Source organism: Cynocephalus volans, chromosome 11, assembly GCF_027409185.1.
Source record: "Cynocephalus volans isolate mCynVol1 chromosome 11, mCynVol1.pri, whole genome shotgun sequence".
Classification (NCBI taxonomy): Eukaryota; Metazoa; Chordata; class Mammalia; order Dermoptera; family Cynocephalidae; genus Cynocephalus; species Cynocephalus volans.
Window position 1 is genome coordinate 29,306,278 of NC_084470.1, and position 71,819 is coordinate 29,378,096.

Consider the following 71,819-nt stretch of genomic DNA (forward strand, 5'->3'; position numbering starts at 1 on the left):
CTCTCCCTCATGCCCTCGGGTCTCACGGCTCCAAACACCTATGTTCTCCTGGCGTCCAATCTTTTATCTGCAGGCCACACCTCTCCCCTGACCTCCAGCTATCACATGTCCCCCTGCTATGTTACATCTCCTCTGGTGGTCTGAAAGACATCTCAAATGTCACATGTCCCAAACTGAGCCACTGATATTCGCCTCCTCTCACCTGCTCCTTGCCTTCCCCCACCTCCATTGATGGCAAGTCTGTCCTTCCAACTGTTCAGTGTGGATTAAAATGATCGGAGATGTGAAGAAAGACACAGCAGATGAGATGCAGGTGAAGAGCGGGGGGCCACTGCTCTCTCAGGCGAGTAGCCCCGATCCAACCGCTGTTACAGCTTTTATTACATTTAACAAACTTGTGCATGCGAGAGAAGCACTAATGCATAAATTGTGTTATATTTTTCTCAAGAGCAGAAGGCCGTTACCTCCCTTCTCAAGCACTTGGTTATGTATAATGCGCCTCCTGGGAACATCCCAAGAAAGTGTTCTCACAACTTCAAACGTTCTCAAGGATTGTTTGCAATCCTTGACATTTCTTGGTTGTTTACTCGTATGCGAGTTCACCAAGTGAACACGTCCTTGGGTGCTGACCACAGATGTCCATTAGCCATTTCCTTCAGTTCAGTCCAAAGACTTGAACTCATCCTTGACTCTTCGCTGTCTCTCATGCCAGATGTCAAAATCATCAGCCTGTGACATAGGTTCTTCTTTAAAACACATCAGAAGCTGCCCACTTCTCACTGCCTCCTCTGATGCCACTTTGGTCCAAGCCAAGAACCTCATAGTTGGTCTCACAGTTCCTGCCCTTCGCTCCCTCACTGGCTAACCTCATCCCAGTAGTGGAGTGACCCAGTTAAAACCCACGTCAGATTGTGTCTCTTCTCTGCTCATGACCCTCCATGGGCTCCTGTCGCACTCAGAGGAAAAGCCAAAGTCCCTTCAGTGCCCTCAAGGGCTGTCCTCCATGGCCCACCCCCCTCATCTCTTTCATCCCATTTCCATCTCGCTCCACCCTGCCTGCTCTGTTCCAGCCACGCTGGCCCTTTGCTGCTCCTCAGACATGCCAGGCACACGCTCGCCTCAGAACCTCATCTGCTATCCTCTCTGCCCCAAATGTTCATCCCCATAACTGTGTAGCCCACTCCCTTATGCAAATGCCACCTCTTCCGGGAAGGCTTCCCTTCTCACTCAATGTCAATTTCAACCCCCAGCCTCCTTCCCTGCTTTATTTTTTCTCCTAAGCCCTTATCACCATCTGATCCACTGTACATTGTAGTTAATGACCTGTCTGTCTCCCCCACTGGAATGTAAGCTCCATGAGGCACACGTTTTTGTCTGTTTTATTCACTGCTGTGCTTCCAGTCCCCAGAACAGTTTTGGCACACAGTAAGTGCTCATTAAATATGCGTTGGTTGAAGGAAGAAAGTTTTATGACTGAAGGAGCATGCCACACCTCTTCCAGTGTCCTCCCTTGGTGGCCAGCACATAGTAGGCATTCAGTTGCTCTTGTGGGAGCAGGAGGGGCTTACAAGAGAATCTCCCCCAACCCCCTCATTTTCAGAAGGACAGGGACAGTGGTCCCCAGGAGGGGAAGGAGAGTCCAATCTAGCTTGGCAGATCACCTGTGGGAGACTGAAGGTGCAAAGGGACAACTAGCTCCTTGAATCTACATCACACTTCCAGCCTTTCTGACTCAGAAGGGAATACTCTTTTTCTGCCTCTTTGGGTGGGGAGAGAATTCTTCCCATAAATGAGATTCAAATATGTACTCCTGGGATGTTTCTGTTTTGATTTGGTCCTGACAGTGACGCCACTGGGTTGTACAAAGCCTGGGAACAGTGAGGGCATTAGGACCAGGAGTGAGTTGCACGCTTGGCTCCGGTTATGTCTGGCAGAGGGCTCTAGGCTGAGCGGAGCTATGTGTGAAAGGAAATCAGGCACTGCCTGCCGGCTTTACATCTGTTGATCTGACCTGACGTGAAGTGTCCAAAGAAGGACGGCTGGCAGCTCTGCTTGACTGAGAACCCACCAGCTCACCCCCGACATCTCGTAGCAACTTGACCTTTCATGCGAAGGGGGAAAGAAACACATGGGACCAAACACCTGAGCAGAATGGAATCATTATTTTTTCCCAAGGAGAAAATCAGGGTAAAAGGGGGGGGGGGGGCAAGCAATTTAATTTGAAGTCCCTGTGAATGGGCTTTCAGAAGGCAATTAAAGAAACCCACCCAGACAGGACCTGGGGTGGAACTTGGGTCCTGTGTCTTTCTGATTGTAAGAGAAAGCAGGTCTTACACACGCTGTTGGCAAATGTCAGACGGAAAACAAGGAGCAGGTTAAGTGACTGGCAAGAAACTTCCAGGTGGAACGAGCAACCCAGGTTCTGCTACAAGCTTGCAGGAACCTGGAGAGGGAGAGCGAACTTGAACATGACCTGTTGCATTGAGCGAGTTCCAGCAACATGCTCCTAAGGAAGCGATACAGGCATGGACCATGCAGACTTCAATTCCTCCTGCTGTTGCTGATGCTGGGATGCATGCTGATGATGGTGGTGAGGCTGCATCCTCCCCCACACACCCTTCACCAGGCTGGCACAGCCCTGGCCAGCAAGCACAGCCCTGCAGCTGGGTACCGCCTGGACTTTGGGGAATCCCAGGAATGGGTACTGGAGGCTGAGGCTGAGGGTGAAGAGTACGGCCCCTTGGAGGGCCTGCCGCCCTTTATCTCACTGCGGGAGGATCAGCTGCTGGTGGCTGTGGCCTCACCCAGGGCCAGAAGGAACCAGAGCCAGGGCAGGAGAGGTGGCAGCTACCGGCTCATCAAGCAGCCGAGAAGGAGGCAGGACAAGGAAGCCCCAGAGAGGGACTGGGGGGCCAAGGAGGAGGACGGGGAGGTATCTGAAGAAGAGGAGCTGACCCCACGCAGCCTCAGCGAGGCACTCAGTGACCGCATCCCTCTGCAGAGGGCCCTGCCCGAGGTGCGGCACCCGCTGTAAGTAAGGTTCTTGCTTTTCCTTCCCTGGTACTGGGGCGTGACCAGGTGGCAGCAGACTTGGAGATGCAACTTTCTGCACTCTGCCCCTTCCGCCACCCACCCTGTCCTTAGGGAGTGCTTCTCAAAGTGTGAGCCCTGGGCCAGCAGCATCAGCAACCCCTGGGCCCTTGTTAGAAATGCAGATTCTCAGGCCCCATCCCAGACCTGCTGAATCAGAAACCAGAAATCAGGATGGGGGCAGTGAGCTGTATTTAACAAGCCCTCCAGGTGAGAATCACTGTCCTAGAGAAAAGAAAGAGAGGAATCTTGCTTGTTTATTCTCTTCCCCATCCTGGACTCTAGTTCCTTCTGTCTCTGCACTGGCAGGTCATACAGCAATATCTGTATAACAGACGTAAGGTTGGAGCAGTTGTTGTCCAAAGCTCCTTTCAGTTCCGACACTCTAAGTCCAATACATTCTGATATTAGGATTATTGTTAGTGTTTGCTTTTATTTTGGATCAAAATAACAATCGCAGTTAACATTTAGGTGGTTCTTGCCATGTGCCTGGATTTAATCTAAAAGCTTTTTACGTATTAACTCATGAAATCCTTACAACTCAGTAGGATGGGTGCTAGTATTATCATCATGCCTATTTTATAGGTATGAAAATAAGACACAGAGAGGCCAGGTGACTTGCCCACAGTCACACAGCTAGTTGGTGCCCAAGCAAGGATTTGAATTCAGGCACTTAAGCTCCAGTCTGCTTGAACTAGCACTCTATGTCCACTAGACTAAGGAAACAGTTCCAGTGCCCAAGAGCTTGAATGCCATGCTGACTGCCGCCTAACCCAGCAGGGCAGCCCCAGGAAGTAATCTGGCAAGTGTGGATGACATGCAGAGCTGTGCCCAGGGAAATGACGTGCTCATCCTCTACGCCCCCTGCCTGTCCTTACTATCACCATGGCTGGCCACAGTGGAGGGGGACCCTGGTTACCAGCCTCCAGGGAGAAATGCGGCTGGTTAGTTTGGGTAATGTAGGTCCCTTTCCTATAAGCCATTGCTCCTTCTACAGCCCAGAGTGTTTCCTGAAAAGCAAACACATTCTCTAACCCTCTAGGTAAGAGGGTGTGTGGAGTAGAGCTGGGAGCAGGACCATGTACTCCTCGGATCCCTGATCCAGTTCCTCTCAGCTTGGCTATTCAGCCACTCTGGGGCTGTGCAGATGTAGGGGTCAGTGCCTGGGAGCGAACGCGTGCCCTGGGTGGCCACTCACCTCGCCCAGGTCCCAACCCTGCTACTCCGACTTCAGGTCTTGCCTTTAAAAGCTCTTCACAGGAAACTCCCACCCCGTTCCGGTTTTGTGCTCTCTCTGCTCCCTGGAGGTTTTACTAATAGCACTTACTACAAACAGAGCTAAATGGCCATTGATGTATTTATTTGTTCAGTGCCTGCTTCCCCTGCCATGCTGTGAGCCCCACAGAAGGTCGGACTGAGACTGTAATGTACATCCCAGTGCCCAACACAGTAAAGAATGTTTGCTGAATGAACAAATACATATTTTTCAAATTCTTGTGACACATTTTTTCATTGGCCTAGAGCAAGAATGAATATCTTCATTTTGCCAGTAAGAAACATTACCTAAAGCAAGAGGGTCTCTGGCTACCAAAGGGGTGTGCGTGTGTGACTGTGTGTGTCTGCATAGTGTCAATGTGCTGTGCATATGCATACTGTGGGTGCATTATATATGTGTTTATGCATGTGTGTTGTGCATGTACTCTGTGTTGTGTATTAAATGGATTTTGTGTATATGTGTTGTATGCAGTACGTGTGTGTAGTCATTGTATGGGTCCTGTGTGCCTGGTGCCTGTGTGTGTGTGTATGTTGTGTATGTGCACAGGTATGAGTTGTGTGTTGTGTTGTCATGTGTACATGTGCATTGTAGGTGTGTGTTAATGTATGTGTGTGATGTGCATGGTACATGTATGTATTTTGTATATTAGGCATTGGGGTACTGTGCATATACATTGTTCATGCATGTGCATGTGTGTTGCAATGTGGTGTCTGTTTTGCATGTTTATGTTGTGTATGTATGCAAGTGTATTGTGTTGTGACTGCACTGCATGTGTATGATGTGCTTGTGTGTATTGCATGTGTTTGCACACGTGTTATAAATGCATTGCATGAGTGGTGCATATGTACATGTGCAAGTGTGTTGTGTGAGTTATGCATGTGGTATGAAGTGCATGAATGTGTTGTGTGTGTGTGGTACAAGTGTGGGTGAATTTTGTGGTGTGAGTGCTGTGCACAGGTGTGTGTGTGCTGTGTGTGTGGTGTGTATGGATGTCATACTTGTGTATGTTATGCATGTGTTGTGATGTGCACATATACTGTGCCTGTGTGTGCATGTGTGTGTTGTGATGTAGTGTTTGTTTTGCATGTTTGTGTGGCACATGTGTTTGTTGTGTGTGTTGCATTTGTGTTACAAATGTGTCCTGCAAGTGGTACATGTGCATGTGTGCAAGTGTGTGTTATGCATGTGGTGTGATGTGCATGTGTGCAGGTATGTAATGCAAGTCTGGGTGCATTTTGTGATGTGTGTGTTTAATATGAACATGCGTGTATGTGTGCATGCACCACTTCAGAGGTTGCTTGTTCCAGCCAGGATAACCAACACTTCTCAATTTGCTTGAGACTTTCCTGATTTTAGCAGTCAAGGAAATCCATCAACCGCAGGCGAAGCGGGACAACTGGTCTCCCCAGCCGTAGCTTGCCTGGGTTCTCACAGACGTTGCCAGCGCTGTGCGGAGGTGCACAGCGCCCTCTGCTGGCCCCAGCCGGTGTGCGCACCCTGGGCGGCCCAGGCCGTGGCCCCCTCTCCTACCTGCAGTTCAGGTACTGGCATCTCCGTGCCCGATTCCTCTTCTGGATACACAAGACAGTCCCTGCCTGCAAAGCAGGGAAACAAGCCCCACCCTCCCTCCAGGGTGACAGGACTCTCTCCTCCTCCCACCCTTTTAAAACTGGGTCGAAATATAACACATAAGGGCAAGAGCCGTATATTCAGCACTTGCTGTGTGTGGTCCCTGCTCTGCTGTTCTCCCCCAAGGCCAAGACAGCAGTAGGACATCCAGAGCCCCCACCTCCTGCTATGGTGCACCTGTCCCACTACTGCCATCCACCCTTGACTCCTGACCCAGACGAACCCCTCTGGTCCCAGTTCCTACACCTAAACTCCAAAACCAGCCCTGGCCTTTGCCTGCTCCGCCTTGCCCAGGCCACTGGCCTTTTCTGTGTACCTCTAGAGTTGTTGCTGGAGGTCAACTTGGATAGGGGGCATGCAAGGAAAGTTACCAAATATGCAAGACCAAAAAAGAAAAATATCAGTGTAAAAGAGGCCAAAAGACAGTCTCTGGAAAGAGAGACAAAACTATAGTGAACATTAATCAAGCACTTACTGTGTGCTAAAGACTCTAAGTGGTTTTCATTTGTTGAATCTTCATAACAAGCCTGTAATGCAGGTTTCAGTTTCTGGGTGAGAAAACTGAGGCACAGACAGGTAGAGGGACTGGTGCCAGATTATCTGACCAGATGTGTCTGACACCAGAGTCACCCTCTTCACCACCATGCTATCCTTTCTAAGTCTACCACTTCCCAGACCAGGGCTTGGGCATGTTACATGGGCTGCAAGTATTTCAAGTTTTTCCATCTTAATATGGGGAGAACTCACACAGGTCCGTGGAGAGACACAGAGAAGGGTGCTAACTGCAGCATCCTGGGTGGTGCTGAGGAGTTTGGAAGCCACCTGGGTGTCTCATCATAGGACACCAGAGGAGTGGGTGCACCCTAAGAAATGCTTGGCCCAATTTAGAAACAACAGGCTCAGGGTACATTCAACAAAGATGGGAGACCTTGAAAATTCCCTGCTGAGTGAAAACACTAAGACCCAGACAGAGTCCTGTCGCACAATATCAGCAGGCGAAATGTAAATCCACATGCACTAACCAGTCCATTCCTTACAGGAGCAGATCAAACTGAATAGAATGGTTGTGCTGTGGGGAGGGGAGGGTCCCGGGGCAGAGCGGGGATAAAAGCAAGTGAAGACACGTAGATGAAATAAACAGAAGTGGGCCGGCCCGTGGCTCACTTGGGAGAGTGTGGTGCTGATAACACCAAGGCCACAGGTTCGGATCCCATATAGGGATGGCCGGTTTGCTCACTGGGTGAGCGTGGTGCTGACAACACCAAGTCAAGGGTTAAGATCCCCTTACCGGTCATCTTTAAAAAAAATAAAATAAAATAAAAAAATAAACAGAAGGACCCTTGAGGGAGCTTCAAACTGAGGAATAGGATTAACTCAGCCTTCAAAGCTTTGTCTAAGAAGAGGGCAGGGAGGAACGAGTCTTGCCCCATTAGCCTCCTGCAGCACTGACAACTTTCAGAGCTCCCCCAGGCCCCACCCAGCTCCCCTTTGATTATCCCAACACGAGTATGGGCTGTGGATTCCCAGGATCAAAGAGGCTGCTGTGTGAGCAGGTGCTCTGTAATCTCCACACCTGAGGCAGTGGCTCTCCCACTTGAGCAGGCATCAGAACACCTAGAGGGCAGCTCAAATAGGATTCCTGGCCTCCGCCCCTACAGTTTCTGATTCGGTAGGTCTGAGGTGCAGCTCAAGCATTTGCATTTCCACAAGCCCCCCGGCGCTGCTGCTGCGGCTGCTCTGGGGACACTTTGAGAAGCACTGCTCTGAGGCACACTCTTTATGTCAAACAGATGGGCCAGAGCAGATCCTCAGACTTTACCGTGCATGCGAGCCCTCACCAGGGCATCTTGGTAAAATGCAGAGTCTCGTTCTGTAGGTCAGGGGTGCAGACCAAGATGCCACATGTCTATAAAGTTCCCATTGGGACCAGCGTTTCTGGTTCACAGACCACACCTCTGAGCAACAAGGGGCTACACCACTGGTTCCCCAAAGTATGTGCACATCCGATTCCCCCATATTGCTTGTTGAAAACGTAGATGCTCAGACCCTCTCCCTGGAGACTCTCCATAGTTCTGAGTTGGAGCCCAGTAACCTGAATGTTTAAAAGCTGACGCTAGACAGTTTGGGGAACTACTGATGTAGAAAGTGAGTGGAGAGTAGAGTTCAAGAAAGTTCCACAGAGGAGGTAGTACTGGAATGGGAAAATAGAAAAGAGAGGCAGAGATGAACAGTCTCCCTTGTGATGCTGGGGGTTTGTCCCTGCAGCTGGCTGTGGGCTATCTGCCTGCATCAGCATAGAACTTGCATTTATGGTTTAGCATTTACAGTTTATGTCTTCCTGGTTTATGTACCCACAAGTGTGACTAAGTCATAATGGTGGACTTGGGGTTGAATCCTGACACCATCTCTTACTGTGTGACCTTGTGAAAGTCACTCAACTTCTCCAAGCTTCAGTTTCCTCCACTGTAAAATGGAACAATAATAACACCCTTGCATAGGGTTGTAGAGAAAATGAGATAAAATGTGTGATGATTTTTCCTCCAGTATTAAAGTCAAGACAGAAGTTACTCTTATCATATTCTTGAGTATGGGGCCTAGGAGTGAACACGAAACATGGAGAAAAGGTGGATTGAGCTGGAGAGATGCAGAAAAGATGAAGCTATCGACTTCACATCACGTCCTCTCTTTGACTGAAGAGTTATTTTCTTTCCCTGGGGGCTGCTAAATCATTACAAACTTGGCGGTATGCTGGAATTATTTAGAGAGTCTTAAAAGCTATTCAGGCTCAGGCCCCACTTCCAGAGATCCTCACGTAGTTGCTCTGGGGCAAGGCCTGGGCATGGAAAGTGTTAAAGCTCCCCAGGTGGCCCTAATATGTGGCCAGAGAACCCCTCTGCCAGGCGCCAGGAGGGCCGGGAAAGGTTATCTTGCCCTTTGTCCCTCCCTCCTGCCAAGGGGCCACGCTGGGGCAGGGGCAGGGGCAGGGAGTCACTTTGGCAGCAGCTTTGTTGTCAAGTAGAAGGCGGTGTTGCAATCTACGCAGGGTCCATTCAGTTCCCTGCGAAGCCACTGTCCTGCCAGGCAGTGAGTCACCCAGGGTAACTCCCCACACCCCTGTTGGCTCTGAGATCTTGGCCTGCAAAAGAGAGGAGACAGCTGACAGTGTGTCAATAAGTTTCAGAGTGGGGACATGCCCTGTGGGGGAAGGGGGGTGGGGGCAGAGAGGGAAGCACAAAAACAGGAGTAGGCTGGGGTTGAGACCCAGGGCCGGGACTCAGTTTACCCCTCCTCTGCAAAGAGGGAAGACAACCTGGTACGGTCAGTATGAGGGGTGCTTCTGGGCCTGGTTAGCCCAGTCATGAAGGGAACGTCCAAGCACCAAGCTTTAGCCCTCGAGTCCAGGGTAGCCACAGCAGGGACAGTACCCCCTCTGGATCTGCACTCTGGTTCCGTTCCCTCTCAGTGGGGTTGGGGTGTAGGCAAGGCTGGATCAGATGCTCTCACAGTAGCCAGTGTGGTAGGGTCTTGCTCTGGCTTCAGGACAAACTCAGCTAGCTTTGGGGATTAGATTAGAGGAGACGGACCTGCATCTTGTCTTTTTTAACTCCTAGGGTGGAAAATTGATATGATTTACCCCAGGGCCACTCAAAGCGAGGTCCTCAGACCTGCAGCATCAGAAATGCAGACTCTCGGGCCCCACATAGACCTACTGGATGGAAACCTCTATTTTAACAAGATCCCTAGGTGATTTACACTCGTGTTAAATTTGAGAAATGCTGATGAGGCCAGCAGTTCATATCCCTGACTGTACAATAGAATCAACTATAGAGCTTTACAAATTATCATGCTGAGGCTCCAGCCCATGCCAATTAACTATGATTCACTGGGACTCACTCCAGATGATTCTAAGGTGCAGCCGGGCCAACCCTTTTAGATTAGAAGGAATAGAGATGCTCAAGTTACTTAAGGTGATGGGGTTACTGCAAGTTTACCCAGGAAGTAAGGACCAGGGAACTGTCCAGGCAAGGCTGACAGGAGAGGGCAGGAGGGAGACTCACAACCTGTAGTACTTTTGGGGACTTCGCCTTCCTGACGTCCTTCAGCAGCAGGTGTCCGGCACCTGCTCAAGTATTCTTCCCTTATGTCAACTTATCTACTATTGTCTTGCCACGAACAACCACTGCCCCTCCAGCGATGGCCCAGGAACCAACAGCATTAGCTGGGAGCTTGCTAGAAATGCAGAATCTCAGGCCCCACCCTAGAACGGCTGGATCTCAATCAGCACTTCATGAGATCCTGGTGAACTGAGTGCACATGAACAGCCGGAGGCACTGGGCTACCTCTCGGCTTCTGCTGCTCATCTTTGCTTGCTGCCTGTTTTATGACCTGCTGAACTGCTGACCCTCTGTATGTCTGAAGATCAAACTCCTTGTGATAGAGGATCTGGAAGGTTCATCTGGCCACTGTCTGGGGGAGGTTGTCCCTGTCTGGTGGAACTATTGCTCCAGGACACTTCTTAGACTGCTCAGTGTTTGGACTGGTGACTCCCAGTCAACGCCCATCTCTGGTCCAGGGCTAGGGGGCCAGGATCAGAGCAAGCCAAAGATGCCCCAGACCCCCTCAGAAAGGGACTGTGGGACTTCAGAGAGCCACCACAAAGAGAGGGAGATTGCATGCTCCAGAGGTGGAAGGGTCTTTAGACATTATATAGTGAACCACTCTTTATCAGATGTGGAAACTGGGTCTAGCATTAGCCTCAGCTGGAGACTCCGGCCCTCCCCACACTTCTCTCTCCTCCATAAGCTCCTTTATTCACTCCTCTAAGGTCTCATCTCCAGGCTATGTCTCAGCCCTAGGATCGTCGGGCCTGGCCTGGAAGTTGGTATTCCCAAAATGAGCCCCACCAATAACAGACAACTGCGCTGAATACTGGGATTTTCTCGTAGTGTAGGAACTTGGTTCTATAGCACTCTTCTCTGGATAATATTGACAACAGCTTATGCACTCCTGGAGAACAAAAACAGTGTCTTCCTTCCTTCATTCATTGGACAAGTATTTAACAACTATTAGAAATAAGAAGGGAGCAAGACGCAGCCCAACCCTAAGGAGCTTGGGGTGCACTGGGGATACAGACAACCAGGCTGTTACCTCAGTGGGTTCAGGGCTGAGACATGGAAGACCACCTGAGGGGAAGCCTCTGCTGATTTGGTAGGAGCTGGGAGGTGTAACCCCAAAACAGCTTTAGAACACTTGGCAGAAACCTTTCTTCTCTGGCCAGGTGAGGGCAGGGTGGGGGAAGAGTTAGTCCTCTAGCCAGGCCATCTGGTGCAAGGCTGTGACTCATTCCCTTCAGAACCATCATCCAGATGCATTTTCCTAGTTCATAAGGGATCCTGGAGCTGCATGAAGAGAGGGCATGCATCTGTGTGTAAACACGACACCCGGACTCCTCTGATCTTGGAGTATGAAGATATAAAGCTAACGTGTATTGAACAAATTTCTTGGGCCACAATTATCCCTTTTAATCCAGGCCATACCCCTGGACTGGAGAAAAGTATTAGCATCCCCAAGTTGACTAATTAGGGGAGTGTCTGGCTACTGCAAGCCTACAGCTAAGGCCTGGAATCCTCACAGCGCCAACTGTCTAGCTCTTAATCCTGTTTGTGATGCCAGTTGTAAAGCTAGGTGACCACGCTTTTTGTTGCAGCTCTTTTACCTGCCAGTAATCTTGCACTGACTGGGCCGATGGTTGAGCTAGGGCTGGGTCTGGAGCTCCCAGATGCCTCAAGCCCATTCATAGCCTGGGTCACAAACCCTTCACATGCCAGGCTGGGTCACCAGACCCCTCCACACCAGGCTGGTTCACCAGACCCCTTCACCCAGGTCTTGGCAACTGGCCACGCGGTCCTTGGAAGCTGTAGGTCTGGAAAAACATGCCCATGCAGAGCATACACTGGAGCAAAAAACACCAGCAAAAGCGGTGCTGCCTTGCAGGTGCATGCAGGTACTCCACCCACACAATGTTTACGGAACTGGCCCATCTGGCCCTCAGGCGAGGGGAGCCTGATCAAATTACCCTATTTTCCCAACAGGGAGGTAAATAGCAGCACCAGGATTCAAATCTGGGTTGACTTGACTTCAAAGCCCTTGGCCTTTCCTTTCCACCTGTTATCACTCAGAAGATGGACAAATGGGGTCAGGGGTGGGCTTCTGGACAGTTGTGTGACACATATGAACCGAGTTAGTAAGATACTCACCTGGTATCTGGTTGAAGCACAAAAAAATAGCCTATTATTTAATAATAAAAAGGTGCATTTCTTCCTGGCTCCTCTGCACGTGTACCTGGTCACCTCTGGGCACTGCTTTACAATGTCCAAAAGCCTTTGCTATGCTCTGCCTCATCCACTTGCTCAGCACTGCTGTGGCAGGGGCAGGACAGGCATGTCTCTCTCAACACGAAGAATCCGAGGCCTGGAGAGGGCAAGCGGCTTACCTGAAGCCCCTGCTTGGATCACCTTTCTGTTCACCTGCCTACCTCCCTTATTCCCTCAAAGGATCTGAAGTGGCTTAGAAGAGGATATATCATAAAACAGAAAATTGCTATCACTTTAACTTTTAGTCAAGCTAAGGGAAAATATATTTTAGAATGTCTTTCCTGGTACATGCCAAGCCCCTTCCCACCTCTGGGCCTTAGCAGAGGCTGTGATGCCCACCAGGAACGCTGTTCCCCTGCCCGCTCTCTCTAGACTGTGTCCTACCCATCCTGCTAGCCTCCACTTTGATTTTCCACCTCTTGAACTCCTCCTTTGGACACTCACTACAGCTGTTGAATAATGATTTGAGTATCTGTTTCATAGAATATAAGTTCTATGACATCAGGGACTATCTTAGTCTGGGTTCTTCCCAAAGCAGACCAGAGATAGGGTTTATTTTTCAGGTGATCCCAGGAAGCACTGGTAGGGGCCTGGGGAAGTGGAGCAGAGAACAGAAGGCGTGTTTTCAAGGCAGTTACCTCTGTGGACAGCTGGAGCTCAGCCCTGCTGGGGAACTCTGGGGGATGCTGTAGAACACTCATTTCAGCGTTACCCACACTTTGCCCTTAGAGTGCAGGGTGCTGGGTGTTAATACACTAACTTTTTTTAGTCATTGGCTGAGGGCAGCTCACTGGGGTGGGAGTGGGGGTTAATTCTGCAGGTCTTCAGGCCTGCTGGTGATTGGGGAGAGCATCTCTGGCAGTAAGAGAAAGTTCTCGGGCAACTGGAAGTTAGGCTGTCCTGTTTTTATAATGATATGGCCCCAGGGGAATGGGCAGGGCCGCCCCAGATTCTGCATCAAGGATCATATCTATTCAATTCATCTTTCAGTCCTAACACATAACAGGTGTCAGTAAATATCTGCCAAATGACTGGATAGAAAGATGGAAGGTCAAGATCAAAGAGAAAATTAGAATGAAGGTAGGCAAGCCTATCTAGAGACTTCTCAATGACTAGATATCTTATTTCCTTAGCTGAGTTTCCTGGCAGCCAAATTGAAAAAGGGAACAGCATTGATATCATGATTCTTATTATTCATGAGGAGGAAACACACCAGTTCCTAAGAGGAAGAAAAGCTTTTCATGGCCCTTAAGTTTGAATTTCCTTCCAAAGGTTCATTGTGGGAATAGTGAGTAATAAAGGGACAATACCCTTAACAGGTTCCCTCTGTAATACAAAGCGTTTTCATAAAACTAATTTTTGTACTGTCCTCTGCTGAAAGCTGAAAGTGTGATGCCAAGCATGGCTTCCTGTAAGCAAATTTTTAAGGCAGCCAAGACAGTGAATTCCAAGTAAGTTGTTTTCCAAGGACCTTAGTGAATCAGTGCAGACAGTCCAGAATGTTAAAAAATGGATCAAATTCTTCAAATAATTCTCCATCAGTGTCACTTTATGGCTCTGAATCCAGAACATTCTGCTAGCACTTTAGTCCAAATTTGCTATATATACTTATTAAGGGCACTAGGTTTGGAGTCAGATTGACCATCAGCTATTTAAGCTCTCTGGGCTCTAGTTTCTGCATACTTAGAATGGAAAATTGTATCCATTATATAGTGCTATATAACACTCATCTCAAAATTTAGTGGCTTGAAAAAATAGAAAAATTGGACTTAAAGAAAATTTAAAAACATCTGTGCTTCAAAGGATACCAACAAGAAAGTAAAAAAGATAACCCAGGAATGGAAGAAAACATTTGCAAATTCTGTATCAGATAAAGCGTATGTACCCAGAATACATAACGAACCCTTACTACCAAACAGTAAAGACACTGAATTTAAAAATGAGCAAATGATTCGAACAGACATTTCTCTAAAGACATAGAAATGGCCAATAGCACATGAAAAGATGCTCATATCATTAGTCAGTAGAGAAATACAAATCAAGGCCAGAATGAGATATCATTTTGTCCCCATGAGGATGGCTAAAATAAAAAAGACAGTAACAAGTGCTGACAGGATGCAGAGAAGTTGGAACCCTCATACACTGCTGGTGGGATTGTGAAATGGTGCAGCTACTTTGGAAAACAGTTTGGCAGTTCCTCGAAATGTTGAACATGGAGTTACCATATGATCCAATAATGCCAGTCCTAGGTATACCCAAGACAATTGAAAACATATGTTCACACAAAAACTTATATATGAATATTTATAGCAGCATTAATCACAATAGTTGAGAAATGGAAACAACCCAAATGTCCATCAACTGATGAATGAACATGGCCTATTCAAAAAATGAAATATTATTTGGCAATAAAAAGGAATGAAGTATTGACATGTGCTAAAACATGGATGAACCTTGAAAACATTAGGCTAAGTGAAAGAAACCAGTCACCAAAGGCCACGTATTGTATCATTCCATTTATATCACATGCCCAGAGTAGGCAAATCCATAGAGATGGAAAGTAGATTACTGGTGGCCAGGGGTTGGGGTGGATGCAGGGGAGATGGAAGTGACTGCTAATGGGTAGTGGGGTTCTTTCGGGGGTGTTGGAAATGCTTTTAAATCAGATAGTGATGGCTGCACAACTTTGTGAGTACACTAGAAACCACTGAATTGTACACTTTATAAGGGTGGATACTGCAGTATGTGAATTAGTATTTCTCAACAAAAGTTGTTTTAGAAATTAGTAACCTAAACCAACAAACATTTATTCATTCATGATTCTATACTTTGGACTGAACTCAGGTAGGCAGTTCTGCTGATCTCCCCTGGGTCACTCTGGCTGCCCTCATCTGGAGGCTGACTGAGACTGGGTGATCTCAGATGGCCTCACTCTCCTACCTGGCAGCTGGTGCTGGCCCTCACTTGGGGCACCTTAGTTTTGTTTTTTTTTTAACTAGCCCCTAATCCTCCATTAGGCTCACTGGCTTTACCACGTGGTATATCATGACAGCAAGTGATAGGCCTTGAGACCTCATCTTGGGAGTTCCAGAAGGTCACCTCTACTACATTTATTGGGCTAAGGAGGTCACAAGGCCAATCAGGTTCAAGGGATAAAGAAATAGATCCCACTTCTTGATGCAAAAAGTGGCAGAGTCACATTGCAAAGGACATGCATATAAGGACATACAAAGTCATTGTGACCATCTTTGTCCACATGAAAGTATCTATTTCAAAGGGCAGCTAGGAGGACTGAATGTGCTAGTGCGTGGAGAGTATGTGGCTCATTGCGTGGAGGCTGTGATGACATTTACAAGATGCCCCCTAATTCCTCCACCCTCCCGTGGTGAGAACAGATCCTGGCCTGAGAGGTGGGAGGGTCTTTAGACATTATATAGTGAACCCTTCATTATCAGATGTGGAAACTGGGGGCCAGAAAAGAGAAGTGACAGACTTGTCCAAGGTCCCTGATCTCCCTTCACTCAAGGGAGATTTAGAGGTCTGGGCACAACGGAGGGTCTTCCTCCAGGGTACCTGGCATATCATTGTGACACCTAGTCTCACACTCTTCCCCGCAGACCATTTCCTTGTCTCCATCTGCACTTACAAGGAGGTCTCAGAGGACAAGAAGCACAGAGGGCAAAATGCTGCCTGCGCATGAAGGAAGAGGCGTCCCACGCAGTGGGGGTGGGGGGAAATGGAGGGTAACTCAGAGCTCACAGGATGGTGGCCACAGCTCGTGTCCTGTCTCAGACATGTTTGTTTGGCCACACAGATTTTTTAAAAACATTGGACTCGTGGCCAACATTTGAAAATCAAGAGACTTCACAGAACCAATTCAGGTTTCTGGCTTTTTCTGAAAACCAGGAAGATCTGGTGAAACCCGTCTGAAGTTCCTTCCTCCTGGTAACATCGGCTGCTCGTTTTAGGAGGGCCACATGGTCTCCAGCTCACTGCAGCCCCCACGGCAGAGTCACTATCTCCCTGGCTGCCAGCAGCCGCTGAAGACATCTGGCTTTGTGCTCTCTCCACACCTGAGCAACGGGGTTAGAGCACGAGGAGGGGTTGCCTTGGTGAACTTTAAGGTCTTTTTAAAAGATCCTTGCTGGCTGGACCTTTGAGGGATTTTTAGGCTTCCAGTGGCTTCTCTGAGTCTCTGTTCAAACTCCCTTCCTGGTTCTGGTCTACCCACCTCTCACTCCTCACCTGTAAGATTGGGTGGGAGGCGGGCAGGAAGAGTGGGTATATTGCAACGCAGATGACAGGTCTTTAGCACCATCTCCCTCCCTGTCCTCATTCCCCACCTCCCACCTGGTGCCTTCTCTCTCCAGTATCCCAATCAAACCCCCAGGGTTCTCAACCACAGGTGAGCAGGCCACACCATCTGGACCTTTATTCACTGTTTTCTCAGCATCTGCCAACCTTACACACTGACACCAGCTAAGGGGTTAGTGGAGGGTTCACGATCACAGGCCTTAGCCCCCAAGAGAAATCACCCTGCATCTTAACAAAACACAGTATTGTTGTACCCACTGAAGCCACCTGGGTAAGCAAGGAAATCGCAGGACTTTGCTCCCAATGGCTGCCTGAATGATGGAGAAAAATTACGCTGTTAGGCCAGGGTTCCAGGGAGATTAGTTCAAGTGGGGATCAGTGTGAGTGCCACTAACCAACTTGGCCCCCTTTGCCTGTGATCTTGAGTGGGGACAGTCCTGCCATGCTGCACAGCTCCTAGAGGCACCATCACATGGTGTTCTCTGAGCATGGCACCCGCCGGAGCTGGGGTTGCAACAGCCCCAGCGGTGGGGATGAGGATTAAGTGAGAGAGCACATGGGAAAATTCTACAAATACCAGGGATCGTTATTCCCAGGACCTGACCAGTTTCTCTGCTGTGTTGCAGGACATCTTCAGAGGCACGTTTAGACAACACGAGAAGCTAGCCAGCACACACTTACCTGAGTAACAGTAACAGCTTCCAGTTACTAAAAGCTTCCTGTGGACAAAGCACACGACATACCTCTTAGCTAATGTAATCTTTGCATTCTCCTCTAAAGTAACTCTACTCATTATCCTCATTTTATAGATGAAGAAATTGAGGCCTAGAGAGGTACCCAGGCACATGAGAGGCTTGCAAGAAATAGTAATTAACATTTGTTGAGCTCTGATTACGAGCAATGCACTGGGCTAGGTACTTCAGATGTATTAAGTCATTTGATCCTTTCAACAACCGCATTTTACAGATGGGGAAACTGAGGTTAAGTAAATTCCATACTCAGAAAGGACTTAATGGAATCAAAGGGATTATGAGAAATGAGATTAATTATTGAAGACATGACTGGGTCTGTGGATCTGAGAATTGTTAAAAGGAAGGATGGTTCTCAGAGAGCTTATGTCACTTGCCCAAGTCACGTAAGGACAGATGCAGGAATTGAACCCAATGTCAAAGCTTGGTCTCCTATCCACTTGACGTACAGTCTCCTCCTCCTAAGAATGCCCTAAGCCAACACAGTTTTTGAGCGAGTTTATCAAGGTAGAGGGAATTGCAGTCCATCAGCTCTCAGGGAAGTTGCATGTCACCACCCACCTTCTCCACTCCATGCTGCCACCTGGACATGTGGACATAGAGAGGGCTCATTCCATTCGCCCATCCCCACATGACCCCGTGCTGCCCACAGGCCAACAAACCCCACCCTGGGGCGATGTCCATGGACCCCTAGAAGCCCGTGCACGTGTTCTGTATTCCTCTCTTCCACTGGTGTCTGGGAGATACACAGCCTGCACCAGCCGCAGGCGCCTCTCCCTCACTCTGCCCACCAGAAACAAAACCATCAATCCCTGACTCCTCTTAAAAGCATCTGAGAGGCTCTGAGACTCAAGGCCTTGCTAAACTTCTGTTTATACTATTTGGTTCTGCTCCAGAGCCGTAGTGAAGGTGCTGGGCCGTCTTACATATCATAGGCTGGGTTCACTTAGAGCCCGCACTGGTGCTTTCCCTGAAACGCCAGATTATTGCCGTGGTTATCTTCAGCTCTGGTCTCCCAGCAGTTCTGCAGTTGCCTGGAGAGGTGCCCCCAGCTGTGTGTCTACGTTTTGAAGACTGTGTGAGCTTCTTCCCCTGGGAGATGGTGAGGGATCAGAGCTGATGCAAAGAGACCCACTTCCACGGCTTGGGGAGTCATCCCCCTTAGCCTTGACCTCACTGTCAAGAAGCCATTTGGCCTTTAAGACCCCTGAGAACCCGTTAAGTTTATCCCACTCGCACGCCTGGCCCATCCATCAGTTCGCCATCCCCTCTCTCACCATGAAGAGAGAACACAGTTATAGCTGTTCATAAAACCCAGAAAGTCTATGAAATTCTCTTGGAAAGGCCTGCTTCCCTGATTTTTCTCCTCCATCCTCTCCTGCTACTGGAAGGGGACCCCAAGAATCCAGAACAGGATTTCAAGGATGGAAGAGCCTTGGAGCTACATCTTGTAGGAATGGGGCATCTATTAGTAATGGCAGCGAACACTTGCACGGTGCTTACACTGTGCCAGCCACGGTTCCCAGGGCTTTAGAAAAGTCATTTAATCTTCACAGCTGCCCTATGATGTGGCTGCTATTGTTATCATTCTAGGAGATTAAGGCACCCAGAAGCTTGTCGACTTGCCCAGGGTCATTTACACAGCTAGGAAGTGGCGGAACTCCAGTGCCCACAACCTGCATAACCAGGCAAGACTTCAGCCCTGCAGGGAACGTTGCATGAGGCTGGAGAGAGGAGGCTGGTGCCCTGTCACCGGCTGTTTAGCACAGCAGGAAGCTCTCACATCTCCTGACTTTGAGGAATGTGCAAGGACCATGGTCTTAAAGAGCTAGAGGTTAAGTAAGAATTTCTTTCATTGTAGGAGCCCTTACTTTGTGCCTGGCACTGTGCTAAGCACTTTATCAGACATATTCCTTATAAAACCTCTGAAGTGGGCACCAGAAGCATTCCAACTATGCACATGGAAAACCAAACTTGAAAGTAGCTGAGTAGGCATCTCATGCTATACTGTAGAGTAGTTGTTTAAAGATAGCTAAGGTTTACAAAGATGATCATAAAGACAATACTCATGCTAAATATATCCTGTTTTTTTCCAAGATAGCTAGAAAATAGCAACTATCTGTTGAGTGCCTATTATTATTCTTTGACTCTCACAACAGCCCCAAAGGGTAAATATTATTATCTTTATTTTTCAAATCAGGAAATTGATGTTTATAAATATTAAATATATTACCCAAAGAAACTTTGGAAGCAGCAAGATGAAGATGCAAATCTAAATGTGTCTGATTCCAAAGTCTAAGTCCTTTTGACCGCCCTACTACAAGGACACACACACACACGTGCACATGTGTGTGCAGGCCACGTACCTGTGTTGTTTCCAGTTCTCACATTCTGTGGATTCAGGCAGAGAAAGGAGCCAGGCATGGCTGGTCGATGCATGGTGGTGTTCTATCCTGAGGTGACAGACCTTGGTTCTGTCAAACTGTCCCTTGTAGTAATTCCAAATCCAGGCCTCTCTGTCCCCAAACTCCTTCCTTATCTTGGCTGGAAAACAGCCAGGCTCCCAGCAGTATGCCCAAGTAATAGCTTAAGGGTTTTTTTGTACCCACTGAAATTACTGAGACAAAATTCCTTTTCATAGCCACCAGCCCAGTCCTAAGACCCCTGGAATTGCCTCCACCCGCAGCCACAGGGGAAATGGAGAGGACACAAAGGTGATGTTGAATCTCCTAGTGAAATTCTCAGAGTGCGTGGACTGGGGGAGGAAAGCTCCACCAGGGGCAGGGCAGGGGGAGGAGGAAGATGGAGCGGGAAGACCTCAGCCAAGACTGTGCTGTGTGCCAGGCACTCACAGTTGTCTTCCTTAACCTTACAGGGAAGCTGCCTCCACTTTGCACATGTTACTTCTACAGCCCTGAACTCAGGCTCATGTCAACTCTATTATTTTATTTGTCTTAAGGATGGTTCTAAGGACATTGTCATCCATTTAGGGACTTCTTCGTAAAGTCCTTAGGGATTTCTTTTAATAATTAGTGTTAGATATAAACACTGGTGAAATCCAAATCAGGTCTGTATGTGAGTTAGTGATGTGAGCAATGTCAGATTCCTGCTTTTGTTCATCGTGGGTGGTTATGTAAGACATTGTCATGGGAGAAGGTGGTGAAGGGAACACAGGAAATCTCTGAACTATTGTTACAATTTCCAGTGAGTCTTAAACTACTTCAAAATAAAAGGTTATAAATAATTGACAGAAAAAAAATACTAGAAAGTGTTGCTTTCCCTAAAAATCCTGGTGTGTAAGTTCTCTGGTGGAGAAAGTTCTGTTACAGAATAAACCTCCCCTTTAACTTCAGCTACCAAGAATCTCATAGTCCAATTTAAAATTCATTCCAAAAGTACCTAATCTGTTCGTGTTCTTTTTTCAAATGTTGGCTTTCTGCACTTGTTTACCTGTCCCGGCTCCTGACTTTTCCTCCTTGTTTTTATATTACCATCATTTTATTACAGGTACGCATATTCCTTGTGAGGCGCTTCAAATCTTTTATGTGCAAATACGTAAACTGACAGAGTAATTAGCTAGTTTATGAAATATTTATGTGGTTTTTTTGGTTTTGTTTTTTTAATCATCCAGGAATTCTGTTTTACCATAACCTAAGCACTTACCTGGATTCAGTTCTCCCCCTCCACACAGGATTTTGCCCTGAGAGGCACACACAGGTTTCCTGCACACCGGGAGTTTTCAGCCTTGGGGAGGACAGGCACCAGGCAGAGGGATGCTCAGCGAATGAGCAGCATGGGCTGACACCTTTTCAGATGGCGTGTCCCTTAGGCAGGACCAGCCTTAGTCGGGTTGTCACTCTGCCTGAAGTTCCACCTTCACAGGTAACTTTAGGTGTTGGATGGACATTCAGATGTCCCTCTGGGATGGAAACGGTTTTAGCAGCTACTACCAAGAAGGAGGTACTTTGGAAACACATTTTAGGAAAGTGCCTTCTGTGAACAAACATGGGCTCTGCACTGCTGCACGTACAGGTTGTTGTTATAATTCATTCCACCGTGGACCCACTCAGACTCTCAACAGACCTGAAGCAAAGCAAGTACCCAGCATGCCAGTCACCCACACAGGAGGGAGGAAAGCAGAGCCAGCCTCTCGGCAGGGGTAACACCCTGCAGCCCCACGTGTCCAACAAGGTGGAAAGAGCACGAGAGCTTTGAAGGTATAACCTCCGGCTCTACTGCTTACCAGTAATGTGAACATTGATGCTTCTTGCTTCCTCTGTGAGCCTCAGTTTCCTCATCTGTAAAATGAGGGTTAGATAGCCCAGCCCACAGATTTATTATAGGATAAACATGCAGTAACCTGTGTAAAGGGCCTGCCACAGTGTCTGGCATGTTGTTTGTACTCACAAGTGTTCAGTCCTTGTCCCTTTGTCAATAACAGGAGCTAACATTTGTTATATTCCAGGTACTGTTTTAGGTTGTAGCAACATAACAATAAAGAAAATGGTATCCCTGCCCTCGAATGGATGACAGTATTCATAGGACACTTAACTATGTTCATCATCCTTTTGAAGCCTCACATCGGCTCTGCGAGGCTGGTAATATTGTCGACCATTCCCATTTTATAGATGAGGACAGTCGTCTGCTAAGAATGGTGGCAACTCCTCTCAACTGCAGTGAAGGGGCTGAATTAAACATGGTAAAGGAGCTCTTGGGATCTGAGGACTGGGACCTAGTAGACTGCACTACTGTGGGGTGTAATGGAGTCTCACTACATGGAATTTTAAGAAAACCCACATATATAAGAGCTGTTGTACTGGGAGGAGAGCCATGTGATGGGAGCAGCCCCAGCCAGGGCCTGGAGAGTCAGAGGATGTTGAGTATTTCTTGTAGCCTTCTCTTTCCCATGGCTCCCTGGTTCTCTTCCCCGCAGGTGTCTGCAGCAACACCCTGGGGATAGCCTGCCCACGGCCAGCATCATCCTCTGCTTCCATGATGAGGCTTGGTCCACCCTCCTGAGAACCGTGCACAGCATCCTGGACACAGCACCCAGGGCCTTCCTGAAGGAGATCATCCTTGTGGATGACCACAGCCAGCAAGGTAGCTATGGGTTTCCTCCAGGTTCCCTGGGGAGGCCTGGACTCTTGGGGGCAGTTAGCATGCAAAAGATCAGGGAACCTATTTTAGGCAAGGTTCCCAGATGCAGACCTCCAGATTAGGATTTATATACATGCAAGTAACTTACTAATGAAGAGTCCCAGGGGAAACCAGCAAGGCAGCGGGGGAGGCAGGACGGAGAAGGGAAAGAAGCTGAGCAAGGAGAGGTCCTGGGGAGGGTTGCTTCAGCCTGATGCTGTTTGGGGAGGGGGTCTCTCTCTCAGGCTCCAGTCTCCACATAGTCCGATAAGCTTCTCCCAAGGACACTCATAAGAATCATAAGAGGGAGGCTACTGTGAGTGCTCACTGCCTCCTAGACCCTGGGTGAAGCACTTCACACACATTAGTCCTTAACTCATCATTGTTTAGCCCAACACACTCCCTTTCCAGATGAGGAAACTGAGGCCCAGAGGCCCAGAGAAGAGAAATGATCAGAGCTGAGCCATGCCAAGTGGGGCAGAGTCAGGCCGAGAACCCAGACTTGTAGAATCTGCTTGAATGCTTCCTTTGATGGGAAACACTACTGGGGAAGCCCTCCCCTCCCCAACGCCTGGCTTCTAGGTCAGTGGTTCTCAAACTTGAGCGTGCACCAGAATCTGCCGGTGGGCTTGTGAAAACACTGATTGCTGGGCCCACCCCACAGTTTCTGGATCTGGGGTTGGCCTAAGAATCTGCATTTCTAACAACTTCCTAGGTGATGTTGATGCTGCTGGTCCATGGACCACACTTTAAGAACTGCTGCTCTAGTCTCTGGCTTGGGGCATAAGGCCTACATTTCTGGCTTAACTAAATGATCTACAGAGGCCCCTCCTGGCCTGTGGGAAGATCAGAATGCTCCGAGGGAAACTGAGCATTTGCATTTTTTGAGGGGAATGGCAAAGACAGGATGGAGTGGCAGTGCCTCTGTTAGTTCTTTCTGAGGTCCTCATATTGGGAACTTACCCAGGCTGGCATGGCAGTGAATCAGACAAGCCAGAGGCTCTGGGGATGTGTGGAGTTAGTGAGGCACATCTGGCTGGACACTAGGACAGATGTACAGGTACTGCACTGGGCTGAGTTAGCTGGTGAAAGTGCCCAGAGGCTTTCCAAACCTTCATCTGGGGCAGGGTCCTCCCAAGAGCACACCTGTGGTCCCCCCATCAGCTGATGAACAGTATTTAAGTGTCCCTCGGGAGTGCAGGAAGTGGAGGAGCTGGTCCCTGGGGATGTGGGGCCACCTCCAATGTCCTCAGCCCTGACCAGTCGCACCAGAGGATATCTGGATCCCATGCCCAGCAAGTAACTGCTGCTTCCTCACCAGCTCTCCCTCTGCCCCTCACCATTAGGTTAGCCATCTGTCCAGTGGCCCCACATTTCCTGCTGACACTGGGGTACAAGGCCTTTCCCACAACCAAGGGCACCACTGGCTCCATTTGTCCCCAGGTCTCTCTTCCCTGTGTGCCTGCCAAGACCCAGAGCCATGACAAGGGCCACCACACACTGTTCTCATTCAATCCTCATGGCCACACTGAGGGGCAGGGCCTACCAGCCCTACTCTATATATGAGGAGAACTGAGACACAGAAAGATGCTGTGAGTCGCCCAGAGCCACCCGAGCTGTTGTCAAGCTGCTGTCACTCAGTGTAGTATGGTATGATGGAATCAGCTAGACATGCTTCAGGTTATTCACCCAGGGTAATAACACCCACACTGAATCATTCAATCACAAAGTGCATGTGATGCCCAGCCCATGACAGACCCTTTCTTAATGGAAGTCATTACTATTGCTCTTTCCTGAGAGGAGTGACTCAAGACCACACCAACTCCTTCTGAGCACTATCCCACACAGTCCTGTGGTCTTACCTGCTTCAAACCTCTCTGAGACTGTCAAACCACCGGTGTGGTCCGGAATTTTTTCCCTAATCTATTCTTAATCTATTGCTAGAATTCTATATAAATAACACTAACAAGTCTGTAGTTAACAAGGTCAGTGATCAGCCCAAGCAAGGCCTCATGAAGTAACGTTTGGTGGGAATGTCAGTGAGGGATTATGTTTGGCTGCATGGAACAGAAACCTGCCCCAGTGGCTTAACCAACCAGTAGAGGTTTATCTTTCTTACAGTACAGGAAGCCTGTAGGTTGGCAATGCAGGACTGGTGTGACAACCCCACAATGCCACTGGGGATTCAGCTCCTTCTGCGTTCCTTAGAGTATGATTTGGGCCTCTTGATCATAATAGGGCTGCTCCACCTCTGGAATCACATACACATTCCAGACAGGAAAAGGGTGAAGAGCAGATAGGTAGAGGCCAGCCAAGTTTGCCCTTGTAGAAAAAAATCAGTACACCAAGAGTTTTCCCAGAATCCTCTTGTTTTAGCCCATTTTGTGCTGCTATAACAGACTACCTGAGACTAGGTAATTTATAAACAACAGGTTATTTGGCTGCAGGTTATTTGGCTAAGTCCAAAATCAAGGGGCCACATCTGGTGAGGGCCTTCTTGCTAGGTCATAAATGGCAGAGCGCATCACATGGTGAGAACGTCACGAGAGAGAGAGGGGAGGGGACTGAATCATTCTTTGTAAGGATGCCACTCCTACAATAAGAGCATTCATTCATTCATGAGGGCAGAACCCTCATGACCTATTCACCTCTTAAAGCCCGCCTCTCAACACTGTTACATTGGAGATTAAATTTCCAACACATGAACTTTGGGGGACACATTCAGACCATCGCACCATTCATCTGGTATATTTCTACCAGAGCTGCCACCAGCAGCAAGAGAGGTGAGTGCTTTTAGCTGTCCTGACAAAGTTCTGTGAGAAGGTGGATGGAGAGAATGAATGCTGGGGAAGATGACCAGCGGTGTGCAATACAGTGGCGTCACTAAGGGCTGCTTCTCACATATGCAAACTCAGACATTTTAATAGCGCGACTAACGGAGTTCCCTCTTTAGGGAGTGGACCAGGGCTAACTACACAGGACTGCCTGTGGACTGGGGAAGTGGGGAAAATTCTTGGTTTGGGCTCAGTTCTGTCCAACACACGTGTAATGCATGCTACTGTGGACCGGGCCCTGCACTAGGGGTTGGAGCAGCAGAGATGTGTGAGGAGATGCAATCCCCACCCTTGGGGGGGGGTCTTAGTCCATTGGGAACTCTCCATTTCTAAGACTTCATGAAGGCCACTGCTTCTCTGTGAACACATTATTCCTTCCATCTCTGCTGCCTTATTCCTCTTGGTACACAAGTGTGCACACAGACACACACACACTCACACACACAGAGTCAAGTTTTTCTCATCTTAAACACAAAACCTAACAAGCCTCTCTCATCCTTTCCATCGCCTTCTCCTTAAGACTCTTCCTCTCCCTTCCCCTATAGAACCATCCTTCCTAAAATGCTGTCTAGTTTTTCACCTTCCACTGTCTCTCTTCATGCCACTGCCTTGTAGACTCACCCCACCACTGCAATGAGATCTCTTTGGTCAGCAGTGACCTATTTGCTGCCAAATTTAATGGATCCTACTGCCCCTGACTTCCTTCACCACTGCCTCAAGTCAGTTCCCTAGAAGCAGAGCCTGAGTTGGGGATTCATGTGCATGTGATTTTTTGAGGGTGTACCCTCAGGGAAAACCTGTAGGGGTATAGGGGAGCAGGAGAGACTGAGGAAGGAGATGAACAAAAATGTGGTTTCAGGTGAAGTCCAGCCATGCCCGATCCTGCCGGGGAGCTCTGGAGTGTAAACTGCACTGCAGAGCCTGTCCTGCTTTTGCACCCATACAATGGTCAGTCATTGACACTGGGCTCCTGGGGCCAGGGGCAGTGTCCTGCATGATTTGCTGGTACTTGCAGGAGAGGCAGTTCTAATACCCAAAGGCCAGTCTCCAGGGAAGTATGCAGATTGCAATTAGCAGTGCACTACAGCAGCTGGGGACATGCAAACCAAACCAAACCAGTCACAGGAATCCCAGGGACTCTGAGTGGGGTGCCAACAGTATCTGCATTTAGAGAACATTAGCAAGTTCTCTCCTCTCCTGGTTTTATGACACCATCCCTCCAGGTTTTTACAGCATGTTACATCTTAACACAACCACACTGTAATAATGTATTAGATTTGGGGGACCCTTGTGCTCACCACAACTTCAAGAGAGAAATGCTGACAGTGACCCTAGTGATGGTCATCACATCCCACTGGCTATGGCATCTGGTACTCCACTGACCACAGCCTTGTCGATTCCAGGACAACTCAAGTCTGCTCTCAGTGAATATGTGGCCAAGCTGGAGGGTGTGAAGTTGCTCAGGAGCAACAAGAGGCTGGGTGCCATCGGGGCCCGGATGCTGGGGGCCACCAGGGCTGCCGGGGATGTGCTGGTCTTCATGGACGCCCATTGCGAGTGCCACCCTGGCTGGCTGGAGCCCCTCCTCAGCAGAATAGCTGGTGACAGGTAACTCACCCCCTGGGGTCCGCAGAGCGAGAGGTGGGACTGGGAGAAACAGTCTACAACCTCTGCCACTCAGGGAATGTCAACGCACCATCTGAGAAAGTGCCTGAGTCTCCACCATTCGAAAGTGATCTATTCCTTTGTGCTTTTCAGGTGTTTGAGCCTTTTAAGCATAGGGAATTAGAGTTGGAAGGGAGCTTAGAGGTCTTCCAGTCCACCTACCTTGTTTTATAGATAAAGAAACTGAGGCCCGGAGATCAGCTTCTGTGAAGTCACAAATACTTAAAGTCCTATTAAGTTGCATGGGAGGGCTAACACCTTACCACGTCTGTCATGATGGAAATTCAGAAATTTTAATCAAGATTGTAACATAATCTGGGGAAAAAATATCTCTAAACTACATTAGGCCGTAGATTACTCATTCATAAAATGAAATCATTAGATTCTGTGATCATTAAAGTTTCATGGAGAACTAGCATTCTTTGCTTCTGTGGATTACGTAAGGAGTCTCTAATTTTATAACTAAGTTGTGCCCTGGAAGCATGAAGTTAGAGAGGGTTGCATTACATACCTATGAGCCAAACATCTTAACATTTTTCTTGACCATTTCTCTGTTCTCCTTCCCTTGTCTTGCTGCCATTTTCTTTCCCACCTCCTTGCTCAACTCAAACAGTTCCTAAACATGTTTGTCCACCATTTCTTTTAATCTGAAGATTTCATGCAGGAAAACCAAAACCTGTTGACAAGCCCACCCAGGGCCATCTCAGGCACACCCACTTGGGGCCCAAGTAGGCCTGTCAAACAGTAGGACCTCAATATATGGTTGTTTTTGATGGTGCCCAGCCAGATAGGGCCGATGCTAGGACCAAGCCTCATCACTTCTGTTCTTGCACTCCTACCAGTGGTAAATGTTTAGTGTTTCATTTGAAGTTGGGGATAATCACATATGAGAAAATTCCTGGACAACATAGGAATGGACCCTGGAGGTATAGGAGTTAACATTCTATCAGATGAAAGACATCTTAAGCAACAGAAAGTAAAATGATAATAGTCCAGCGGTTTCGTTTTAATAAAGAAGAGCAATCAGAACTCTAGTGAAACCAAGATGAATTAATTCTGCCCAGTTCTGTGATTCAGATTGCTGCCCACTCCTGCCTTACATCACATAAGAAAAGGAGACGTGCATAAATTCAGCGCCAGACTTGGGCAAGAAGATGCACAAACCCTACAAGCCTGCTGTTTTAGTCCGTTTCTGTTCTCATAACAAAATTACCTGGAACTGAGTGATCTTTAAGAAAAAAAAATTTATCGCTTACAGTTTTGGAGGCTGGGAAGTCCAAAGTCCAAGGAACACTTATGGTGAGGGTCTTCTTGGTGGCAAGAGTGATGCAGGGGTCTCAAATGGCAGAAAATGGCAGAGCAGAGAGAGAGAGACTCTCACGGGCTCTCCTTTTAAAGCCCTCAGAACCACGCCCCTGACCACCATTTTTAATCCATTCACTACTGCACAGTCCTGCAATCCAATCACCTCTTCAAGGCTCCACCTTTCAATTACCATAGTAGGACTTCCCACCCTCAACACTTACAGTGGGAATTAAGCTTCTAATATATGAAATTTAGGGGACACAATTCAGTCAGCCCACAGCATCTGACAACTTTGATTCTGTTTCATGCAAAGGACTATCTCAAAATCACAGTGACTGTGTATCATTGAAGTCAGACCCTAAAGTTGCTCTTGTCCATTCTCCATCTAATTCCCATCTGAGTGTCACAGACAAATGGGTCTCAGAGCGACCTTGAAGATCATCTCTTCCTACCTCATGATTTCACTGTTGAAAATCCTGAGCTCCAGGGAGGGCAAAGAGACCCCTCAGGGTCACACAGCCACTTGACAACTGGGTTGTTTTCTATGCTTCTTTTGTGCGACATTTAGGAACCCAGTAGTTCATGGTAATAAGACTTATTTATTTATAATCTTAGCAGACTTCTTTCTGAGACTTCCCCTGTGAGGGGGCTCTGGCAGGTATTTTGACTCCCACTTCATAGAGGGGTAAAGGGAGGCTGAGAGAGGTGACATGATGTGTGAGGGCACACAGAGAACTAGGAGCTGAGTCAGGTCTTCTGACTCTGGGTCCAGTGCTGTTTTTATTAAGCATAATTTCTCCTTAAGACTTGGAGAAGCTGGTCAGGAAGAAACATTAGTCATCCCCAACCCCACCCCTGCTTGTGGGACTTGTGTTAATTCACTGATGTGAGTCCCTTGATGTCTGCTTCTCACATTGGTGCCACCTTGCAGATCTGGATTTCTCACTCTAGGCTGAGGGAGAAAGGGCAATACCTCAGTGTCCTCAGCCGTAGATAAAAAGGGACTGCCTCAAAAGCCTTCTAAAATTAAGAAGAAATTCTAACTTTGTGTATTCTTCCCCCATCCCCTCTTTACCAAACATTTCTTCCATTTTCTCTATCTCTCTGTCTCGCTCTGTCTCTTTCTGTCTGTCTGTCTCTCTCATACACACACACGCACACACCCTGGGCCTCTGATCTTGGTGTGTTGATCTTGGCTTCCTCTCTGCGTCCCCTCTCTTTTGTGTGACATGGCTATCTTTCCTCATCCCTACATCTTATTCATGGCCTCCTGTCCATTCTGTTTTTTCCCAGCCCCAGTGTCCAGCTTGTAGGCCTCGGCAGGTAGGCTCTGAAAGAAGAGCTACCTCTCTGGTCTCTGAGTTAGCATCCCTCCCCACTCCACACAGGGATGCTGTGAGCTGCGGCCTGGGCAGTGGCCCCTAGCAAGGTTTGCTTCACTCCCCCAGGGACTTTGCCCAAGCGTTTCTTCTGGGCTGCCCAAGACAGTTCACCTCATGTAAAACAAAGCCGTGGAAGCCATTAGTGCAGCTCCTAATAGCTGCTGCTCTTTCAGAGAGGAAAGGGGACCCAGGTGTCTCTGAGGCCCATGTCAAGGGACATCTGTCACCAGATGAGGACCCAATGCCCCCAAAGCAGGGAAAGGTCTCCAAGAGCTTTCACTAAAAAGTTGAGGTGGGAGTGGTGAGTAAACAGTGTGATAAGCCACAAGTCAGCTATTTCAGAGTCACCCTGCTCAAAGAATTCAGAGCCTGGTTACCAGCTGTGTTCCCTGTCCCCGCCCATGGAGCAGGTCCACCACTAGCCATATGGCAACTTTGTTTGAAGTGGTAGAAATCCCTTCCTCATGTTCTTTTACTCTTTTTTTCCTCCTACTCCTCAGAAAATTTGTCATAATATACTGATTTTGTTAGAATAAGACATTTTAAACTGATAAGAACAGATACTACACTTGATCTTAGCCAAAAGGCCGAGAAGCGATAGAATAAGACATTTTAAATGCCAACTGCCAGAAAACTGTCCAAATAAATATGCAGATTTACAGCATCTGTTATGTCAGAGGTGTTCTCCAGGGTGGAGGAGTGTGACAACTTCTATAACTGTGCATAGCAGCCCTAGGCAGAGTCTGTCTGGGAAAAATTGATTTTAGGGCACACACTCACAGAGACATACACTTCCATACACACCACACACACGCACACACACGTACACACACACCCGGGATTCCTCAGCAGGTCCGTGATGCATAAGCCACTCTCTCAGTTGATGCATAGTGCTGGTGTCTGTGGAAAGTCCCACGAGACTTTGAGAGAAATCTCCAGATCTGTGAGGTGGCACCAATGTGAGAAGCAGACCTGGGAGGTGCTGATTGATGGCTGGCCTCTACGTAAGGTAACAACCATGTCGCTGTCATATCCAGTTCCCGACTGCCTTGTGCCGACTGCCAGCTCTAGTACCCAAGCCAAGAAATAGATGTCATAGCCCAAGAAAAATGAAGGTTCCTAAGGAGAAAGGGACAAACTTAGTAGGGGCTGAAAGACACCACCATCTCAAGAGGTTGGCCAAGTGGTCTCCCATTTGAAGATTGGTCAGGCTCCTATCTGAGAGACATCTAGTCATCAAGGTCACCTCGTGCTCAGCCAGGGCTGATCCTGCTCAGCAGAGAGAACCAAGGCGGGGCAGGGAACAGAGCACCTGCCATCCCTCTGCCCTTCAGGGGTTAAATGACGGAAGGGGGTCTGAGGAATCCTGTGTGTGTGTGTACGTGTGTGTGTGTGTGAGTCTGTGAGTGTGTATGGAAGTGTATGTCTCTGTGAGGGTGTGAGCAGGTGTGTGAGTATGAGAGTGAGTATGGAAGTGTATGTGTGTGTGTGAGTGTGTGTGTGTGTGTGTGTGTGAATGTGTGTGTGTGTGGGCGTGCATGTTAAGGAGCAGCACGGGATCGAGATGCCTTCCAGCTCCTCAGAGGGAGCAGCCTTCTTTGGGTGTGACGCCCCAAGGAAACTCTCCAGCCCCATCCTATTTCACACCCCTTGGCATGACAAGTCCTCAAATCTGTCCCTGGAAGAGCCAGCACCTGAGCAGCGAGAGCTCTGGAGAGATGGAATTCAGAGACTTCTGCTGCTCAGCGTGAGACTTTCCACAAACACCAGCACTATGCCTCAACTGTCAGAGTGGCTTATGTGTCACTGATGTGATTAACCTCACAGATTTCAGTTAACCAGTCTTTGTTGACAAATTGACTGCCTGTTTGTCTTTTGAAACCCAAACACTTGACCTCCTGGAACATAAACAGGCTTAACAGAGGATCGACCTCGTACTTGCCTGAGAGGCAGGACTCCATGCACAAGTGAAGGACTGATGGAGAAAGCAAACACTCCAAGCTCCTTCCACCTCAAACGGGGAGCTTTGCTATTTTGCTTTAAGTGGATTTCCAAGGCACATATGTAGGTACAAAAACACAAAGCTAAATATAAGACTGAGGAGGGTTTTTTGTTTTAATTAATCACCCTTTGAGTCGCTAGACTGCAGTTACTCACTAATTCAGATCTGCTTAGGCAGCCACAATAGTCCATGGGAATAAAAAACAAAACAGAAAATATGGCTCACTTCATTTATTGATATTTTATTCTTCATCTCTACCTGAAATATACTCAAGAAGGCTCATGATTAATCACTTATGTACCCAGTTAAAATTGAGGAAAAACGAGATTTCAGAAAAGAAGGTTTTGGGAATCAGGGGTAATACAGTTATTAGAAGTGAGTTTTACAAAAGACTTTGGGCTTCCAGAAAGACAATGCAAAAAGAGAAATATGGTGAATTTTAGAGTTCTCATTTTTTGATAAAAAAATAATGTACACTTTTTGTCAAGAAGTACACAGCACAAAGGTCTCAGGTGAATTATGTGGATGCTTGAATGCAATTTCCTTTCTTCTCTTGTTATGATTGCTGAAGCTGGCACAAATTTGATGTGATTCTTCAAAACCCAGCCACATGGTTTTCCTGGCTCTTGATTCTGAATTTCCACGAAATGTTTTGCCAATAGCCAAATCCATTCCATCTGCCCAATCCATTCCAGAGTAAGTGAAGACTTGAGAGGGGGTCTGGGTGTCCTCCTTTTCTCTTTGGTGTTGCTTCTCAGTTTTCTTAGGTCAACTCAGGGTACCCCAAAATAGCAGAGACTCAGAAGGATTAATTTCTCTTTGCCTTTCAATGTAACAATGCGAAAAGGGCAGGAAAAGCATATCAAGATGCTTGCTCTAAATATAGACCCCTGGCTCCTTACGTCAACTTCAGTCACTTAAGGCCACAGATTGAAGCAGATAATTGAATCCCTGTATCACCCTGGCCCTCTCCATATGACCTGAGCTCGCTCCAGCCCTGCCTATCTCCAAGATGGATGGAGCAGAGATTGAAATTGATGGGAGTATAAACACAGCATGGTTGGTGTCTCTCCTTCCAGAAATCTCACTTCTCTTAGAGTGGTACCTTCCAAATGCCCCTTAGCCCTAATCCATACTGTGGTACAGATTTTAGAAGTAACTAACATGAGAGGCCATAAAAAAATGTGATTGAGATATTGACTAGGTGGAGAGCAGCTTCTGGTCTACTCAAGTGATTACCTGTGTGAAATTTCCTACCTGTACCAATTTCCCACATCACTCCCTCTGAGGTCATATCTCCATGCTATGCAAAAAAAAGGGGGGTGGGTGGGATAAAACTCAACCACCAACAGCAGCAGGAAATGAGCAAATAAACCTAGACTCAGGACTTTGGTTTGCTTGTAGATACCATGTGCTCATATACACATGCATTAAAAAGTAGGGACACTTCCAGGGCTTGGCAATCTGATTCCTGAAGCCAATCAAGTTTTATGACACAGGGAGGAACAAGAACTAGATCTCGAGTAAGAGTCCACAAACACTCTGACATTGTGCACAATATTTTGCCCATGGGCATATGAGCATTTTTCTCAGAAGGTCCATAGATTCCCCCCTGATTCCCAAAGGGATCCAAAACCACAAAACAATTTAAGAACTACAGTGCTAGAGCATTACAGCTGGGGGAAACCTTTGTGGAAAGTAGTTCAATCTCCCATTTTACAAATGAGGAAACTGAGGCTCAGAGAGGTGTAACAGCTATCTCAAGATCTCACAGCTCATTAGTGGCAGAGCTGAACCTAGAATCTCATTTTTCTCTCTCAGTGCTGTCAAAAGAGGTTTTTTAAAGAAAGGGGGTAAGAATGCTCTTGTATTAGTCCATTTGTGTTGCTATAACAGAAATACCCGAGACTGGGTAATTTATAAAGAACAGAGGTTTATTTGGCTTACGATTCTGGGACAGCTGCATCTGGCATAGGCCTCAGGCTGCATCTACTCATGGCAGAAAGTGGCAGGCAGCCAGCGGGTACAAGCAGTTCACATGGCAAGAGGAAGCAAGAGAGAGAGAGGAGGTGCCAGGGTCTTTTAAACAACCAGCTCTCATGGGAACTAATAGAGTGAGAGCTCACTCATTACTCCTCCCACCCCCAGGGAGAGCATTAATCCATTCATGAGGGATCCACCCCCATGACTCAATCAGTTTCCAGCACTGCCACATTGGGGATCAAATTTCCACATGAGTTTTGGAGGGGACAACACATCCAAACTCCATCAGTTCTTTAATGAAAGGGGCCTCAATTCCTTACAGAAAAACATTTTCTACAACAGTCATATATAATAGAAATATAATATGAGCCACATATATAATTTAAAAATTTCTACTAGTCACATTACAAAATAAAAATTAATGAAATTAATTTTAATAATATATTTAATTAATTAATTTATTTATTTATTCATTTATTTATTTTTTCTCTTATTCGTGACCGGCACTCAGCCAGTGAGTGCACCGGTCATTCCTATATAGGATCTGAACCCGCGGCGGGAGCGTCACTGCACTCCCAGTGCCTCACTCTCCCGAGTGTGCCACGGGCTCGGCCCTAATAATATATTTTAGTAAACCCAATATAGTCAAAATATTATCACTTCAACACATAATCAATATAAAATTTTTTGAGATTTTTACATCCTTTGTTTTATACTAAGTCTTCTAAATCTGGTGTGTATTTGATACTTACACCACATCTCAATTAGGACAAAGCACACTTTAGGTGCCCAATCAGCATGAGCGGCCGATGGCTGCTATATTGCAGAGTACACGTAGGAGCATAGACTTCATTTTTATCCTCCAGCAAGTAAATGCTTTGTTTCCCTTGTTTGATTCCATGCTTCTTTCCAGGAGCCGGGTGGTGTCTCCAGTCATAGATGTGATTGACTGGAAGACTTTCCAGTATTACCCCTCCAAGGACCTGCAGCGTGGGGTGCTGGACTGGGAACTGGATTTCCACTGGGAGCCTTTGCCAGAGCGTGAAAGGAAGGCCCTCCAGTCCCCTATCAGCCCCATCAGGTGAGGCCCCATTACACAACCTGCTTTTTCTTTGCCTCTTCGGGATGGACTCAGCAGCCAGACCACCTGGCATCTAATCCTGGTTCCACAGTTTCCTAGCAAGTTACTTAATCTGTGCCTCAGTTTCCTCATTAGAAAATTGAGAGTAATAATAGTATTTACCTTATAGGGTTGTTGTGAAGATTGAATGAGTTAATATATAAAAAGCACCTAGAGAGTGCCAAGCACTCAGGTGTAGGTGTCACCACTGTCATACTGTTGTATTAGTGAAGTTCTGCGAAGCAATTCCACACAGCACCTGTGGATGCCCCGGCGTGGGAAAGTGAAGAAGCTGAGCTGTGATCTTGACTAGGCTCTCTCACCAGGGAACACTGGAAATCCTTTGGCCTCAGGTCCCTTCTCAGCAAAAAAGAAGAATTCAGCTGGGTGAATACTAAGACACCACAAGTCTCAAATATATCTAGTTTGATGGGTTCCTTCTCACATGCTTGGCTTTTAGAGAACTATTTTATTTAGGTAGATGTTCTAGATATCTTTTGCAGCATAACAAACCATCCTGAACATATGGTGTAAAACAACAGCTGTTTTATTAAGCTCACGGATTCTGTGGGTTGTGAATTCTTAAAGGGCACAGTGAGGTGTCTAGGGTATATAGAGATTTAAAGAGTTACCCAATGTCACAAAGCTCATGAGAGGTAGATCTAGAGTAAAATCCTGGACAGCTAGGCTCCTGAGACCACCTGTTTCACTTCTGTTCTATGCTGTGTTTTAAATATGAGTCCACAGTCTGCCATTCACAACTGCAAAATCCAAAGAAAACACTGGCAATTTTTCATAATTCATTAGGCAGTAAAAACCTGCTTGAATTGACATGGATGTCTGCATAGGCCTTATTTATCCCACTTATGTGAATATTTGTATGCTTCACTGAAAAAATGCTAATACGTTTGACTAAAGAGTGCTGGCCCAGACCTCCTAGGGCTGATATATAATAACAGTTTGTGTGCCCCTTTTTAAAATCCACAAAATTCTGAATTAAAAAACACACTGGCCCCATGAGTTTCAGAAAGGAATGATGAACCTGTAATATGAAAATTTAGTAAGCATTTTAAATGTGGCATGAACAGTGGTATGCACTTTACATGACTTATTTTTTTAATCCCCACAAAACCCAGTTACTATTTTATTCCCAATCAGAGGTGAGGAAACTGGGCTCAGAGAAGTTATATATCTCACCCAAGATCTTACAGACAGTGAGCAGCAGAGCTGAAAATTGTATCAAGTAATCACTGCAATACCGATTTTTAGTATTCTGGTATGTTAGTATTTTCAATAACCTAAAGGCCAGTAGTTTTGTTATATTATTTATAGTAATACTATTTCTATGGTAATTAAAAAATTTGAACTTTGACTCATTTATATCTTGAGACATACCCAGAGCTTGGCTGGATTAAAATTTGTTTCTGAATTAAGGGACCCTTGTTCAAAAGCCTTCTGGCTACGTCTTTCTTTAAAACCCTTCTGAGGGATATTATTGTCATCTTAACTCCCTTATTCAGGGTTTCTAGCTTCCTGTGTTTATAAGCAAGTGTATTTCCCTGGGCCAGAACAGGTGGAGACTGTCTGCTTCCAGAGTCCCTGATGGATCCATCTTAGAACTGGGGAGGAGGCAAATGGTCATTGAGAACAGGAGAGGGTGAGAGAAGAGAGGGGAAGACAGAGCCTGACCTTGTCTCTTTGTCCAGGCCTGGTGCTACCTCACTTAGGTATCTTATTTTAATCAGGGCCTTCTTCTCAAACGCCTCTCCAAAGGCACTCAAACCAGATGGAGGGGGAGCCTCAGGTGTGGTCCCTGGGCCCTGTCTATAGGAATAGTACCAGAGGACAAGATACAAAAGGCCCAAGCAACCACAGCTCTCTTTTCATAAAATACTGGGATTTCTGATATCATTGCTTTGCTCCAGTCTTGCAATTCAAAACATTGAGGTCTATCTGAGCCCAAGAGCCCACTGTCCCAGCCACTGGAGCACCCACCTGGGAAGTCCTAAGTCCCCAGTTTGCCTGCTGTGCTCTGGGTTGTGAACAGCAGTCTCTCGTTCATCTTCCCCTGTCCAGGAGCCCTGTGGTTCCCAGCGAAGTAGTGGCCATGGACAGACGTTACTTCCAAAACACTGGAGCATATGACCCTCTCATGTCACTGCAAGGTGGTGAAAACCTTGAACTGTCTTTCAAGGTATGTCTTTGACCAAGGTAGAACACAGGTGTGGTCTCTGGAGTGGTGTGTGTGGTCATAGCTTGGAGAGAGCCATTAGAAATGTCACTGGTCAGGGATGAGGCTGCAGGCAAGTTATAAAGTCATTACAGTGAGGTGTGTCAAACCTTCCATTTCCTTCTCTTTCCCATCTCTCTTGTGCCCTACCTTGATTTCACCTTCAGCCTCCCTCATGAACATGACTCTCTACCATCAGGAAAGGCATACTATCAGCCATTTACACTATCAGTGCAGAGATTCCAGAGGCTCTCCTACATTCTCCATTCACAGCATCCTCAGTGTGTCAGTAATTTTTTCACAGCACCCACAAGTCAGCACAAATACCAGGCAGTTCTGTATAATGAGTGGTTTGGTCCAAACAACTTAAGAATCTGTCCTAACAACTCAGCACCTGTTGGGCACCGCATACCTTCTCAAACCTTGGAATCAGGTTGGACACCACTGCCCTCATTTTCTGTTCCACATTGATTTTAGGGTGATACTTGCTTTTTCATCTCAGTTTCCTCCAAAAACCCAACCCAGCAAAGACATCCATCAGCTAACGTGCAGGAATCTAATGTTGGAAGCCTAAATTACCTCAAGCTTGTAGTTTGTAGAATGTCCAACAGATGTCGCTATGCTTCCCTCAGAAATTAAAAACATCCCACATGGCCCTGTGAGTTTGCTGTGGCACCCTGGGGCACCTTGGCACACCGCTTGGGAACCCCAGCCTTGTTGCATTTTAGTTCATATGCTGCCTATCCTAGGACTGTTTTCATTTTAACCTTTATCCCCAAGTGTGGAATGAAAGGCTTTCTGTCAAATGAACTTCAGGCATTTGGGAGTGGAGGCAGCGTAGTGGAGAGCAGGGAGAACCTTCCTGAAGCAGCAAAGACCATGTTTAAGGAAAGCTCGCTTTCATCTCCTCCACAAATGGCTTCGGGTGCCTTTGCAGCAGAAGACTTCACATGCTTTTAGAAATCCCCGGACCACAAAGGACAGCTTTTTCGCTAGGAAACCTCCTTTGGGCAGCAGGGGTGCCGATCCACAGGGCTACAGCTCTGAGGGCTGAGTGTGTGCGTGTGTGCGTGTGCGCATGTGCGTGTGCGTGTGTGTGCGCGCGCGCATGCGTGTGTGTGCGTGTCTGTGTGTGTGTGTGCGTGCGTGTGTGCACATGTGCGTGTGTGTGTGCATGTGTGTGCGTGTGTGTGTGCGTGTGTGTGTGTCAAGGGCGGCACGCTCATGCAGTTGTCTGGGTGTGGCCCCTCACCCCACAGTTGTCCTGGCACAGCTGCCACCATTCTTCCCACCTTGTCACTCTCCTGCCCAGAACTCCCAGACCTGGAAACTGTACTTTGCCTTGAGAACCGTCCCTGTCTTGACGCTTTTTGCTAACGATTCCCTATGCGTTTGCCAGCCCCGCACAGATGGGGCCCCTTACTTCCCACTGTTCTCAGAGCTGGAGTGCAGAGGTGTTGACCTTCTCCCTTTGTGGCAGGCCTGGCTCTGCGGTGGCTCTGTTGAAATCCTTCCCTGTTCTCGGGTGGGGCACGTCTACCGAAGTCAGGATGCTCACTCTCCTCTTGACCAGGAGGCCATACTGCGGAACAAGGTTCGCATTGCTGAGACCTGGCTGGGGTCATTCAAAGAAACCTTCTACAGGTACAGTCCAGAGGCCTTCTCCTTGAGCAAGGTAAGAAAAGAGCCGGGTGGTGGCTTCTGCGCCCAGCACACACATGCTGCTGGGTTGTGAGCCGGACGAGAGGACCATGTGCCATAGACGGAGGCTGGGCCCCTTAAACAGAGACACTTACGAGTGCCCACTAAACAGGCCTGTCCCTGAGTGTGGAGGAAAGTCTGGCAGGGATGCCCTGTGGAGGAGCCCCAGTGTGTCCCCTTGCTCCCTGGTCCTCAGGGCATGGCCTCCTGCCCATCCTAGATCCACCCCCTTCCCTAGGTAGGAACAGCCTCCAGGGCCTGGGGTGTTGGGGCTCCTTGAACCTCAAGGTTGTTTATTTCTTTAACTAGGGAAAGAGTTAATAATACACAAAGTCTCGGGTCTCAACAATAATTCTCAAGGCCTAGACAGGCATTACATAGAGTGGCACTGACTCCCTTCCCCATACAGGAGTAATGCCACTAATGGCAGCCTCCTGAGTGACTCCAAGAAGGGATTTAAAATGCAAGGAAAATTCTCACAAAGACTCCACTCAATTCTTAGCTAATGTCTTTGTTCCTCTTCCGTCTCCTCCTTCTCCATCTGTGGGAAGTGGAAGGATGTGTCCAACTCTAGACACCATTGCAGAAACTCTACAGTCTGATGGTTAAGCCCATGGATGTCAAGAACAAGACTGTCTGGATTTGAATACTTTTTTTTTTTATCGTATGATCCTGAAAGTTCCTAAAACAGTTTGTCTGTGTCCTCATTTGTTAAGCCTTCCTTATGTTGTTAAGATAATTAAATAATATATCCAAAGCACTTAGAAGATTGCCTGGCTCTGAGTAAGCCCTGCAGGGGTGTTTACTATGACCATTATTGCTGTGGTTACTAAGAGTCAACAAAGGCCACCTGATCACCTGCTCTGTGCCAGGCCCTGTGTGGGTCCTACAGGGGATGCAGAACTATACCCAAAACTGTGAGTTTCCTGGTGAGGACAGGAGCTCCCCTGGGAGTGATTAATGTCTGCAAAGATGAGAGGGATTGAGAGAGATTCCTCCTAGACATGCTCGCAAGGGACATCTTCTTAGGGGAGGTGGGGTTTGAACTGTGGCTGGATGGGTTCAATTCAGACATCCAGTGGAGGAGCTGGGGGAAGATTCTGGAGCCCCTGAAAGTATGGCTAAAAAGCTTAGATTTTATCCAGTTAGCAATGGGAAGCAAGTAGTGTTTTACAGAGTTCTACAGAGATCCACAGAGCTTTTCTGGTTTTTAATCTCTTGGCTTTCTTTTAGCCAAAGCATCTTGTTCTTTCTTGAGATGTCAGTTTAGCATCTAACTTTTGCTTTCAGAGGACACTTGCTTAATGTTGATACACGCTGCATTTATAAAGAACTCTTAAAGAAGTGTTAAATATAGCATAAATTCAGATGTACTGGACTAATTTTCCACCAGACAGGCTCACTAGAACATGGTATGTTGGGTGTAGCCAGCTTAATGTAATAGCATGAAAATTAGTTCCAGAACTTCAACCTTCTCCCCACAATTGTCAGTGCAATTACAAGTGTCTGTGAAGATACACTTGGCTTCAGGCAATTACAGAAATTGGGACCTGGCATAATGCTGGGTTTTTAGAGCTTGACTGGTCTGCTTTTGAGAAAACCCAGTTTGCTTGTGTAGTTGCTAATTAGTGGGGTTTTTTAGTGCTTGTTTGTGTTCACCCAAGCCCTTCCTTCTATAAAATAGAAAAAAAGGGCCCCATAAAAGAGTGTGCTGCTAAAGAAAAGTAGGGAGAGAACTAGAAGTAGAACTGGAACTAGAACTAGAACTAGTACAAACAGGGTTTCTTTTCTGCCTCCTGGCTCCCTGATGTATGGAAACACTAATCTTCAAATGTAGGCACCACTCTCTTCTAGGAATAGCTGGAGTCTCACAAAGTAGCTCTCCTTTGTGATTCTGTCCGAGTTGGGCTGAGAGGCAGAGATGTGTTTGGTCTATAGAAGGTGCTCAATAAATGTGTCACAGACTTACAAGCTCTCCTAAGACAAGGACAGTATTTATTCTGCTTACCATTGACATCTCCAATGCCAGACACACAGTAGGTGCTCCATATATATTCCTTGATGGAATGGATGGATAGTTATTAAACCTGAGGACATACTTTGGCTCTGACCGTTTAGAAGCTATTGACTCTGGCAAAGGCATCTAACCTCTGAGAACTCAAGAACTGTCGTGAGGCTACAATGAAATAAAACGTGAAAGGGTGCTTTGGAGAATATAAAGTACCAAGTAAATACTACACTTACTTTCATAAAGTCTGTAGTTGAGGTACCCTTTTCTTCTGTCCATTTGGGTATCCATTCTCTGATCCACGAATGTCTCTCTTTGTTCATTTGACAACTTTCATAAGGAGAATGGCAACCCTACTGGACATTGAGAAGACATTTAGCAGAGGTCTCCCTTTCTTCTCTCTCTTTTGAACATTCATTCTCATTAATTCATGTTTTGGAAAATATCCTATCACTTACTTCGATTTCAAGATTTCAATGACATCCTTGCCTCCCTGAAGGTATTTAATAGCATGCATTTTCTTTAAATTTAAACAACTAAAAATGAATTTGCTCTAAAGGTTTCTATCTGACCCCCCACCCCCACCAACCTTCACATGGATTTTGATACAGAAATCCTGGGCACCCAAAAGACAAGCCCAGCTGTTCACTGCTGAGGGAGTTGACAGTCCCTTGTTTCCTCCTCTCTCAGGCATGTTTGTACAGAAGGGAAAGACCATTGTCAGTATGCCCCCTCATTTGAGGTTGAACGAGGGTTAGGTGGATTTGCCAGTTTGTCTCATTACCAAGAAAGCTGAAGGTGATGGAACTTGCACAAAGGAATGTTCCTGCTTTGGTTCAACAAAGTCCAACACAGGAAAGGGGCTAGGGAGGCCCCAAATAAACTCTAAGAATGCGGAGAAACCATCAAAAAACTTATACTAATTTCCCTAGAGGAAGAAGTAATAGATTCTTTTGGTTTAATGATGGGTAAGTGTTTTGAATAAACAAGAAATTCCTGACTTAGAGAAACTGTTCTCAAAGTCTCTGTGGATAAGACTCACCAGGAGAAATGGCCACAGTGCAGACTCCAGGGTCCCCTAACCAACCAACTGAACACAGTCTCTGGGGCAGGGCCCAGGAATCTATGTTCTTAACAAGCTCCGTGGACATTCCTGAGGCAGATGATCAGGAAATCACACTTGGAGACACATGTCGAGTGGATTTCAATATGGCAGACACAGACCTTCCTTCTTCTAACATTTCCATCTGAGGACTAATAGAGGGAAAAAGCAGAATCAAACTAAAGACTTCAGACAGCCCGCTGCACTGGCATCTCATTGCCAGATTGGAAGCCATCAAGTTGGAACTCTGACATGGGCATCTTTCTTCTCCCCATGCCAGGAAAGAAGTAGCTCTTTTTTGCCTTTGGTCATTACAGCCCCTACTTAGCACCTCCCCAGAAATATCCAGGATTTAATGCTAAACTTCCAGGTAGTGTTCTTTGTATCATATCAATATAGCCCAAAACATTAATTTATATTAGTGTCAAAGATTTGCCTTGATATCCATCCTAGGACAATTGTATTATAAAGGAGAACCTCAAGGAGAGGGAAAGTGTAGCCCTTCATTAATGGAGGTAATTGGGCACCAAGAAGGGAAGAAAGATAAACCTGCCTTGCCAAGTCCCCACCCCACAATTCCCCAGCTGACTGCATCTCAGTTGCCTCTGGGTCAGGCCGTGCCCCTCTGTGAGGCCCACTGTGGTCCTGCACCACACCAAACTAGGTACAAAGCTCCCTAATTTTGCCAGCTTCCACAGAAAAGTCATTCAAGAACAGATATCATGGTCTCTATAGACTAAAGATTTGAGGGGTTGTGGGAAGCAGGTCATATCATTTATAATCTTGCTGGCTCCCCAGCTCTCTCTATGGAAAATCCATCTTACTCTGTGCCTTTCAAACCCTCTTCTCCCAGCACATGACCCTCCTTGCTTTCTGCAGTCCTGGGGAACTATGGTCTTGGCCCCCTCATTCTGTCCCGGTCCTTCACCTTCTCCCCAGCCACCTCTCTCTCTCCCCATCATGTGAATTCTAGCATAAAACAAGCTTTTGCCATCTTATTGCCAGTGTCTTTCTCCTCCCCCAGGTTGAGAAGCCAGACTGCACAGGGCGCTTGCAGCTGCAAAGGAGACTGGGTTGTCGGACCTTCCACTGGTTTCTGGCCAACATCTACCCTGAGCTGTATCCATCTGAACGCAGGCCCATGTTCTCTGGAAAGGCATGTCATGACCCGGGGGAGATGGGGAGGAAGCAATGGAGGGAGAGGGGAGCTTCCCAAGAGAAGAACTGGATGTTCAGGTGTTCCATGACCCAGGACAAGCAGTCACAAGCTCGGCAGGGCCTCAGAAGCCTTGAATCAATCCCCTGCTTCCACGCCAGCTGAGGAAGGTGACTGGGCTGCCCCATAACCTGCCCCCTCAGCAGGACAGGTGTGGCCTACCTCCTCCAGGAGGCCTGTCCCTTAGGATCAACGGCTTCAGCTTGACCCCACTCATTGTTGTGGCCTTAACAGTGTATCTTGAGCTGCGCCCCAGAGAGTAAAGGAGAGGGATGGTGCCTGACCCAGGGTGTCTTTACAATGGACTTGGGATTCACTTCTGTGTGTATGTCCACTTTCAGCTCCACAACACTGGACTTGGCTTCTGTGCAGACTGCCAGGCAGAAAGGGACATCCTGGGCTGTCCCATAATGCTGGCTCCTTGCAGTGACAGCCGGCAGCAACAGGTGGGTGGCTGACTACTCAGGATGGAAAACAGCTGAAGGAAGACTTGCAAGTGGGTGGCATTTTTCTAGGATGCCCCTCACACATCCCTTTGAGGTATCTCCTTTCTGTGGTCCCATGTCCCTTGGCTGTCCATGGTTCCCCACTGTAATGACCTATCACAGCTCTGCCCAGCTCACCCTCAGCTGGACATGAACAATCATCAGAGAATAAGAGCATCTTAGTTAGAGGGGAATGGAGAGGCTGTTTAGCCAATCTTTTCTTTTGACAGATTGGGAAACTGAGGCTTAGAGTCACTAGCCCAGGGGTTGCAAACTCAGATGCCTCCAGGGTTCAGGCAGGGTTCAGGTGTCTGAGGAGAAAGAAGAAGGTAATAGAGTTAGGGGAAGGATCTAGATGCAGCAGGGTCATTCCAGCATCTGTATAGGCCCCTTGGTCATTAGGAAGGTCTCCTTTTATCTCAGGGTATTTCTTCTTTGCTTCAAAGTTTCCTTCACAGGAATAACTTCCCAAATCAGTAGAAAGCCTCCATTGATTCCAGCTGAGAGCTGGTGATCCACTTTTCACAACTTGGATGATAATCTAGAAAGTCTAGCCTGTCCCAAATCTCTCTTCTTTCCGAGGCCTTTGAGTTAAGCTATCATTTCCCAAAGGCCCATAATAAAAACAAACAATAAAGTACAATTTGAATAAGTCAGGTGAAGCCCAAAGAGCCTGGGAGCAAAGGACAGAATATCTCTCAGAGGGCCTAGGGTCCAGCCCCACAGAGAGAGCTAGCTGAAGCTGGGCTTTGCAGTGCAGGCCCCGGGTTCCTCGGGGCAAGCCTTGGACCTGGAGGACATCTGGGGAAGGAGATGCTCAGGATCCACCTGGTCTTTTCCAGTTCTGCCCTTTACCGGTCTTCCAGAACATACCAGTAGGCATTCACACTTAGCACAAGGGATGAGGACACACATAGAAAGTGCTGAGTGAGGAAGCCATGTGATAGGGTGAAAATTGTCCAGGCTTTGCAGTTAGACACGGCTGGGTTGAATCTCAGTTCCCCCACTTTCTAGCTGTGTGATCTTGATAGGCTTCTTCACCTCTCTGAGTCTTGGCTTCCTCATCTGCAATTGGGGATAATGCAGCCTCCTTCATGCAAGCAGATTAGCTCCTTTTTGATCTTTTTTATTTGCTATTGTTGAGAAAATTAGCAAGGACTTCTGGAGCCACAATATTGTGAACTAGATAAGCTGAAACCCTTCTCTGAAAATACCTAAATATGATATGCCGAATAAAAAATATGAAACATCCTTTTTTATGCATATGTAACTGAGTTTATACGAAAGAAAGGGAAATCTCCAGGGGCCCAAAGAGGCAACTGAAAATAGAGCCACAGGGCTTGGCCAAGTGTGAGGGCATGGTTACCATCAACCTCAGGAATCCAGGGGTGTTGGCTCCATGCAGGGATGACAAGAGCCCTCCTTCAGCCCATGAGAGATCAGAAGTTGGAAAGGAGATTTCCATGTAAAGTCAGAGTTGATCTTCAAAGCATAACCTGTCCTTGAAAAGTTTGACTAGAAATATCTACCCACTGCCACAGGGAAATGGCAAGGAAGCTTGTCTTCACTACAGGAGCTCTGAGTAGGAAAAAATTACCCTCCCTGAGAATTTTTAACCACAAGCTTGCATCCAATATGGGTTTAGGGTTCAAATGTTTACTAATTGTGTGGTTTGGGAATCCTCAAGCAGGACAGGATATCTAATTTGCAGGGCACAGTGCAAAATGAAAATGTAGATTCTCTAATTTGACAACTATTAAGATTTTCAAGACAGTGACAGGAGAGCATTAAACGAAGTGTATTAAACCAAAAACATTAAACCCTTCTAAACATGAGGCCCCATGTGACTGTTCAGGTCATACGCCCATGAAGCAGACCCTGTCCCTAAGCCACAAAATTAACATAAAAATTGGTTCAGGCTGCATCTGGCAGGAACAAAAATAAAATGGTTTTGTCAGGACATGCCTTCCAATTAGTCCGCACAGGCTTCTCACAGTCAAAGCCCCTCTGCAAAGGTATGCACGATCCAATACTATAAAACACTGGGTGAAATAGTCACCATGAGTGAGTATCAGCAGATATAGTGAACAGCAGGAAAATTAGTCTCAGGGGCAGGTCAGATCTCTTCAGAAAGAGACCAGCTTGGACCTCAGAGAGTTTCCTCATCTGCCATTTTGTACACTCACAAAACACACAGCATTCTTTATGGCCTCTCCTATGATCTAGTATATGGAATAATGGAGGAACATGTCAGAATGCACAAATGTGAATGTGAGAGCAGCCAAATGTGGACTTCAGAAACCGAGGCTAGTCTGGTAGCATGTCTGTGGACTTGACCACGAGATATGGCCTTGCCGACCCCAGTAGAATCTGAAGATTGCCCCTAGACCTCAGCTTTATTGTGAGTTCTTTTTGCCTCATCTACAGCTTTGGAGAGGGTCTTTTTCCAGCTGTGCTAACAACCATTCCCTCTGTCCCAGCACCTGGAGCACACCCGCAGGAGGGAGATCCACTTTGGCAGCCCACAGCACCTGTGTTTCGATGTCAGGCGAGAGCAGGTGATTCTTCAGAACTGCACAGAGGAAGGCCCTGCCATCCGTCATCAGTACTGGGACTTCCAGGAGGTAAGTAATCCGTTCAGGAAGGGCTCGGCAGTGCTGCTGGTCAGAAAGAATTTCTGGTTGGTATTGCATCCCAGGCTCTTCCAAGAGGTCAGGTATTTCCCTATAGGCCTGTGCCACTTTTGTTTAATTCAGTGGCTTGGCACTAAGGCCTCAGGAGGAGGTAAAAGCAACCCAGCAGAAAAGTTGGGCTACTGGCATCTTGAAATTTATGAATTTGTCACATCTTGGTATAGCTCTGACCTTGTCGTGGCAGAGAGGGATCGGCCCCCTTTTGAAGTTTACTAGCTCAGGTCACCAGTAGGAGGGTGGACCTTGTTACAGAGGCAGTTGACCACCTTTAGTGATGTGGTTTTAGGAGCAATGCAAAGTCCCTCCCCCAACCAAAAAAAGTGGATATAGATATAGATATTAGATGGCACTTTCTTCCTTTTAATGCAAATTTCACTGTGAGAAATTAATCTTTCTAGTAAAATTTTGACTCCTATTACCTTGGGGAAGAGAAGCTCTAGATCCTTTCCAGAAGTTATGCATCAGTAGAGAGGAAAGAGGAGAAATGTAAGTACTTAGGGAGAGTGAGTGGGTCCCAGATGCAGGACTGGGATAGGAAGGTGACAGTACCAACAATCAGTGTCTATATACAGCTTTTTCTCCACTTCAAATCCTCTGAAATGAGTTAGGGTATTAATATACAAACAAATAAATATATACTTTTAAAAATTTATTTTCTTCAACTTCTGTTTGGGGATAGAGAAGGTGAAATTACTAAGCAGAATTCTGTGCAGTAATACCCTTAAAGCAGGCTGTGAAAGAAGAAAACCATACAATGGAAAACTTAAGCTGAACTCACAATAAGCAGTTGAGAATAAAGCTCGTGGGGCTTTGGCGACAATTGAGCCCAGGACTCAGGGTCCCACACATGCTCAAAAAAATATTAGAAAACAAGTTAAGGTCCTTTATGAATGATCAAAAGCAATCATTCTAAGCAAGTCCTGTGAATAAGATACAATTTAGAAACAGCACTTACAAATAAGTAAAAAATCAGTAAGATATTCCCAGCATATTTCAGGCATTAAGAAATATGACTATAAAAAGGTATTATCATTCAGCCAGAAAAAGGAATGAGATACTGTTCATAGTGAAACTATTTACAATAGCCAAGAGGTGGAAGCAACCCAAATATTTATCCATGGATGAATAGATAACAAAATGTCATATATATAAATAATGGGATATTATTCAGCCTTAAAAAGGGAGGAAATTCTGTCACATGCTACAATATGGATGAACCTTGAGGACGTTACGCTAGGTGGAATAAGGCAGTCACAAAAGACAAAAACTGTATGATTCCACTTATGTGAGGTGTCTAAAGTAGTCAAGTTCACAGAAACAGAAAGTACAACGGTGGTTACCAGGGGCTGGCAGGAGGAGGAAAAGAGAAGTTGTTGTTCAATAGGCATAGAGTTTCAGTTTTGCAAGATGAAAAAGTTCTGGAGATCGGTTTAAAAACAATGTGACTATATTTAACACTCCTAAACCTTACACTTAAAAATGGTTAAGGTGGTAAATTTTGTTACGTGTTTTTACCACAATAAAAAAAAAAAAAAGGAATAAGGTACTAATTTATGCTACATTATGAATAAACCTTGAAAATATTATGCAAGGTAAAAAAGCCAGTAACAAAAGGCCACATATATTTCCATTCACATGAAATGTCCAGAATACCTATTTTATGTAAATCCATAAACACAGAAAGTAGATTAATGATGTCTAGTGGCCTGCGAGGAGGGAGGAATGAGGAGTGACTGCTAATGGATAGTAGGTTTCTTTTTACAGTGATGAGATGATCTGGAAGTAGATAGTGGTGATGATTGCACAACTTTGTAAATATACTTAAAACCACCAATTTGTGTAGTTCAAAAGGGTAATAGTATAGTATATGTCAAAAACAAATAAATGCACATTAAGGTTAAGATTGCTTAACTTTTTAAAAAATCTAATTTTTCACGAAAAGGGGGATGGTTACATTTAGTATTAAATCTGGTGAGTTGTGAGCAGGGAGTAGCCATAGTATTCTGAACATGGTTGGCTTCAGTCTTCAGTGTAGCCTCAAGATCTTACTTTCTACTACAACCTGGTGGCAACAGTACTAAATGGCAGGATTAACAGAGGGTAGAGCTGATTAAATCCCTTCCAAAGCAGAAATTTACAACTACTGTCATGATAATGAATGTCACAAATACTGTATAAGACCAAACATGTTCTATTCCCTGGAATTTTACTAACCAGAACTCTCTAAGAAATGGAACAACCACAATAAAGATAATTGGATTTATGACCCCCAAGACTTTGAATGACATCTGAATTTTAAGGTTACATAAATTATACTTTATATTAACCAAAATACTACAGTTCCTTTACAGGCTGGTTCACACCACCTCTATTATTCTCTTACTGATTAGCATGAATCTTAGAAATAGTCTTCTCTGCTGACTGACTTTGGAGGGCTGGTTTTCTTTTCTAATGTCTTTTCTTTTCCTTTTCAGAATGGAATGATTGTCCACATTCTTTCTGGGAAATGCATGGAAGCCGTGGTGCAGGAAAACAATAAAGATCTGTACTTGCGTCAGTGTGATGGAAAAGTCAGCCAGCTGTGGCAATTCGACCAAGTCAGCCTTGTAGATGAACGATGAATGCCAGGGTCAGAAGGACAAGAGAGTCTTGGCCACTGCAGCTCAGCCCCAAGGGGACTAAAAGAGCTTGTACATTTTATGAGGCAGACCCTTTTGTGTTTGTGCTCCTGGTGATAAGAAAGATGAAAGCTCTATGAGAGAATACAGCAAGTCTCTTCTTCTTGCACCTTATTTCACAGACTGCTGGCTGTTTTCAAAAACATAAAAAGAAAAAAATGGATTTATTGGTTCATTGTCTTCATCACCAGAAGACAATCATTACATAGTACAGAAGACCCTTCTTTTTTTTCCACTGAGCACTTAACAATTGCTTTTATCTCTGACTAGGGAAAGAGGCCTGGAGGTTCTCTGACGGCACCTCTGTGATACATAAATCCAAGGGATCGATTTCTTTGTCTTCAAATAGCCTTAACTTGGATTGTCTGTGTAGTCAGCCATGAAAATTAGAGTGAAGAGGGTTTAATGATATGATGTTCCAAAAACTTTGGATTAGGTTTATTAGCACAAATTTTGCGTTCGTTTGTTGAGCCATATCTCAGAAGAAGGAAAAGCTACAGAGACAAGGGTAAGGTTGGAGAGTAGAAGAGAGCTTTGGCCCAGTTCTTCAGCTCAACCTAACAGCAGCAAGGAGTCAGTAAACCTGGGATAAGATTTTTTCATCTTAACAAGAACTTCCTTGGAACTTTCTACCTCCATTGGCCCTGCCCTAGCCCTTCTCTAGCTTGGTTAACCATAACCAGATTCCTTTGCAATATTTTTCTCTTTAATCATTGGTGTTAGAAGGATCAGGAACAGACTAGGAAGTCCCATTAACAAAGCTGTTTACAGCTGAGAAACTCTCTTGATGCCCTGTTTGAAGGTTGTTTCCATTGACTGGATGAGAAATAGCAACCTTTACAAAGCGGCAACCTTCGTGAAAGGGAAATGCCATAGTCCGAACCAAAATTCTTATGAGAGGATACAGAGTTTGGTGTTAATGTCCGTGAGGGTTGACAGGGACATCTCTGAGTCTGTAGTTACTGTCTGGGACCCCCCAATGTGCCCACAGATTGACCTTCACAAGTGTGGGGAGAATACACCTCACCTAGAGCACAGCCAAGGCTAACAACAGCTGAAGGCTGACCTCCCTGGGACCTGCCCTACCTAGTTTGGCCAAAAGAGTTGCTGAGTGGGGTTGGTTCTGCTGTTAAGAAGACGCCATTCATGCTCATTTCTCCCCCACATGGAGTTAGCTCTTCACATGGTCAGTTTAGAAACCTCCCCTTAAAGAAGCTGATCTCCTTTGGGCTGTCTCAGAAAACAGTATATTTCAAATAGGGAAAATGAGGTAGGAAGTGTGGGTTTCCAAACATACCTATCATAATTATCTATTCATTTCCCACATGCTTAAGTCAATGGCCCACTACATTTCTCCTTCCTCAGAATACACTCTAGATCTGTCCTGTCTGATATGGTAGCCACTAGCCAAATGAGGCGATTTTAATGTAAGTTCATTAAAATTTTTAAAAATGTAAAACTCAGTTCCTCAATTGTACTGGTCACATTTCAAGTGCTCTATAGCCACACGTGGTTAGTGGCTACTATATCGGGGAGCACAGATATAGAACATTCCAGCATTGCAAACAGTTCTATTGGACAGCACTGATGTAAACAGATAGATCACCCCCTATAGAGAACAGATTTTAGCCACTGTTTTCTTGCTTCAGACCTGTCTATATTTAAAACAAATTCCACCAACATCCCAAGGCTGAAATGGAGCTAAAAATTCTAAGATGGCAGCCTTGTAAAGAGTATTAATGGTTGAAGAAAAAAAATTAAAGACCTCTATTTTTTTAATGAACTTTATTATTCGCATTGTGGGTGTTTGAAGTTGCTGGGATAAATTAATATAATTAAATAAAAGGCTGAATTCAATTGTGTAAGTTGTGTTTGGCAGTAATTAACAAAAGGACCCAGATGGCTTATTGCTTAATTAGTTGAACAAAGCAAGAATGTGGTGTTTCTTGCTTCCTTAACCATCCCCGTGATTTATTACTTTATTACAGAAATGGCTGTCAGCTCAGTCCCCGGTTGGTACTTACACACCCTTAATTTAAACAAAACAGATGCCTCCATTTAGTTCTAAAAGAACCTTCTCTTTATAGTGTAACCAAGTGTTCAAATTCCCGTCTTCTCAACATTCATTTTATACACAATGATCAATTTAAAGGTACAGAAACTTGGCAATTGGGAGATCTGATTCCTAAAAGTTTGATTTTACCTGTCCACCTCAATTTTATTAATGAAATTTATTATTTGTTTTTTAAGATTGAATTTTGTCATCATCTCCACCAAGTTTGTCACCATTATTAAGTATCCCACTGGTGGTGGAGAGAAGTGTTCAGCCAGCAGTCTAGAGTCCCATACTCTTTATTCTGTTTTACAACAGTAAATCTGATGTAGTTGCTGAAGGGGCTCTGATCTATTTCCTCTTTTGTCTCAGTGCCATAGATCCTACTGGCAAACTCAGAATTCCAGTTCTCACGGACATCAAAAATCTCCTAGATCTATGACCCCTTTCCCACCCTTAGTAACCACAGATCTGCTCTCTCCTTCTGAAAGTTCAACTTATTATTACTGTTGCAGAACTTAATATTTTAGAGGTCATGTTATTGTACTCACTTGAGGTGGTTCCATTTTCTACTAAAAGGCCATGCAAAAGCCAGTTGAACACCAAATATCTGTGACCAGTCACCAAATCTGGACAAACAAAATGCAAACGAGTTGCATTTTTTAAAGAACTTCTAAAGAATAACCATAAATAGTATACACTATATAGAGAGCTGTATGAACACTGGGCAAAACGTTGACTCGGCTGCCTTGCTGGTGCAACTCTACTTATTATGTATGTTATTCATGCTTGTTCTTTAAGAGCTCTTTTAAAAATGCAACTTGTTTGTGACCACTTTTAGCCAAAGCCCAAAACACCTACAAGTCCTGCCCCAATTATTCAAGCACCTCAATTTGAGCAAATTTGAAATGGTATGTCAAGCACAATAACCATGGAGGTGATATTTCAAGGATTCTAGAGCCCTCTGCTATTTCTATATTAATAATAGTCCCTCCAGTCTCTGATCTTCTTTCCAGTTTCAACTCATTCCATGAAATGTGCTCTTTAGATATGGAGGTGTGTCCTTAGCATTGTTTTAATATTATGAGGATGTTTGCTGGAGTGGTAGTTTTTTCCATGGGTATGGGATGTTTATATTTTCTCATCACCAAAGGCTCTATGTAATACCAACACAATAAGCTATCACCACATATAAAGTTTGCTTGTTTGGGCTTAAAAACAGAATCATCAGAATCATCATAGTCACTTCACCCCTAGGGTGACAGTTTGCAAGCTCAGCCCAGACTTGATTCTTGTTTGAAAATTAAAGTTCCTCAACAATTCACAAACTGTTCAGCTAAGTCATAGTCAACCGACATTCCAGAACCCATGACAAATGCTAAAATGGTAGAAACCTCTCTCTCAGGAAGAGGACATTGCCAAGTCTGCTACAACTTAGGCTTATAAAATGCTTTTATCTTTCCAGTAAAGTGTGACCAGAGGGGAGAGCACCCTTTACTTTTTTCAGAGACCCTCACAAAGGCACCGCTGACCACTCTCATTGAGGCACAAGCCAAGGGTGGCATTGCTTAATGTCTTATTTAAAGAAAATCCAGGAGAGCCTGAGCAGCTGTCTTTAAAGTCAACCTGCCCAGATGCACCAATGCTGGCCCTGTTTAGAGGGTGTGGGAGGTGGGCAGCTAATTGGATTATTCAGCCAGCACAATTTTCTAGTTCTAGCCATATGGTTACAGTGGGAGCTGCCTTGTTCCCACCAGAGTTGCACCCCCTCCTCCTAGCTCACTGGTCCCAGGGAGAACACCTGACCCACGCTGGGCCAATCTGCACATTCCCCAGTAATTTCATTACTGAGACAAAGAAATTGGTCTCTCTTTAAGTGACTTAAGAGATAATGTGAAAATTTATGAGCTCTCAGCAGTTTGATTTCTATATATGGCCCTATGAAGCAGATCAATCCAGTCTGGAGAGATAATTAGGGGGTGGTGTGGGGACAGGAAGCAAACATACAAATAGGAGCAAAGGCAAGAGACAGAGCATCTTGATAGTATTCAAGCTGCTGGTTCCAGTTTGTTCCCTAGGCTGTGTTAGATCCCTGCCCTAGGAATCTATGAAATACTCCATAATACTTTTGTTTAATCCAGTACTCCTCAAATTTTACTGTGTTTGCAAATCACATGGAGGTCGTGTTAAAACGAATATTCTGATTCAGTAGGTCTGTGTTAGGGCCTAACATTCCACACGCTTATAAGTTCCTAGGTAATGTTGATGCTGCTGGTCTCTGACCATTCTCTGAATTGCAAACGTTTAAACTATTCCAGTAGTTTTTTAAAAAATATTTTTTTTATTGTTACTCAGAGCTAGGACAGGTCTCAGTGGACAAGTTCTTGGACTATTCTGCTTTGCTTCTCACAGATTTCTTTTTGAGTCCATGTTAGGATGGTTTGATCCTACATTCCACAGGACAATGCATCTTGCTTGATGTAATACAGCTGTTGTTAATTCACTTTTCTCTCTTCCATCAGCTCTCTTCCTTTTCCTCATTCCATCTACTAGTTCTGCTCTTTTGACCAGGGGAGTCCCTTACCTTTTCTGTTGTTTTTGCCATTTGTCTGTGGTTATGTTGTGTCTCCCTTGCTCTCCCCAACTTGCCCTAAACATCCCTCTATTTCTCATCTTTGATCAAAGCTGCTTTTCCAGCACCGTGTTCTTGTGGCAGCTTTTGTCTCACTCTCACTTTTCCTCCTGCTGGGTCTCTATGCCCTTCCATCACCAATTCCAACTGCCCAATCTTGATGAACAGCATCAGTTTCTCCAAAGGATTTTCTGAGCACTGAGCAAATAAATTAATAGCTCAGATTTCAGCTCTTCTCAGCTGCAGCTCCTCTCCTGAGGGAATCCATAGTATGAAGGCACAGAAATGCCATTTAACATGGACTTGGGACAACAGGGATACATGGGATGCTGCTAGTAGTGGTGGGAATATGGCCCTCATCTTGAGGAGGCAGCTGGGGCTCTGGCAGGCAGGTCATACCATATAGAGGATCTGCATAGAGGCAGTTATGGGGACCCCCCGGAGATAGGTCCTGAACCTGCAGCCTCTGAAATAGTCAATGTGAAATTAGATGACTAGAAAACAAATCCTGTCAAAGCCCAAAATTTGATTTTCTCATCCTCTAGTAAAGTTAAAGCGCCCATAACTAAGAAAGAGAATGATTGCTCTCCATAATACTGAGGGAGTTTCAGACATGAGGTGGGTACTGAGGAAGAGAGGGGGTCAGACAACACGGTGAAGACCTAAAGAGTGAGATAATAGGGGTGATGTTCCTAATGGGGGCCGCAGGGGGGTGCCAGAAGAATTTCCAGAGTTAGGTGTCCAGTCCTCAATATAAAGTTGTTTGCCTTTTTCCATCACCCTGAACTTTTAGCCAAGACTTCCACACTGACTTGTGTAGTATGTTGGGGATAGGCAATCAAGGAATAGGACTGAGCTCCCTGTAGGGGACAGAGAGGGAAAAGAGCAGCCTTAGCAGGTTGGATAGACACCAATGAGACAGCATTCAATGGAAGCAGGAGCTCAAAAGTCAGAGTGACAGTGGTATGGCGAAGAATTAATACAGATTCTTGCCACACACCACCAAACAGTGCCAATCAGAATAAATTCAGTTAGATATGATAGCATTTTAAAATTATGTTAGACTATGGGCTAGGGCGGGGTCAGCAAACTTTCTGTAAGGGGTTAGATAATAAATATTTTCAGCTTTCAGGCTCTCTGGTCTCTGTCACAACTACTCAGCTCTGCCATTGTAGCACAAAAAGTGCCACGGACAGTAATAAACAAACGAGCATGACTGTGTTCCAATAAAATGTTATTTACAAAAACAGTGGCTGGCCAGATTTGGCTGGCAGCCGTAGTTTGCCACCCCCTAGACAAGAGTATCTGACCCAGCTGCAAAAGGAGATAAATTACAGATTCTTTAAAAATAAACAGAGAAAAATTTCCAAAGAAATCATAAATGAGCTTGAAAAATATAAAAATACATTGTTTTACTGTTAAAAATAACAAAAAGCAAAGAAAAACCAAAAAACATGGAAACAATGTATAACATATGTTATTATAAGCAGACTACACTCCTTTTTAGAAAGAAATAGGAAGAAAGCAAGTGAATAAGTCACTTTTAAAGATCCAAATAATAAAACTTTGACGCTGTAGCCCTGGCCTTGTTTCCTTGGGGGATGCACAGATTCAGAGGCCTTCGCTGTTCGCAGAGGGTGAGCAGGACAAGCTTTCATAATAGGACCACAAGGTGCAGTAAGAACATCAGCACAGAAGGGAGGTCTGTTAAGAAGCCAAGAGTAAAGCCCAGCATTTCAGCCACGCTAAAGGGATTAAATTGTGCTAACAGATAAAACTTGACCCTCTAGTTTGTATCTTATTGTGGTGAAGAAACTCACAAGGGCAATGCACCCCGCTCTGTCCCTGACCTACAGACATAATTCTCTCCCATTTGGGATGTAAGGACGATCAGATACAAGCTCTTGTGTGGGGCAACAGCAATAACCTCTGTGTATGTGTATAAACTCTGATCCCTGGCATCCAATTTAGCCAGACTTCAAAACACAAACAGTAGAAACGAAGCCAAGGAAAGAGACTTCCAACAGCAGGGCTTGAGGCCAGGGCTATCATGGGCCTCAACAAACTTCATTCTTTGTGCTCTAAAGTCAACATGGGCTCATACACATGTTAAGCGGACAAACCAAGGGGTGCTTCCTGCTGTTACACTCTGTTTGGGGCTGTCCAGACTTTCACGCCCCTTCAAGGGTCAGTATCAGCATATCCAGGGCTGGCTCCAGATAACACAAACAGCGTGAGGCACCTCCCCTCCCCACACTCTTAGACAGTTCCAAGGCAGCCCAGCTCCATCTCTACTTTGTGTCCTATTGCTCCACTCTCCATGCTGCTGACCCCAGGTGTTACTGCCCAGTCAGTCTTCATGCACAAGCAACAGGCAGCTTTAGAGGTATGCAAGTGGAAGCCACAGTTGAGACCTACAGACTCTTATCTTGGACAGATCTTGTTTTTTTTCCTCCATGTTGGTCAGATGCTTAATGTAGTGGAAGGATGAGAAGCCACCATTCCTAGTACTCCTTGGGAAGGTTATTTCCCTCTCTAGTCAGTTCTTTGAGAATATATTTGACCACTCTCCATGGGAGGCCCTTGTACACAATGCTAGGTGGTAGGTGGGCTTGCCTGGTGGTGGAGCCACCAGTCTCCTTGAAGCTCCAGTTCTGTGCTCCTGATGATGACATCCCCTCACAGACCAGTTTAGGCAATGGCTCTCCCAGCTGGTCAGGTTTTCAGCACCCTCCTTCAATCCATCTGCCACCTCCTCGTGTAGTGTCCCTACCCATATGGTTCTAGCTGTGCGAGTGGGATCCAGATGGAAACGTGATACACGTTGTCTTAAGATGGCTCTTGTCCTATACTATTATTCTATATGGAATTATCTTCGTGGTGAATTATCTTCCAGACTAAGAAACAGGCTTCTTTTAGCAAAGAGCCATTGTCCATACTTCCTTATTTCCACCTTAGCACTTATCACAGGGCTGGATGCTCGATTTCACAGAGTCTACCATGGAGGTTAAAAAGCCAGAAGACACACAGAAGAATGACATTTCAAGAGTTGGGGGAAAAAGTCAAGTAAAGAAACCATGAACACCAACTGAGCAAAAGACAGAAAGATCTCTGTGGCCAAACATATGTAACATTGTTAGAAATAATAGTAATAATGACAACCTTAAGTGCTAAGCCTGTGCTAAGACCTTTACCCATGTTATTTCTTTTTATCATCACAGTAGGTCAATGAAGTAGGTACCAATATTATCCCCATTTTATATTATCTTGTTTTATATTTGAGGAGTGAGGTTTCCATTAGGCTGAGTAATTTTCCCAAGGCCATACAACTAGAAAGTGATGGAGTTGGATCACAAACCCAGGTTCATCTGGTTCCATGGCCCTCATTTTTAACTTCCACATTTGATTGCCTCCCAGTGTTTGTGAGCAAAGAAAATAAAACAGTGATGATCCAAATCAGAATGGGTAAAAATAAGAGCCAAGTGGTTTTAGTATCTGCCAAAAATTAGGTGTGTCAGTTTGGATGAGTTCAGGTAAAAGTAACAAAATAACCAACTCCCAGGCCTTAAGAAATAGATTTTTAGTTATCTCACCTGCCCAATCTTAAAACAGGTAATTCCATACTTGGTGCAACAGTTCAAATATATCTGTGATCCAGGCTCTTTTTAACGTTCCATTGACTATCCCTGTTGGTCTTTGATCCTGGTATCCACCTCTTCATGAGCACAAGACGGCCACCACAATGCCAAGCATTACATCCTTGCCCCAGCATTCCAAATAGGAAGGAGAGGGGCAGTAGAATTAAGTGGTCCTCTAACATCTTTCTCTCTATTGAAAAAGCAAGGTCTCTCCCAGAAGCCCCAGCAGACCTCCCCTTCTCTCTCATTGGCCAGGACCATGTCATGTGGTAACGCCCATCAGCAAAGGAGGCTGGGAAAGTGACTAAGAAAGTACCCCAGCAAGGGAGAAACATTACCGCCCAGAACTGGGGTTCTGCAAAGGAGAAGATGATAGGAGGTTGGCTGATGGATGGCCAGTAACACTGTCTGCATTTTGGGGTGCCTCCTCTCAGGCAAGACTGACTGGGCTCTGCTTTTGTTTTTATTATTATAAGTTGAAAAATGCAGGGTACAGAACAAAGACCTATAAAATTTTGTGCTCACAATTCCTGGATATTATCCACTCAGCTCCTGCCCTCTGCCCAAGGTAGGAAACTTCAATGTCCCAGGACCAGCTCAGTGTACTCAGTTTAGGGTACGGGTAGGACAGAAGGGAACTTTCCATCTGGATCTCAGTCACTGATGCCATACTTGCTCAAACATTCTAAGAAGCAAAGGTATTCTAGTCTCTTTTAAAATTGTGGGCCAAATGCGACAATAAAACATACTTGATTCCTGTTTCTGAGAGGCATGTTTCTACTTGCTTTCTAAAAGAAACATAAAAAGCAAGTAAGCATGGCTTATAAAAGTGCAGGAGGCTACCCACAGGATTTATGATTTTCTTCTTTTGTTGTATATCATATGGGAGCATATGATATAGGAAGTTGCTTGAGAATCTTGCTTAAAACAACAGTGACAGCCTGTTAACCCCATCTGCTTCCCACGAATGAGAAAAGCAATTACATGATAGTGTCAAGGGGCCTCTGGATTTTCTCAAGGCTTTCCCATAAGGCAGGTGCTTAAGACAAAATCCTCCAACCCTTTGGTTCTAATCCTCCCCTTCTTAGTTGATTCACTAGCCAAAGAAGGTATCAGCATCTGTGGAAAGTGGAAACCATTCTGTGCTGTGACACATTTCAATGGCTGTTCTTTAGGCAATCTGTAAAGCACAAAGTTAAGTTTCTGGTCATATGATATGTTTACTACTAGCAACCCAGATTATAAATCTCTTTCCAGAATGAATTCTAGCTCTTAAGATCGCTTTCCAGATTTAAAAACAATAAATATTTATTGAGTATCTATTATGGACCAAGGACACTTCTAGGTCCTTGTCCCATGTGTTTTCTAAACCATTGGCTTGGATGACTTATGAGTCACCTGTGAGTCAGAAAATTGCAAAATATCATCTTCACTGCATCTTATGTCAGCACAGCATCAGACGGAGTTGAATATGTATTCTCTCGTTTCTGGGAAGGCAGAGATATTTCAAAAACAATTTCAGGAAAGCAAACGAATGTACATTTTGCTGCTATTGCAAAGTGGGACACAAAATAGGCCTAGATTTGTAAATAACAATTATTTTTCTAACATTGTCATGGGGACGTGCCCAGAATACAGTGACCCTTAAAATACATATTTGTGAAGTGATTATCTATCTATGTTCTTATAATTCCCAGGTGTTTCCCAGCCCTGACTCCTCCCTTGAACCTCAGACTTACTCACTCAAGCATCTTTCATCTACATGCGAGTCCAAGTGATCTCTCTAAAGCACTCCCCTGCCAACATCCCTTCCATGATTCCCCATCCCATCTGAGTAGGGCCCACTCCCAACACAGCCTGCCTACAAGCTCCTCTCCAACTGGTCTCCACCTTCTGGACTCACTTACTTTAACTTATTGTACCATCTCTGAACACCAGACTGTTTGTAGTTCCCATCACAACACTCATTCATGTCTCTGCTTCTGCCACGCTGTTCCCTCTGCCCAGAATGCCCGCCTTGTGCTAGCTTGTTCTTAATCCATCATGCAAGACTCAGTTCATGCATCATCTCTCCAGAGTCTTCCCCAAACCCCCAGGCTGAGTTAAGTGCTCCTTTTCTGGAGCATTGTGTGTGTAGTTCTGTCTTAATATGGACAACTTTGTAATAAAATGATCACACAGATGTTTGCTCTACTAGACTTTAAACAAATTTTGCTTATCTTTTTGCCCAGAGTTCCCAGGACATTATCTGACTCTTGATAATCATATAATACATGCTGTTGAACTTGAACTGAAGTGCTAACATCTTTCTTTCAGGCCTGAAGTAGAAAAGTGGAAAAGTTACAGAACATAAATTTAGACATTTAAGAGCTCTTATTTGAGCTCTAATTAAAGAAGACATTGTCCTGATCACTTTTCAGATGGTTTTAGACTCTTCCAGTGTGGCTGCAACAATTCTAGTCCTCACATCTTCCCACCACCCTGTTCCAGTTATCTATTGCTGCATAACAATCTACCCCTAAACTTAGTGGCTTAAAACAACAACTATTTCATTATAGCTCACAATTTCATGGGTCAGGAGTTTGGGCATGGCTCAACTAGGCAATTCCTCTGCTCCACATGGCACCAACTGGTGTCACTCGGTGGTATCTAGCTCATGGGTGGTCTAGTATGGAGGGTCCAAAAGAGCTTTGCTCACGTGATAGGGGAATCTGGCAGGCTGGGCTCAGCTGGGTCCTCCCTTCTTCACATAATCTTAGGACTTCCTCTCCAGTGGTCTCTGCAGCAGAGTATTCAGGTTTCTTACATGGTGGCTCAGCATACCCGGAGACCAATGTGGAGGCTGCCAGTCCTCCTAAAGGCCAAACCTGGAACTGACAGAGCATCTCCTCCACTATATCCCATTGCTCAAAGCAATCACGAACCCAGATTCAAGGGGGAAGGGAATCAATCCCCCTCAATCCTGATTCCGGGAAGCAGGAGTGAGGGAATGGGGAGGGTGAGACGGAGGGAAGAAAAGCCAGTGTAAGGGTGTTGTGAGCAATGGGGTTTGCTTCTTCCTATTTTGTGATGCCCACAGAACATGTTCCGGAGCTGTCCACCTACAGGGCAGTAGGCTGGGACATTTTTCCACCAGCTCTCATCCCTTATTGGTTGAAGGTTACACCCGGGGCCATTAACTCCCTGCAATATACCTTGTAGGCTGCATTTGTAAGAATACAGCAGGCTCCCAAGGTTTCAGAGAAAGCCCCAAGTCAGAGAAGTGGAGAGGCTTGTACTTGACCTGGAAATTGTACAAGATGAGTCTGAGCCCACATGGAAGTGTCCACCAGAGGTGAGGGTGAAATCCAAGGAGGGCTAGGGATGTGACACTGGGCATCAAAAACATATGCAATAGGAGCCAACCAACAAAGGTTCCCTCAGGGTCAGAGCCCAAACTGCCTTGCCAAATGGCTCCCAGGGAGCTCTTCTGCAGCTGATGCAGTGGGCACCCAGGGAACACCTGCTTCCTGGGCAGCAGATCAGCACTGGCCATTTCCCCTTGGGCCTGTTTATGTCCACCAGCCAACACCACCATGAACGCACTGTGGCTGATCAAAGGTGGGCTTGCTGGCGCTGCTGCAACAAGGAAGACCACACGCCATGGGGAACCATGGGCATCTCAGTAGGAGGGAGTCAAGAGGGCTTTCTCAGGAGGTCAGGGCTTGGGTTAGGTGATTTGGGGAAGGGTTAGGAAGCATGGTTTTGCTCTGCATTGGGTGTTGTCAGAAAATGGGACAATTTTGTGACTGATGTCTTAATTTTTACATAGGAGGTTGTGAGTGCAACAGAGTGGGGCTAGAGCTGTAACTGGTAAACACCACTCATTCTTTGCCAAGAGAGGAAGCTATTTAGTTATTTTTGTAGTTTATCTGGTGTTCTTCTTTTTGTCTTTGCTCAGACATGATGACAGTGTGGTCTTGTTGTCCCACTCTATCATAGTCAAGAGTGACCTTTTCTAATTTGGGAGAGGAAGTAGGGAGGGGACCCTGAATCCTTGGTATGAGTGCCATGCCTAGTGATTGGTGCCCTTTTCTTTCTCAGGTCTCATATGACAGAGGCTCTGTGCCCTCATAAGAGTGACAGGCACCCGCATTAGCCCAGCTGCATGGCCCTGAGCAACAGTCAATTCAAGGCATACATGGGGCAGAAGAATAGGCACAGACTAACAGAACTCTCTGTTTCCCATAATGCTTTCAAAGTCTGGTTGAGACATTTGAGTGGCTTCTCTAAGTGACTCATCAGTGACTCACAGCCACGATGCTCACAGTTGAACCTCAGAGTGATACCAGCACCAAGGAAACTGACAGGGCTCACCATTTCATTTCCTGCCATGCATTTGAGAGTGACAAAGCATGATGGTAACAATTCAGATAACATTCCTGGCCACAAAATCTGTAAACTAAATGGAGCCTGGCTGTCAGGGAGTAGAGTGACAGTCATTCCACGTGCTGCAGGCTCTGCTGCTGGCTGCAACCATCACAAGAGAACTTTGAATGGGACTTGGAGCCTATAGAGTAGTTTCTGTAGTAGGATTTGTGCACGACCACTTTGTTGACCAATGTCAATAGTTGGCCCAGCGTGGAGGACAGGCCAGGCATCCTAACACCACTGGGCAAATCAAAGTTTTAAGGAAGTCAGCATAGTTGGGGTACACAGTAGAGAAAGCTACGTGTTCCAAAGGCAGTAGAGACTCCTTAAGCCTCAAAGCAGCATCACCACTGGCATTTAGACTGTTGAAAGTCTAATGAAAGTCTCATCAGAACTTCGGAAAGCTCAACTCTTTTTTGACAAGCCCATGCTTAAGACTGGAGTCCTGAACAGAGGCTGGTATTCTGCATATGAGCCAGAGACCACCTCATCTGGACCAGGGGTGCATCACCCAACATGGTGCCATCTGATTTATGATCAGTAAGGCACTACAGAGACATCTCTGGTGCCTGCATCACATGTTTTCAGGCCTCCTCCACTTCCAGCCACAGCTGCTGGATAGTTCTGTACCAGTTCAGATTCCTTCAGTCCTGGCTAAGAAGCATTCTGCCTCAAGGTCTTCTCTGAAGGCAGAATTTCTCACACAGCCAGGGAGTAAGCACCCTGGCTTGCTAGGAGAGTTAACCCCCTTGGGGTAACCCTCAGTCACCGAGGGGACAGGAACTGGTAGATAAATACCTCAGCCTCTATCTTTCAGGTGAATGATTGGAGGAAGCAGTCTGTACACTTTTTAGGAGGGTCCAGTAGAATTAAGCTTTGATAACACATCCTCAGGATGGCTTTTCCTTCTGCCCCCTTTTACTTCCCCACCCCCACACTCCTGCTTCCCAGGTTCACCTTCCACATAAATCACTTGAACCCAAGTCCTTGCCTGAGGCTGTGCTTCCAAGGGAACCCAAACTAAACCACATATGAGTGCAGTCTTCCTTTTCTACACAGGCTCTCCAGGCTAACGTGGCTGATGCCAAGTACACTCATTCTCCGACTTAGAACCCAAACAGAGCCCCGCCACCCAGATGCCTCTGAGAATCCTGCCACAGGGCACCTGGCCCCACTGTAGGGCTGGTCCTGCATCCTAACATAATCAAGAAGTTCTTTCCAGTTTTCTTGGATGCGTCAGCCTTTCCAACAGGAACCTTTTGGTGGCATGTGACAGAAACTCAAATTGAACCAGTTTAGTCCTGCAATGGCAGGAAAGATTTTCAGAAGAATACCAAAGCATCTCATGGAACTGAAGGAAGTGTTGGACAACCAAACTGTGGCAAGGGCAGGGGAATGGATGGGCCTCAAGGGACAGACCATACCACTAGCTTTTTCCATATGGAGAGGAATATGGCTCCAAACAGCTCAGGAGGCCCATATTAAAGAAGACAAATGCATATACAAATATCGTAATGAGAAAGAGTATCTGTAAGCTCCAGGCAGAAAGACACTTTGTCATGATTTCTTCAGTAATTAACCTAAGTGCCTAAAACAGTATCTGCAGTATGGTATATGGTTAATAGATATTTGTTGAGTGAATACATGAATGAATGAATGAATGAATGAATGGTAGAGTGAGAAGGAAGGAAAGAGAGGAGGTGGGATGGAGAAGGAGGTTTGGGGCGGGTTTGAGGTTTACGTAGCCTCCAACTTCGGAAGAACGCTGCTCTTTCCTGGGGTCACAGCTGGTGATGTTGTCCCATCGTCCCTATGCTCAGAAGGCTGCCATGGCTCCATACTGCCTTTGAACAAAAACTGACCTCCTTAGTGTTAGATGAAATTTTCCCACAGCCTGGCCCTACACACACCCTCCACTCAGGGCACACTGGCCCACAAGCCCAGGGCTGTCCTGATAGAGCTGTCCTGAGATGGGGTCACTTTGCCCTTCTCTGAGAAAAGCATCATATGTGTTTTGAAAGGGATTTTAAGTTGTTTTTATGGGGGAAACATGTTATCTTGTCCATGTAACACTTTACAGAAGAACCTAGTAGAGAATAATAGATTTTGTATATACAGTAATATTCTTCTAACTTTGGAGGGAAACACATAACATCATATAGCTAAAAAGAAAAGTGTTTCTATCAATGAATACTGGAGATGGGAGGATTATAAGAGTAAAGTATTTTAAATAAAAATTGGGGGGGATAATTGAAATTGTATCTGATGAGTTGTGTGGCCCATGGCTTGCAATTTTTCTAAGAAAGCTAGAGAAGAAATGTGAAATGAGTATCTCCAAAGTGTTTTTATTGTTATTGTGGTTGTTGCTACATAATATACCATTATTTTACCTCTTCAGAGGTGGCTTTTCATACATAAATGCATTTAAGCAACAGTAAATTTTGAATGAATTTGAACTGCGGGGGGCGGGGGGAGTGGAAGATATGTCATATTCCAGCAGCAGCAGCAGTGTGTGTGTGTGTGTGTGTGTGTGTGTGTGTGTGTGTGTGTGTGTGTGTGTGTGTGTGTGTGTGTAAGACACTCTGCTATATTGTAGAAAGCTTGGGGACAAAGTCCTTATCAGCCATGGAAGAGAAATATGGGTCAATAAATGTGTATTAAATGGATGGACGAAGGAAGACAAGGGAAGCAGTTATTAAGCATTGACTGTGTGTCTGACACTGTGCAAGGTGCTTAGCATACGTCACCTCATTTAATCCTCACAACCACTCCACAAGGTGATTTTCATCCTTCCTAATTTACAGAAGAGGACTCTGTGGCTTGCCCGAGGTTACAAAACTGACAAAGGACTCAAATCCAGGAATGTTAGATCCTAACGCCCTTTTCCTCTACGTTGGTCTGCTGCAGCCCTGAAAAGTAAACTTGCGCCATCTAGTGTGAGAACTAAAACAGGCACAAGGTCAGCGTACGACAAATAATAAAGCAGCAAGCTACATGCCCCAATGGGATGTGTGAAACTGGAGAAACAAACAGCTATGCCTGTTTCCCACCCTCACTCCCAACCCCACCACTAAAAAAAGACAATGCAAGACAACACTAGAATCAGATAATCTGGGTGTATTCTAGACAAATCATAGTTTCCTACTGAAATACAATTTTTTTTCTACACTGGGAACATAGAAGCCTCTCACCATCCTCTTGCCACTTCCAAATTTCCAGAACTTTCCCTGACCTCAATCTGCTGTCTCCCGCCCTGACCCAGCACTGTTTTAACACTGAAGATTTCTTCTTGTGCTCATAAGGCTTGGCAGCAGCACATCACATGGCCATGCAGGGACGAAGTGGTCTGTACATACAACGCTCAAGACCTCCAGCTTATCTGTGAATAGCGGGGGTTATTCTGGTGATTCTAACTCTCCAGCCCGGTCATTAACAGTCTGCCCACCCACCAATCTATTCCCCACCTAATTGCAGTCCTACTGGCTCTGTTTTTACTAGTTTTTAAGGAAGCGCCATGTGGTGTTTCATACAGTCTATTGACAATATTTACATAGAAGTTACTGTTCAAGTTACTGTTCATTGCCTCCTGCTCTCCCTCAAAACACATGAAAACCTATTCTGCTCTAGACATATTTTAGGCACATTAGCCAACATGCAGTGAACATCCTCAGACTATTCCCTGCATTTAGGGTCTCACTCCCTCTCTCTCATTCTCTCTTGCTCTCTCTCTCTCTCTCCTTCACTCAGTCTCTGTATCTCTCTTTTTCATACCCAGAATCACAATACACACACCTGATATAAGAACATGTATAAAAGTACATGTCTAAGGATACTGGAACACAATACAAAGTAAATACAAAATATCCAGAGAATGATCAGTGCAGACAAGCTGGAGTCATCTGGGGAGAGGACTCCTGGGCCCCAGGATGATAAGCCCTTCTCTAAATTGCATCTAGATCAGGCACAGTGACGCATGCTGACACTCCTAAGTCAATGGTGCCTTAAGCTCCCTAGGGAAAAAAAGACAGGGAACACTGTGAAAGTAATAGAAATGGAAATGAGTCATCTTTCTGTTTTTACTTGAAATAGGGATGCACTTTTAAATGCTTTGCTTACCTCTGGCTGGTGGTGAATTCTAATGCACCTCAACGCCAGTTACCTCTGCACACCTGTGGGGGCGCATCACTGAGTGCTCTGTGACAGCTGAATTCATCTGCTCAGAGAGGCCATTATTCCAGCACAATTCCTCCAATGTGTAGCAGGTGCCATCAGTTCTCCCCATTTGGGAATGAGGAGATGGAAGCAAAGGAGTCCCGCCGGGCCCCCATCAGACACTTGGCTGTGGAGGGCTCCTCACCAGTGTGTGTGGAGGGGCAGCAGCCAGGCAAAGCAGAACTTCCTCCCCACTGGAGTGTAGGGAAAGTAGACTGACTAATAACAGGCACTGTTTCCCCAGCCCCTATCATTGCACTTGGCACATAGTCGGTGCTTAACCAATATTTATAAAATGAATAGTAGTAGCAAACGCTTATTCAGCACTTCCCACGTGCCAGGCACTAAGTGCTTTGCTTATATGTACTTATTTTATCTTTTCAACAACCCTAAGAGGCAGGTGCTGTTATTCCACTGTTTTACAGATGGAGAAACTGGGCAGACAGAGGCTAAAGTACCCAAAATCAGACTAGAAAGGGACAAAGCAAGGATAAGTGTGACTATGAAGCAGGTGCTGTGCTAAGTGCTTGTGTTCATTATTTCATTTGATCCTCACAGTAACTCTATGAAAGAATATAATTGCCCCCATTTAACAGATGAAATTGATGCTCAGAGAGGTTTACCATTTCCTAAAGCCACACATCTAATAAGTGGCAGACCCTGGATTTGAACCAAGGACAGTCTGACTCCAGATATACACACAGGGGCTCAGTTCTCCATGCCACCATTGCCCGCTCCCCACTTGCTCCAGTGGATGATTGGGCTCAGGAAGCAGCCTGGCAGTGGCCAGGGTTGTCCTATATGCCAGCTGGGTTCTAACTGACTCAGCCCTGGCAACCAGCATGCTGGGATTGGCTGGTCAGGGGTACAAAGTCTCCACTAGCCCCCTCACAGTCTTCTGGGGTGTCCTCACATTGGCAAGGGCAGAGAGCTCCCCTTCTCTGAGTGGGGCAGAGGGTGAGAGGTCTGAAAAGCAGAGGGTGGTTCCAAAAGGAGGCAGCTATGGAGTCTCCCAAACCCCAGAACCAAGAGAAGAAGAAGGACCCCCAGGTGAAGGGTGGGAGGTGAGACGAGAAGCTCTTGAGGGTGGTGGTGCTGGGACCCAGGTCACTTCATCCTGTGTGTGCTGCACCTCAGGGGCATGCTGGGTGTGCAAGGGAGAATACTAGTTGCTAAGGCAAATGGGGCCTGGACTACAAGGAGGCCTCAGTCGCCCAAAGACTGACTCTTTCGGAATTTTCTAAGACTTTTTTTCTCTCTTGCTTTTTCATTCTAATTTATTTCTGTCAACTATTTCTGTTTACAATAGCAAAATATTGGAATAATCCAACTTACAATAATAATGGGGTAGCTGGAAGAAGCTCAAGAATTGGTGAATTGTTTATATAAACTGTAGTAAGTCAAACATCCACAGAATGATTGACTTTTGAAGTGAAAAGGTACGTGTATGCCTGTGCATATGTGAACATGCATGCTTGCGTGTATGTGTGTGTAGAGAGAGACTGAAAGCATTGGAAAGATACACACGAAGGTATTACCAGGTACTAACTGAGTTCTCAGGAAAGTTGGGATTATGGAAGCTATATTCTTTATTTTCTTCTTTTGTTTGTCCGAGTTTTGTAATTTTTTTGTCATGAGGATGCATTACTTATACAATGATACAAAACAATAAAAGTCTATTGCTGAACATTTACTTTGTACCAGCCAATTCCCTATTATTCAACATTTATATCTTTCCTGAATTTTGTATTTATAAACAATATGGAACTAGGAATATTGGAAGAAAATGAATAAGAAATAAAACAGAATTGATGGAAAATTGTGAAACTTGGCCAAAAGTGTATATATATTCAAAGCATATGTCAAATGTCCCACAATGTATTAAAATTGCACACTCTGCCCCATATTGCCTGTACTTATGTGTCTGTGTGATGTCCCACAACCCTTTTGCAAAAGGGCTCCCAGAACCTGCCACCTGGTTCCACTGTATATCCTGGGCTCCTCCTCAACTTCTTCTAGGAACCTGGGAGGACGTTTTATATTTTTTTGAAAGTTCAGTGATTTCAAAAATCATATAAGGCAATGCCCTATAGTACTTAAAACAGAAATTTGATTTTGTGGACTTATAAAGGAGAAGTAACATGTTTAGTTTTGCCAGTAAGTCAGCCCACTGGAGGCTTAAGGCCATGTACATATTGGGAAATCTCAGAATTAGCTTACAACACTCCTCTCCCTTCCTGGGCTTTGTCATTGATGGGCGCCCCGGAAACCAGAGCAGCCACTCTCTTCTGGCCCGTGTCTCAAATGCTGGCCTGTGTCTCAAATGCTGGCCTTCTGGGAGAGAAGGTCAGCTGGAAATCGAGACTTTACCTCTGCTCTAAGCCCATCTTCTCCAGGGGGGTGCTTTCCCCTTGGCACCTCCATGCCACATGGGAAATTCAACTATCCTTTGGTCCTTTTGGGAAAATAAAGCAATCCTGCCAACGAAAAGCCACTTTCATGCCAACACAGAAGAGGGAGAGGGCACAATTTACTACCTGGAAAGCATTAACAGACTTGCATGTAAGGCAGCACAAGAGTGTAGTGAAGTCCGGACAGAATTTCACACAAATTCATACAATAAAGTAGAAGAAAGAATAATGAAAACTTTTTATCTCCTTGAGTGACATTTAAACGGATGGGCCTTGTGATTGTTTCCCATACACCTGGGAAACTCCTGTGTTAATATCTGAGGTATGTGTTTATAGTTCCAAGGGTCAGAAGGCCCTAGACTTTGCATTATAAATTTAAAAAGTCAAGAAGACTCCCTAAGGGGTACCTCCTTCCTCAAAGGAAATGATTTTACCTTTATAGTCTCTTTTGAAAAACCACCAATATTTTTCCAAAAAACCACCTCTTTTTTAACAGAAATGTAATGGCAATCCCCTCCTCCCTTTTCTCTTTGTGCATCAATCACTTGGTGGGAATTTGTACAGTACAGAGAGCTTATCAAAACTTTATGTTTCATTTGATTTTCACAACCCTGGAAGGTGGATTCATTATCCTCATTTTACTGTTGAAGAAAGAAGTACTAAGAAATTCTCCTAAACTTGATGTTGGGGAAACTGAGACTTGAACCCAGACCTTTGGTATCAAATGTCTCATCCTTTCCACCCTCTAAGAATATGTTGTTAGGACATTCCAACACAAGCAAAGAAAGAAAGATAATAAAAGAAGAGGAAGTCAGGAGAGGCATTTTATATTTCTTCTGTATGTGAGCACCATGTCACATTCTAGAACACAGCTGTCCACTAGAACTTTCTGTGATGACGGAAATGTTCTTTACTGAGCTGTCCAGTATGGTAGCCACAAGCCACAGCTGCATGTGTACATGTGTACCTGAAATGTATTAGTGTAACTACTGAGGAACTGGCTTCTTAATTTTATTTAATTCTAATTAATTCAAATTTAAACTTAAAATACCCCATGTAGCTAGTGGCTGCCATGTGGGATAATGCAGCTCCAGAACACAAAAGCCAGACTAGGTGTACCTCGAGGTGTTACTGAGGCCAGTAGCTAATAGGCCATGTTTGCCTCAGACCTTGGGGTGAAGGTCTTGCAAATATCAGTTGCCCTGGACATGCACATTAAGTAGGCTGCCCTTGGGAAAAAGAATACATGGGCCCAGGTAGTTTTTGGCTGCACAGGCCCTAGTGCAAGCTGGCCTCGGCTTGGGCCTGCCAACACTGGAGTCCGACGGGGCTCTGGCTCCCCCACAGGCCCTGGCGCTATGGATTCACATTCATTCTGGGGGTGTTGATGTTCACTCTACTCCTTTTCTTCCTCCTCCCCATCCCCCAGCCCAGAAGCACAGCAGTCTTCTTGAGGTAGCCCCTTCAGAAAAGCCAGGATAACTGCATCCAAGAATAGAAATAGTCATTTTCCTGCTCAAGGTCCCATCAGAACAGAGCGGAGAGGGGCCTTAGAAATCATTCCTTCAAACCTCCTGTGTTACAGTTGAGAAACCAAGGTCTAGAAAGATGACCAGAATCGTCTCTGGCCTCTTTGTCTGGGGGCCTGACCCACTGAGTCCACAGATGGGTCAGGAATACGTGTGTAAGCAAGAACAACAGGGACCATCTGTCGACCTCAGGCATTACTCCTGCTTCTTCATGTACACACAGTGATTCCTTAAAAATGATGAGGAGGAAGGTGTATGTTTGGCAAAGAGAACACAGCTTCTAATCATCTCACCACCAACCATTTCACCATTTGGGTCACTTACCGGTGGAAAACATTTCCAACCTGTTCTTAAAGACTCTCTGTAATATAATTCTATTTTTCTAAACCCTCCCTTGCACAGAGATTAGGCCCAGCTCTCATAAACAAGAAATGCTGGGAGCAAATTTATTGATTAAATGATCCCATTTATCCATCTTGGGGTGAATAACTACTAACAATCTTAACATTTTTCCAAGCAGAATGTTCTGTTTCACGTCTAATTTTTTTCACTCTAACTCAGCATGGTATGAAGAGTGCTTAGCCAAGCCAGATGGACAAGTCATAAGCAGGCATCATTCAGCTAGGAATATGTTATATTTGACAGACTGCTTAAGGTCCAAAGTTCAAGGTTTCAGCCATAGCCGTGCATATCACATCAGACTTGAAGTGAAAACTGCTGTCCTGATTTGAAATAGTCTGGATAACAAACTCTTGGGCATCTCTGAAATGTATCAGGGAATTAGTTGTAATAAAAACACTTAAAACCAGTCATTCTAAAGTGTCAGCAACCAGGAACAGACATACTAAGGTGAGCAGTCTAGGTTTCCATGGGTATTATATTTCACTTTTAATGACACTCTGAGTATATGGCCCCATTTCTCTCCATAATTAGAGCTAATAAATATTTTCAAGTGGATATTTATAGTAGACTTTGAAAATATAAACCTGTTAATACCAGAACTACATTGCTGAAGGTAAAGCCTGAATGTGAATATGGTAAACATAGCCAAAGACTCACTCATCTCAAAATGCAAATTTAGCAAAAATTAATCCCATGGGGCTGTTGTCCCATGTCTGGCCAGCAAGATGAGAGTGACTGACTTGTTTTAATGTTTCAATTGCCTCCATTTTGTCCTTTGGGAAGTTTTTCAATCGCTCAAACACTGCCACAAAAGAAAGAAAATGGGAGTTGGAATCAAAACTGTTGTACTAAAATGCAAAGCCTGTCATTTAATAATTTTTAATAATGGTACACTAAATTACTTTTTGAAAATATTCATTCCTTCCCTCCACTACCTCCATAGGAGAATTGTATTTCCCTGTCCTTGACTTTGGGCTTGGCCATGTGACTTGTTTTGGCCAACAGAATATTGGCAGATATGATGCAAGCAAAGAATTGAAATGTACACGAGCAGTGGGAATGGAGCTAGTGCACTGGTCCAAGAAGGAACAAAAACATGGGACCAGATCCAGACCCAACCTGCAGTTTAGAACCACTGAGCCAAACATAGCCAGGATCAGCCAGCCCCCAAGTGACTAGCAGACACTTAAATGAGAATAAATTACCATTGTCTTTTGAGTTTGGGGGTGGTTATAATGCAACAATCCTTGACTGACACATTGGCAAAGACTTGGTTTCAGTTAACACAGGGATTATGATATCAACATCATAGTATGACGTTAAATGATGTGATGCTATTATCACTTTGCCTATTTAAGAGCAAATAGTCTTCCACTTCTGCCTTGACATCCCCAACACTGTATGTGGTGACAGTTTAGCTAAACTGGGACTATATTTCCCAGAATTCCCTTCCCTGCATGGCCCTGGGTTGGCAATGACCGCAAGAGAAATTCTGTGCAAGATTTGGAAGCCAGAAGTAAAGCAGCTCTGATGGTTGGAGAAGGACATGAGGAACAGTAG

The 71,819-nt window shown here is 45.6% G+C and overlaps 1 protein-coding gene and 1 non-coding gene across 4 annotated transcripts; one reads left to right on the plus strand and one right to left on the minus strand.

Annotated features, from left to right (window-relative positions):
• The first annotated feature begins 1,890 nt into the window (after window positions 1–1,890).
• Window positions 1,891–50,829, plus strand: GALNT15 (polypeptide N-acetylgalactosaminyltransferase 15). 3 transcript variants are annotated; one of them, XM_063114023.1, is made up of 10 exons: window positions 1,891–3,030; window positions 22,366–22,532; window positions 26,806–27,010; window positions 34,653–34,820; window positions 36,936–37,053; window positions 38,570–38,764; window positions 42,925–43,056; window positions 43,458–43,562; window positions 46,082–46,225; window positions 48,769–50,829. In XM_063114023.1, the coding sequence occupies exons 1-10, from the start codon at window positions 2,501–2,503 to the stop codon at window positions 48,913–48,915; spliced, it is 1,911 nt and encodes a 636-aa protein (XP_062970093.1). In that variant the 5' UTR covers window positions 1,891–2,500; the 3' UTR covers window positions 48,916–50,829. The 3 variants fall into 3 exon arrangements, with proteins under 3 accessions (XP_062970093.1, XP_062970094.1, XP_062970095.1); XM_063114024.1 differs by having other exon boundaries at window positions 38,570–38,683; XM_063114025.1 differs by lacking the exon at window positions 34,653–34,820.
• Window positions 30,160–30,353, minus strand: LOC134391462 (U2 spliceosomal RNA). Its single transcript, XR_010024992.1, has one exon. It is a non-coding gene; the product is annotated as a U2 spliceosomal RNA (small nuclear RNA).
• Window positions 50,830–71,819: the final 20,990 nt, after the last annotated feature.

Coding starts and splice junctions, on each gene's coding strand:
- GALNT15 (XM_063114023.1), top strand. CDS start 2,501: ATGCTCCTAAGGAAGCGATACAGGCATGGACCATGCAGACTTCAATTC. Junction 3,031..22,365: donor CCCGAGGTGCGGCACCCGCT/GTAAGTAAGGTT, acceptor TCTTCCCCGCAG/GTGTCTGCAGCAACACCCTG. Junction 37,054..38,569: donor ACCTTGAACTGTCTTTCAAG/GTATGTCTTTGA, acceptor CCTTTGTGGCAG/GCCTGGCTCTGCGGTGGCTC.